Raw genomic sequence first — 72,089 nt, 5'->3', positions numbered from 1 at the left:
TAGTATTTGAATATCCAAGGAAAATACCTTGGTCACTTTTAGCATCAAATTTTCCTAAGTTGTCCTTTGTGTTCAATATATAGCATTTAAATCCAAAGGCTCAAAAATAACATACAATAGGCTTTTTCTCATAATAAATCTCTAATGGTGTTTTCTTTATACCTTACCTCAAATTAAACCTATTTAAAAAATAACAAGCAACAATAGCCGTTTTGGCACAAAAATAGGTAGGCAATCTATTCTCCAAAAGTATGGTTCTAACCATTTCTTGCAGAGTCCTATATTTTTTTTTTTCCAACAACACCATTTTATTGTGGGGTTCTAGCTGTGGAGAGTTGATGAAGAATCTCATGTGTTTTATGGTACCACTACTAACCATGAATATGGTAATACCAAGATGGGATACATATTTTCACACAATGGAGTTATATATATATATATATATATATGCATATTAACTAACAAAAAAAATAAATCAGAGTGATCCCCACCACTCGGAGGGAGTGATAAAATTCCCATCACTCACGGGAGACATACTTCTCACAATGAAAATAAAGTATAAATCACAGTTGCAACCCAAAAAGAAGCCAAAACTGCAAGAGAAATAAAAGTAGAATTAGTCCCAAGAATAATGAATTTAGGATATGTTAATGTGTCACTACATTGTTGCATAAAAGAGTGTTAGTGAAGTAAACAAAATTTATAAGGTGATAAGCATACCAAAGGAAGACTTGAATGAGGCTGCAAATAAGGAACATGGAGTGACATTCCATTCCACCAAAATTCTATCAAAATATGCATTATTCATGTGTACCCTCCTTGTCATCTTCTTCATATATATCTTCACCATCATCTTCTTTATTTATATCCTCCTCGTCATCTTCCCCTTCAGTTGTATCCACGTCCTCATCTTCTTCTTTATTGTCAGGCTCCCCATCCTCAACCACAAAAGTGTCATTAATGGAGTACTCTTCAACTTCTTCAATCTCAATATTGTCTTGTAGGCTATCGATTTGTTCATCTTCAACTACGGTAGGTTACAACAGCACGTCCTCATCTTCCTAATAAACATGCACTATTCGTTCAGAAGTTAGGGTATCAACTGTGTTCCTTGCCTTGGTTCGAATAACTACCCACCAAATTACGTTGTCAACATGGATATAGGGCATAGTAAACTTGGTGCGCTTGGGAGGCAAGTATAAAAGGATCATATTAATTGTACTTTCTAGTGGACAAAATCTCATCTATTCCGTATTATTTATGTATCCTGGTCCCCTGCCTTGGAGTCAGATCAAACCACTCACAATTGAACAACATCAACTTTTAAGTGGTAACATAGGGTACTCCAATTGTATAACCTCCTTGAGTATCCCATAATAGTCGTCTTCTGGTTGTCCATAGACAGAACCCCTAATACAAACTCCACAATTTTTTGTGGACTTTCCTAAACTCCATAAATCTATTTGAAACTTATATCCATTTATAAAATAAGTATGCCATGTTTGCACCATCCTCAAGGGTCCCCATGAGATGTCACATATTTATTGATCATGTATCTCATTATTTAGATCACGCACCTACTCATATTTTGTTTTAAACACAATACATGTCAATAAACAAATTACGTTACTCATGAACGTAGAATTTGATTTATTAACACACTTATTTTTAGTAATTAAAAGGGACTTATATAGTGTAACGACCCTCTCCCACCTACTGGCACTACCGATGAATAATTGACTGGATTACTCACACGACAAACCAACAACGGAAAGGTTGGATTATGTTTCAACAGGAAACACCCTAGGTAGTCACTAGGCTTCATCATTTCCTTCACTCTTCTCAAGGAATCAGTCCCAAACATAGACAAGGAAACACAGTGGAACTAAACTCGAAACCCGAGTGAGCTTCACCTTTCTTTAGCTTGCCACACAGCAAGCCAAAGGTGATCCAGGCACAAAACTAGAACCATTATCATCCCGGAACGTAATCAATAGCAAAAATCTTAAAATTAATTTGACCCGATGATACCATATTTTGTGAGTCTCGGGAAATATTTGGATTGGCACTGAAATTGTCTTGATCCGAGACATTTGGTTTTCAATCGCATATTCAATTTTCTTTTTCCTAAAATCAGTTGAATTGGTCTGACAAACCCAACACGAGCAAATTTTCGCTACTTTAATTTCCATCTTAATAAGATCTCCCAGTGAATCGACCTAGACTCCCATCTAGTAAATAAATTTTATGCTGCAACACACACTCATACATTGGCGAGTATAAACACTTTATGCTTGCATGTTTGATTTCTTTCTTTATTTGTTTGTAAGTTTGTTTAATTAATTGCACAGAGTTAAGTGCAGTCAATCACCAAGATGTTGTCCCTCATGCTAGAGATATTGCATAGGATGAATGGGGAGATTAGGAAAATTAGCACTCGGCTAGATGGGTTTGAGAGGAAAATGAGTCGAATGAGCTCACGAATGACGTGGTCAGAGAAGAGACTGAGGCAAATAGGTAAGGTGCACGCAGCACTACTTACTCATCTACATGTCTCACATATTGACGATTCCCCAAAACACATCGAGGATGGTGATAAGGAGCAGCAGGGTGGTCATCAGGTAGATCCAGCTCATGATGATATGGAGGACCCGACATCTCAATCCGGAGTAAGTTCTAACTTCACTTTTATTTACATTTCATTATGAAATACGTACTATTATGTAACGAATAGTATTTGTACAATTTTAGGAGGAAGTGGTTATGGGTGACGAACGAACTTATGTGACCGATTGCCATCGCAGTGTCATCGGGTGATCCCATTACAAAATTCTAAAAATTACACTTATGCCTAAAGTTTGGATTCATTGCGCTTTAACCCCTTATCCTTTGAGTCCCTAGCTTCCTTGAAATCCTTTAAATACCCTTAAGGAAGAGGTTTCTTGCACCAATTTCCTAAGTTTTGGGTAATTGCACTTATTTCTTAAAAATTTTGGATATTACACTTTTACCTCAGAACTTTCATAATCCTTTGGAGAATATCATATTTCCTTAAATATATGATTTTATGAAATTCTCGGGTATTACACTAGGCATGTTGGTCGAACCACTTTAAATTGTTGTGTTCATGTTGCTTATCTTTTCATTACTGATGAACTCATAATTTTATATTTTTACTCTCCTAGCATTTAGTTTATTTAGCATGTTTTATGTCTTAAGGAATTCATTTGTGATGATTTTTTATTTATAAGACATTAATGGCAAAGTTTAATAAATTATGCTTAAAATTAAAAATAAAAAATAAATTTCGTTCTTGTTATTATACATATTTTATTTTTTTATTTTTCTTATTTGAATTTTTATATATTCTTTTTGTAGGAATGCAAGCAGTGAAGCCGTGAAGTCCAGAATTGGAGGTGGAATTCAAGGGAATTTGAGGGTGGTATGTGCATGCATTTATATATTATTATATAGAATGTCATGTCATATAACATTAAATAATAAAAGGCTAATTGGAGGTTGAAGCGGCATTTGAAGCCCCAGGAAATGCCGAATTGTATAACCAATTGAAGCAGGGCCCATGTTCAATTTGGAGACGGCTTGGGCGTTGTGAATATATATTAATAATATATTATGGGCAACAAGAAAAATAACACAGAGGCGGCAGAATTAAGAGGGTTGTACACTGAGAACACAACACGCACAGCACCGCATTGGAGAATTGGAGAAGAGACGTTGCACGCAGAGAATAACGGACGAAACAAGGTCGCTCATTCTCTTCTCCCTCAGACAACTCTTTTCTTCTCTCTTCCTTAGGTGTTTTCTTTTGCTTTTGATGGATTGCTAAACTCTTATGCCAGTACAATGATAATCGAAGTTTTGATTCTGTAGGAATTGTGAGATCGAATTGATTTTCATTATTCTCTTATTCTTTCTCTATTTATATATCTTTTATGTTTGTTGAAATTATTATTTCGATTAATTAATACAAAGGGCCCGTTGTGTAATTTTCAGAATAATATATCGCCAATTAGAAATCTAAATCCATAATTGTTTAGATGTTCTAATATTGGTGGCAAATAACATAATTTATTACGGATAGGTCTTTAATTTATGTTATGGAGATATATAATCTAGCTTAAATGAATTGAGCTTGTCTGTTCATTGGTTAGAATTGGTCGTCTTTCTAATAATTAACGTTGTTGGTAAATTAAACCTTAAGAGCTTGTTTAGGATTGTTTATTAACAAGGTAAATAATCAATGAGCTTGTCTTGATTATCAGCAAAGTAAGGAGAGACAAGTTATTAGAGCATGTTAATATCCATAACCAATTTAGTGAAAGAATAGAGGGTTTTATTTTTGCATCGATGATCAATTTTCGGAATCAATTCTGAGATTATACCTTGAACTGGATACTTGCTTAAATTGGTTTTCATTAATTTATATCCCTGTGATTGTTTATTTCTAAATTGTTTAAATCCCAAAATTCAAAACCCCCCAATCGTTTCTTCTATTTATTTTAATTTTTCAAAGGACTAAATCTAACCAATCCTTATGGATACGACCTTGCTTATCACTATCACAATTTATATTTTTAAGAGCAAGAATTTATTATTTGTTGGATTCGATACCCACCAATTACTCTAGTTTTAACAACATTATTTCTTACCTGCTATGCTTATTATTATGGGGTCTTCTAAAATTCTCTTAAATCTTAAAGCAATTTCTGAATATATTCTTCCTCGAAAAGCCTCCGGGACAGAAGCCTCCCGAACCCCTGATGGATCCCTAGGGATCAGCCTATCATGCATCATTTTTCCTCAAGTCCAAGGACACCATTTGGGGTCTCCTCGACCTAAGCTATCCAATGGCCCAAAGCCTTCTTCAAGGTTACCCCGAGATAGCCATTGGGCTGCCTCACCCTCAAGACTTCTCCAAGGCCTCCGACCTTTTTAAGGAACTCCCAAGAAGAGTTTTCCTACTCAACCATGGGTCCCACTATTTCGTCTATAAATACTAGCCTCTTTGAAGGCAAATAGATTTTTTAGCTTGACTGATCCTCTAGACTCGTTTCATACCTCTGTCCCGACACTCTCTCAAGCTAGTTAGTCATCACTCAATCTCTCTCTAGAACCTATCTAGGAACATAAATACCTATTTTGGATACAAAATAGAGACAAACACTTACATCATACATCATACTTTTGGATTATTGTTTGACTTTGGTATCAGAAGGCTCGCGTGGGGGAGTCTCCTGCATGCCTTTTTGACTTTTATTTGTGACCACAGGCTAAGTACCAACCTAGCTCACCAGGACTGGAAGCCTTGCCTCCCGAAGACCTATTAGGGTACCCTTTCTCTTAACTCCCCGAAGGCCTATTCGGGTAGCACATCCGGTAGCCCCCAAGGACCCATCCAGGTTCTTGCCTCATCAGGTTTCAACTCTAACCAATTCCAAATCTATTTAGCCTCGCTCGTGGCATCTTGAACCCTCTGTCATGGTGAAAGACTCTACTCTGGCTGATCCCAAGATAAATAAATATAATTATTGTAGTTAGGCAATAACACTAATGTTTTTCATTCTTAATATAAATCTTTGCATTATTTTCTTGACCATTATAATCATGTTTTTGTTGGTTGAAATCATCTTAAAATCCTTTTGATCATAAACCATATCTTTGCATAAAGAGTTTTTCTTCATTTGCATAAACTCTTTTCAAAACTGTATTCATCTCTTTCAAAACATATCTCTCATCTCACATTATGTATATATACAAAGAATTTTCTCTAATACAAACTTTGTTTCAATATTCATAACATTCATAAAATGTTTTCAAGCATTAATTTCCCTACAGATTAAAACTTACTTGAAATTTCCTATCAGCATGGACATATCTCATTGCATATATTTATTTCATATGTTTCCAATTGTTTTCTTTCAATATGAAAAATGTTTCTTAAAATTTTCTAAAAAGCATACATTCTCATACTAACATTATCATAAGTGAATTTACCAAATGTCAAAGGTTTTCTCAAATTAGTTTCTATGAATAACTCTGCATACTACATTCATGGTTATTTCATCTGCTACTATATAAGTGTTATAGTTTAAGAAAATTGTTTTCTTTAAATGACTTTATTGCATCGTAAAAGTTCATGATACTTACAATATTTGTAAAAATAGTCAAAACACCCAATTCACCGCCCTCGTGGGTAATCCTTCACAAAGGCTACATAGTTGTCTTATTAACTAGTGTTAGAGATTTGCCATTAAGAAGGATCATCTAGTGTGAGAGGGGGAATGCTCTTTATGTAATCTTTGTGTAGTGGTGTATAAAGATAGGTGTTCCCTGATAGGATCCATTGAGTTCCGACGTGAGGTGAACATCCTATACAATCTCAATTGGTTGTAGTGAAAACCCCTAGCTTGGGTGCACATGATTGGAAAGGTGTTTTCGATGTCGAAAAGAGTTTTGATATGTCATCTCAATCACACTAATAATCATCTACTTATAACATAATTTCTTATATATATATATCCACTAATAATCATCTCCTTTCTTTTAATAAACCATTTTCCCTTATATATTTATACACATTTAAGCAAAAATTTGTATTACAATATTTCTAACACCCCAAATTCCACAAAATGTTTATTTACATACCTTGCAAGGTCGTGGGTCCCACTTTCATTAGAATCAAACCTTTGATCTTTTTCCGCATTCTCTCTACTTTGCTCACATTACCTAAAAATAACACATGTAATGCCTCAAAGTCATTATTCAATTAATTAAATATTTCTTTCTCAAATTAATATAATCCGTTTGAATAACGGGTCGTTACATTAATATATACTTATGTGTATATATATTTATATGTGTATATATGTGTATGTGTGTGAGAGAGAGAGAGAGTATAAAAGAAAAGAAAAGGGCAACAGACATCAAGGTATTTGGGGTTGGGGTTCTTCTCCTCCTCTTCTTCTTCTTCTTCTTCTTCTTCTTCTTTTATTCCCTTCTTCTTCTCCCTTTCTTCTTCTTCTTCTTCTCTCCCTAATTTGCGAGGCTTCAAGAAGGAGGGGGATCCAACACTATTTTTTCGTTCCATCATCTTAGTGCCGCAATCTCCTTCCTTTCTCTATTTGTTTTTCTGTTCGATCTTGCGGGGTTGTGTTCATTCTTCATAGTAGCTCTTACAAGCAAGAATCGAGGGTTTGTTTCATCTAAGGAAAGTTTTTTCCACCTATTTTCCGTTCAGCATATTTGTTCTTTCCATCTATGGGATTTGGTGGTTGAAACTCTTATTTTTGGATTTCTATGTTGGACACTCTTAATTTTCAGCTAGATTGTGCATTCTGTATGTCTTCGGGTATAACTTCTTGTAATTATATCTAAATTGAATTTCTCTTCTTTCTTTTTTCTTTTTTTTGTTTTTTGAAAACTAGACATCCTAAGCTTCATTTGGACATATTATTGGGGTTATTTGACTAAGTTTTGAGCCCATAATGACCTTGTGAACCATAGCTTGAAATCTGAAAATTTATTGTTCCCGTGTAATTCGATCTTACTTCGGTTTTTGGGTATAACTTTTTGTGGATATATCCGATTGAAAATCTATTTTTTTTTCATAAACTAGACATCATAGGTTTCGTGTTTACATATTACTTGAATTCTTTGGTTGCATTTTGATCTTGTAACAGCCAAGTTAATTTCTGTCTAAAATCTGAAAATCTTACTATTACAAGTTATCTGTCTTGCTTTGATTTTTAGGGAATAAGTTCTTGTGGTTATTTTAGATTTTGAATCCGTTTGTCCCTTCAGGAACTAGAGATTCTGAGATTCAGTTCAACCTAATATTTCATGAGATTTGACTAAGTTATGAGCCCGGAATAGGCCCTTGAAGTTACTGTTCTAATCTAGAAATTTTATGGAATTTTTCCTAATTAATCCTTTTTGTGTTAGCTATTCTTCCTATGATTGAGATGATGATTCTAGCATATTTTATCATGTTTAATCTTGTTGATTTTCCTTAAATACTTGATGTATTTTATTCAAAAGCCTCAATAGGGTTTCAATTCATCCTATATTTCTTAAGGAATGATGCATTTCTTGATTAGGGTGAAGTTTATGAAAGATTGTGGTGTTGTCTTGCGTGTATTTTTGGGTCTCTCGCGTTGTCGTTCACATTGTTGGGTTCTGTCGGTCGACCAACCGTGTCTCAACTGTTGATCGTTGGATGTATGGGCATTGGTTGTCAACCGTTGGGATGAGACTGTCGATTGTTTCATGAAACCAAGTACTGGCGATCAATCATTGAGATGTATCTATCGATCATTTTGCCCCTGTTGTCCCCTGATTCTTCCTATTCAGCTTTCGTATTGCCCCCAAACATCAGTATTATCTATTGTTAGGTTTGTTCATTAATTCTAATGTTGATTGGTCATCTTCTGGGGGTAGAATAAAATACAATCATGGTTATGAAGTAGTGCATTGCATATAATCATGCAAGAATTTATTTATGCATTGAAATTTCCTTGGTGAGCATAATGTCGAGTTATTATTCATCCATGTGTGAGTATATGGTTGGAATTCTTTTAGTCATGTTGGTAGCAACACATACATACTTTGATCTCATGTGATTGTGGACCATTATTGGGGTGACATGTGTAGTAAAATGTTCGTCCATGAGCATAGTTTATGGGGAACATGTGGTCATGCATGAATTTATATATATATATTTGCAAGTTGATGTGTGTGTATGATAACTATCTAGCGCACTAATTATTATTATTATTATTATTATTATTATTATTATTATTATTATTATTATTTGTAGTTGTGTCCGCGTGGGGGAAAAGGATATCCAAAATCAAGTTCGGTAGGCACTTACTTGGCAAGAGGGAGCTTCAATTCATAATGCTCACCTGGTGAAAAACCAATACGTGGGTGGATAATGTCCCACAAGTTGATGATATGGTATTGTTACTCAGAGTTGGATGGACAAGCGCTTGATGCAGGTGAGCTACAACTATGAGCTCGATAAGTGGGACTCGGTCCACAGGTTAAAGATTTAATTGAAATTATATATGTTACATTTATGTTGAGGCCTTGGATGTCAGTGTGTTATGTACGAGCCCCAAGGACTATATGTGAGTAAATGAGCATGTGCATAAATTGCATGGTGTTGTGAGTCATGGCATGGATGCATGATGTGGTATGTCATGTTATGAGCATGATTTGGTTTATGACTGGAGCTGTAATTAATTATACAACCATGAGTACGAAGATATGCATTACTTACCACTTGGGCATGAGATTATAAATGCATTGTAAAGTATTAATAAACATGACGATAAGAGCAATTTATGATCATGTATGAGCATTTTCATAGAGTAGTTGGGGCTTATGGCCATGAGGCGATGGATGTGTTGTGGGATAGTTACTATTATTTTGCGTGATTATTATCATAAGTGGGCATGTATGCATGTATACATTTTGATATGATGTGGTAAGGCAAAGCATGGGTGCATTCAATGTAATAAATGTTGAAACAAGTGAAGTAAAAAGTGATTCAACCGATTCTATCTTGCCTGGACTTCTTATTACCTCACGTTCCATTTATTTCAATTATATTTGTTAGGCCTTGTGGCTCATATTTGTTTTGCATCATTCCAAGTAAGGGGGAAGCTTGGATGAGGGCAAGCCAGTGTAGCTTGATCTTAGAAGGTTGGTTATGTGTACAGAGCAGTCTCGACTAAAAGATCAATGGGGGTCTGTGTTGAGGGAAAAAAAAAGGGTTTAATTTTGTATTTAGATTTTGTTGCCCTTTTTATTTGGATATGTATGGGAAGTTAATCCCTAATGTGAATATTTAATGAATGGTGATGTAAATATTTATATTGGCCTTTGTTGTTATTAAATGTTCGGTATTAGAGCTCGTATATAAAAAAATTGAGGAAATTTCAGACCCTTACAGTTTGGTATCAGAGCAATGATGGGATGAGATGGGTCTTTGTACACATAGAAATGTTGGATAGAGTTAAGGTTATGTTTAATGGTTGAAGGCAAGTTTAGATAAGGATTCATATTCTAAATAATTTGGTCGTAAAGGAGTATGAGTTGGTCTTTAAAATGGGAGGAAGCCAACATGAGGATGAAATTGTTATAAGTCATATTGTCATGGCGTCTTCTCGAGAGACAAGTCCTATTTTTGAGGAAGCAGCTAAATGAGTTGTCATGATGGAAGACATAAGTTTCCAGGTCTACTGCAATAATTTTATTCATACTATGGAATATTAGACTAAGCTCTAAGATCCATATTGGGTATTATTTAGTGTCCCAGCGGAGACTGAAGTTTTCTTGTAAGGCTTCTGTCTTAGACAGTTGTGTGGAGACCAGACCACCCAACGAGGGTAAGTCAGACATGTTTCTACTATCAAGGATAATGAAGACATTGCTAATCCCAATGATGAGGCCATTTTCCCTAGGGGGAATGAGAAAAGCACCACTTAGTTAATAGGGTATCTATACTGGACTAGGAAGGTTAGATGGTACTAAGTCAGGGTATAATAAATGACGTATGTACTTATCTATTTTAGTTAGCGGTGTGGTTGTGAGTTGTCGTTATGGTATGTGTAATAGATTGAAATAAAATAAGAGTTTTGTGTTAAAGCGATCTAAACATATTTAATGGATATTTGTTTTGAGAATCTTTAGAATTTGCTTGGAAGAGAATTAAGTAATGTGTTAAGACGTCAAGTCATAGGAGAAGGAATTATGTTTTAATAGACTTGAATTCATTGGAGATCTAGTATTTTGATGAAAATTTGGGGATGGATTTCTTATCCCAACACCAAGTACAATTCAATTGGGAAAAATACAGTCAGTCTAGTTAGCTCTGATAGGCAAGTTTGTGACAGATAGTGGTGCACAGCTAGGAATTCGCTAAAGGTCATATCAGTAATAAGAGCTCGAAAGTGTTGAATATTGGAGCTTGTGGATATGCGATATAAGTTATGGTTAGTGAAAAGCCACAAAAAAAGTAAAAAATGTGGAGAAGGTAAAAGAATACTCATATGTGTTTCCATAGGTTTTAATGGGTTATCCCCTAATAGGGAGATTGAGTTGTCATTGATCTATTGCTTGAGGTAATCAGTTGCTTAGTTAAATGTGACATGATTGCAATTAATGAGAGTGTAAGTAATTATAGCAGTGCACACGTGATGAACTTAAAATAGTATCTCTCATCGGTGAATGTAAAACCCGGTATTACATTATGATGTAAAGGATATGATTTCCAGTTATTTGGAAAGAACCTCAGGTGGTTCGGGTAGCCCAAAGATCGATTTCAAGAAATTAATTAATAAAATTATCGAATCGATGGCAGGGAGTGCCCCATGACTTAGATGTCCAGGAGAAAGGGTATGTGATTGGTGAGCGTCTCGAGATGAGGCTAATGACACAGGAAGCAGTCTGATCAGAAATAATTTTCGGAATAAATTTTATATAAGCCTAAATGAGTGCCAGGGGACCCTAGGGGTGGTTCAATTTTGCGAGTAAGGCAACCCTAAAGCGTTTCGGATGGAATGAAGGTCCCGTGCAAGCGCAGGGATGAAATTAACTTTAGCAAGTAAAGTCGAATATTAATTTTCAGAAAAATCAAGATATTTTGTGGCTTGATGGTAATTAATGAAGCCTTGGAAGGGTCCAAGTGCTATTATCAAAATCCCCAAGTGCAATTATAGATCCTTAAGTGAAATTATCAAAGTTTCTATGAGAAATTAATGAGAATAATGAGGGTTTATTTGGTAATATATATATGTGTGTGTGTGTGTGTGTGTGTGTTGAGCTTGGGGAGGAAGCTTCCTAGTGTGTTTCTCTCTGAAATTTGAAATGAGAGAGCGAGAAAGGCAAAGCAATAGGAGAGAGCTCGTGAGAGAAAGAAGAGGGATCGAGAGATAGGGATGGGTGGTAGGTCGATGGCCAACCAATAAGTGGCAACCAACGGCCATGGCTGGCCGCGATGGAAGCTGGGAAAAAGCGATGATGGCTGGTGATGAAGCTGGAGAAGCAACAAGCTTGGCCAGCTTTAGAGGCTAATCAAGGTCGCGATAAGCGAAGGCAATGGTCGGCGATGGCGGAGGCTGCAGCGGAGGTTAGCCACGACAGTTGTAACACCCAGTGTTTCCGGTGTTATTAGAATGAGAAAAAAAATAAGAAACTTTCAAAAATGCCCTTAAAAAGGAGATGGATCCTTGAGAATAATGGTGCCCTATGAGAAGGGCATTTTGATAATTTGGATAGTGAAGTTTAATAAAGGGTAATTTGGTAAATTAGAAATAATTCTTAGGTGGAATTAAGTATGGAATTGAATTAATTTCCCATTTTTGAATTTATGTGGAGATATATGGGATCAATAATTCACAAAGGGCATTTTAGTAATTTGGAGTGAAATTCCTTAAAGGAATTTAATTATGAAAAATGAGAAAAATAGAGTTTATTCAATTATAAGTGAAAATAATTGATTTCTCCCTAAATTGGTGAATTAATATAGTAATGCCACATGGATGATTGAGATGGAAGCTTGGAAATCAAGTATAGTGTCATAGAGTGACACATGGCAATATGTGGTTCAAGTAAAATGGAGAGATTTAAATAAATACAAAATAAATGATATTTAGTCTTTCAAGCATTTAATGAAAGGCATGATTATGGTGAACTAAAGAAAATCAAAATGAAATGGTAATTAGTCACCATTAATACCTTGAAAAATATGGGATTTAATTAAATGTGAAAGGAAATGGAAATTCAAGGTGATCCAAGGGTGGAGGATTATTCTTGAAAATGGGAAGTGATCTAAGGGATGAGATAAAATCCTTCAAGTTGGCATGGATTGTCAACTCATTTAATAAATCTTTTTAAAAATTGATTTTGGATGGTGGAGATCATGGGTTAAAAAGATGAAAGGCTAGGATTAAATCCTAGCAAAGCACTTGGATTGTGCTTTTAATTGAAGGTTGAGATCTTCTCTTGGAAAGTAAATAAAATCTAATGGATGAGATTAAAGAAGGCAAAAAACACATGGATTGTGCTTTCTTTGGATGGTTGAGATCTAACCTTGTAAAGTGAAATATAATCCAAAGGTGGATATTTCACAAGATTATGTGGCATGGATTAAGCTATTTGTGTGGTTGAGATTTAGTCTCACCAAATAAATCCAGTGGCTAGGATTTATTCTTGAAGGATTGGGTGCTGGTATAAATAGACTAGTATATGGAAACCCTAATCTTTTTGGCAAAGTTAGTGAGAGAAATGGAAGAAGTCTCCCATTTTGTGGAGAGGAAGAAGAAGAAGAACGGAGAAAGGAAGAATGTCTTCCAATGAGGAAGATAGAGAATAAGGTAAGTATTCTTCCTTTGGGAGTATGTAAGTTCCTTTTTTTTTTTCATTTAATGGTAGCTTAGTTTCTTTAAAAAATTTATTTCAAGGAATCTCTTAAGTAGAAGAGTTGGCAATAAAGCTAGGAAGTTCTTGAAGCTTCAAAGAATACTAAGATAAGGGATAGCCCCATGGAATGGTGGCTTTGCAAGGTTGTAAGTATGGTTCATGAGCAAATATGTATGCATTGGTATGTTGTTTGTGTTCAAGGACCTATGGCCATGAGGTTGTGTGGGGTAGGGTAGGTTTAAGCCTCAAACCAAGGTGGTTGTGAGGATGTGAAAGCCATAACTTTATTGCATTACATGCATTGGCATTACATTTTATATTCATGTTCATTCTTATTGTTATTGCACCCTTACTGAGCTTAATAGCTCATGAGGTTTTTACCCTTAACTTGTAGGTTGTTCATGTGCCAAGAGAAAAAGGGAGTGTTGCAAGCTTGAAGTTGGGAAGCTCATGGTGGATTTTGTTTATGGCTTATAGAAGCCTAAGCATGTGTTTTATTTATTTTGTTGGTTCATGGCTTATGGAAGCCTATTTGTTGTATGTGCTTCATGTGTTGTAATTTAATGGTTGGTAATGGCTTGTTAAGGCCTAAGACTATGGATGTATTTTATTTTAGAATAAATCTTTAGTGTTGGAGAAAATGATTTTTTTTTTTTTTTTTTTGGAAATGTGTAGATTTATGATGCAATTTATGGGTATTTAATTTCTAGAAAATAGGAGCTAGGAAGCCCAAGAAAAAGAAAAAAATAATAAAAAGGGGAGTGAAGGCAATAACAACACCAGTTAGGCCACCAGGTAGCCTGCAGGGGGCCTCAGTGGGCAGCCGGGCGCACAGGAGAGCGCGCGGGGGTGCGCTGGCAAGCACGGGTGTGTGCCAGGGCCCCGGGCCCGCAAGCAGGCCCCGCCAGCCAAATTTTTTAAAAAAATTAGAAATTTTGGGAATGTTTGGGGCAATTCTTAATTAATTTTGGGCTCCAGATGAATTTTCAAAATAAATGGATTTTTTGGGCATTTTTTGAGATAAATGTCGAATTTTTGGAAAATAAAAATTATGAGTTTTTCCTCGGAATTAGTAAAAATCAATGGGTTGATTAAAATTTTAAATTATATGGAGCCCAGTGGAATTCTTGGAAAGAAGAGAAATTAAAATAATAAAATGGCGATTGGGCAAACTTAATGGAAATTAATTAGCCAAGTGTGGTATGGTTAAAGCCCAAATCTGCTAGTTGATCCTGGGGTTGAGGGAAGAGAAGGACGAAGCCTAGTTCCCACTTACGGCATTTCATGTTGAAATATAATCCGCCCTTCACAAATGGCCTAGCATGTGAGCAATGCGGATGATTGTTCACTAGTGGCACCCGTAAGTGGAAGCGGGGCGTCACAATAGTGGCTGGTGCACCTAGAGGAGGATAACGCAGTGGCTGCTTACGTCGATGGCGACGGTCGGTAGCTACACGGTGTAGTTGGCGGTGGTTGGCGATGGCGATGTTGGCTGCGGCGACGGAGCCGAGCCAAGCCAGCCGGTAGGCGGGCTGGTGTGCTAGATCCAGTGTGCATGCAAGGGGGCAGGAAAAAGAGGAAGAACAAAGGAAGAAGAAGGGAGAAAAATGTGAGGAAGAAAAGAAGAAATAAAAGAAAAGAAAAAAATATATAAAGAAATTTGGGAAAATGGAGAAAATATGGGGAAAAAATAGCCAAAAATTTCAAGAAAATGAGAGAAAATTCTGGAAATTATTTTGAGACTCAATGAGCATGCTAGAGGCTCAAAATTGGGATTTTGGACGTAAGTGGCAGCTTGGGAGGCAACATCGGTGTGGGCGTTTTCTAGATTTCTCCTTTGGATTGATCGAGGTAAGTAATTATTTCTTTGAATTCTTCACTTTATGCAAAATGTTGTGGAATAATGTAGTGTAAACTGTTGATTGGATTAGACTCTAGGTTGAGGTTGTTTGGAAATTGTTGGCAGGTCATTTTGTAGTGTGGCAAAAATATAAGCCCTAGATTAATGTTTGATGTGATTGGGTTGTGTGGTTGCATCTAGATTCGACTGGGAAGGTGGTGATCCTAGAAGAGTTTGAGGTTCAAGCTCGGTTCGTGCCAAGGCATGAGAGGTTTTGAGTCAGGTATGGGATGGCCCCATAGGGAGGTGGTCTTGCAAGTTAATAAATATGGTTTATAAGCTTTTTATGTAGCATTTGCATGTAGTGATTAACACTTACATGATATGAGTTCTAGTGTACCTATGGCCATATAGAGGACTAGTGTTATAGGAAGGGTAGGTTGATGCCTCAAACCTCGATGGGTTGTGATGATGAAAGGACCTAGCCTCAGTTGCATGCACTTAGCATACATAATCATGAATATATTCATATTTACATGCATTGCACATTTACTGAGTCTTTATTGTAACACCTCGTCTCGTCGGATGTGCTATTATAAGGGCATTTTTGGGAATTCTTTTTTTTTCATGAACATCATGCACGATACCTCAAGAACAATCTTCACATGCAGATGAAATTCTGGAAACCCCAATCTCGCTCATTTAATTAACAAGATCAATAATCCTAAACCAAACCAGTCACAAAATTACGCAGCGGATATAATAATTCCTACATATTGTGGCCTACCACAAGGTTCATACATAATGTTTCCACAGCAAAATAGGTATTACAACATTACAAAATATCAACACTAACATGCAACCGTTCATACATATAATAAATACTATCGCCTCGAAAATGATACAATAACTATCACACTAAATACTGTTGGCCCTCAACTAGCCACCTCCTCGCCCTTGTAGCAATCCCTGGCTGGAACGTTGAATGTTCCAGGGGCATAACCCAGATTAGATGATAAAACATCTAAGTTACGGCATGATACAGTTTACTAAATGTATGAATGACACATGAACATGGCATATACAGATAACGACAACATGCAACCCGTCTAACTTAAGAAATCTCCCTAGCATACTTAACCTCCAGTGAAAATCCATTCCACACACCATTGGGGTTGACATTGTCGCAACATATTTAATCCCTGGGTGCCCATCCATGTCACCCAATCACTAGGATTAACCTTGCCCTATTCTCAAGAAGACCCTGTCCCAATAATAACGGCACAAAAATCAACACCTCGATGACATGAGAAAAACACGTACAATGCACCGACTCTTTCATAAGTAAAACAGTTGATGGAATTTTTCACATGAACAATACACATACGACGCCACAAATATGTAAGTAAAACGCCTATACGATATATCACAAGTTCTGGAAGGTATAACCGCTCACTGGAACTGGTCCAAACACATGCAATCCTGAGCTCGAGAGGGTAGAACCGCTCGCCTGAACCCACTACACACACATCAAAACACTTTCAGGACAATGGTAAGATTGGAATCGAACTACTCACCTTAATTTAGAAAAAATCAATTTTTGCCTCAAAAAGCGTGTCACATGTCGAAAATCGTGCAATCCTTCCTTCTAATAGTCAAATCGTCTCCCGATTACCATCGTATCTATAGAAATTAATATTTCTATTTCACCCACATTTTTCTCTATTTTTCCATAAATTCCTTTCCTTGGAAACTCCAACATAATTATCTATCATGCATTTTCACCAAATATTTTCCCATGAATATTCCTAAAATATTTTTCTAAAAATTACAAAAATAATTTCAAAGGTAAAAGTACCTCATGTGCCCTCATGCGCCACCCCCAGCCTCAGCGAGTGAAGCCCACGTGTAGTCTTCTTCTTCGATTATCTTCTCCGGCGACGACCGGCTTCAATGACTTCCAATGGCTAAAACGACTACACCCTTTTGAAGCTTTCCTCGAGGTGACCCTAATGGACCCCTTAGATGGCCGAAATAATCGTCGAAAAAGCCTTTAAAACCCAGTTGCAAGTTGTGGCTCCGACGAGCCCGATTTTCTAGCCAAAACACTGAAACTCGATGAAACGCACACGAAACCCTCCCAAATTCTCCATATTTTCTCCCCAACCCTCGAAGAATAAAATCCCCTTATTCCTAAGGCTTGATTCAAGCTAAAATGCAGCCAATTTCCTTCAATTTGTTTTGAAACCCTCGGCCATTTGAACCCTATTTATACCAGATTTCCATCCAATTTTTAACCATACAAAGGCTTACCTAGTTGCCAAGCTTTGAATTCTCATCATATCAAGTCTCAAATCAAGCTAAATGGCTATCAAATTGCCTCAAAATTTTTGGCTAAATTTTGATTTTTTTCAAAAACTAATTCACGTCGTTACACCGTAGATCTCGGCCAATGGCTAGGTTCAATCAAACCATCATGACTTGGAGCACATACTGGTGCCCCTTGGTAGTCCCAATGACGGCCGCCACAAAGTTGGCCAGTGATTTGCAGGTTTCACACCTATTTTTTGTTAATTACACTTTCACCCCTCAATTTTTTATTTTTCATGTTTCTACCCCTATCTCTCAAACCCTGGACTTTCCACTTATTCCATTAGACCCCAAAAGTTTAGGATGTATCACTACACCCTTGAAATTCTAGAAAAACCCTCATTTTGACCACCCTCTGTCAATTTTAGATTCTACACTTTGGCCTGAATGCCCTTAATCGCGTAATTTCAACCTCAAACCTTCGCGAATCCCTTGATTTTGTCTAATCCTACTTATTTGAGAAATTTTACCTTCTTTAACCTACCTTGACATGAACTCTTTCCCTTCGTTCATGTTTTAGATATTACACATTGGCCCGAAACTTTGATAAATTCCATGTTGACCCCATAATTTTCAAAACTACCTTTGATATTAAATATTGGGTATTACATTTATGACTATGAGGTTTTACCTCATGTTGTAGATGTTGCAAGTCTAGAAGCAAGCAGGGATGGCATAGGGAGGATGAGGTGGCAACTAGCATTGTTGCCTGGGATGTTTGTTGTATACTTTCATGTAATTGTATGTGGTGTATTCATGTATGTAATCATGTAATTGTTGTTAAGCGTTAAATGTATCTAGTTGTTGTTTTCATCGTAGTATGAGAGGTGTTTGTGAGATTGCTTGTTGTATATGGCTTTAGTTGGTAGAGCTGAGTTTCGGATCAGGTAGGATCAAAAGGTATGTTCCCATAAATCCCAAGTACTCAGTGGATGTTTGATGTGCTAGCTTTATACCTGGGTCACCTTTGGCTTGCTGTGAGGCGAGCTGAAGAAAGGTAAAGTTCACTCGGGTTTCAATCTCGTTCCGCTGTGTTTCCTTATCTATGTTTGGGACTGATTCTTCCAGTGGAACGAAAGGAAGGACGAAGCCTAATGCCCACCTAGGGCCTTTCCTATTGAAACACAGTCCAACCCTTTAGTTATTTGTTTGTCGAGTGAGTAATATGATTGATTATTCACCAGTAGCGCCCATAAGTGGGAGCGGGTCATTATAGTGAATTGTAGTGATTTAAAGAACATGTGGGATCTACAAATAATGTGTTTAGATATATGTGCAGAATGAATTGTAGATAGGCTTGGCAGCCAAGGAAGTCGTGCATATAAAAATTCCCATCGTGAAATAAAAGTATGGTGAAATTGCAAGGTTCATTAGATAAGATTATAGTAGTTCAAGTGTGTCCCTTAGAGTGCTCCAATGTTATTTTTGAGAAAGAAAGGTATGCGTTTATGGATGTATATAGATTATTGTGCTTGAATAGAATGACCATAAGGAATAAATACCCTTTTACATCTAAGTAGTGATTTGTTTAAAACTGGTTGCAAGGGGTTGGGATATGTGCTGAAGAACTAGAAAGAGGTATTTGGATTCAAAAGGAAGATCCAGAAGATGAAGGTCAGGGGTATTTATACCTCTCAAAGGACTGGGACACTTGGCTAGCCAAGGCATGTGACACAACTCTTCAGGTAAAGGTGTCTAACTATCCTTGAATTTGGCTTCAGGAAAACCTTAGTAGGCCAAGTCTTCGAGGAAGATAGTCCTTGAAAGGTCTTCGGAATACTACCTAGGCCTTCGGGGAAGCTAGTCCCTAAAAGATCTTTGAAAGGTTGCCAAGGTCTTCGAGGAACGAGGCCCCTGAAGACCATTCCGGAAGAAGGCATTCTCCCAAGCCTCAACTGACTTCTCTTGGGGAACTTTCATGGAGGCCTTCTGAAAGAAATCTTGTAGATGGTATGTTACAACAAGAGCATATATAAAACAATAGTACAATAAAGGGAAAAGGAAGCGAGATGGAAACCAATTTATAAAGGCTTTGCTTATCAACCAAGTCTATGTCTTGTATCTTTTTGAATTTCACAATTTGAGTGTCAATTTCACTATGAAAACAATTCCTCTAGCTTAGATGCTAGATCACCTTACAATCCCCTATCTTAGATAGGCGTTAGTCAATGTCTCTTACCTGAGCAAGTCCCTGTAATTTGTTGATACTATATAACCTTTCTTCCTATGGTTTGTAGGTGCTATAAAACCTTAGAATTCCATATCTTTAATAAGTTCTAGTGAACCTCTCTTTTTACACACTACAAGAAAGATAAATACTTGTTGGCAGATACAATTAAAGTAAAATAAGTCAAATTCCTCCATTTCACCTTCAATAACGAAAACTAGGAGGGTGGTCTTGTGCAAATAGAAAAAAAAAAAAAAAAATTGAAGTAAAGTTTTATTGGGTGGTGCTTGAAAGTAGTAGTCTAGTTTTTGTTTTTGGGGTAATATTTTCACAAATTAGACTCGAATTATTATTTTTAGGTAAAATGATTAATTTTTATAGAAAATATATTCATTGATGTTATGTAGAGTTGATGCAGTGCCTAAAACAATCTCTATCAATATCCTTTGTTTCATGTAATTCCTAAGACTTCATACACTTCACTCGACTCTAATTTATTGTTTTCCTTTCCCTTTGTATTGCTTTATCTAGCATATGATATGATTATATGTATATATATCTTTTTGCCCACCTCTTGCGGCATGGGCATGTATTCGAGTTTTCTAGACTATTTTGCCTTTTATTTTGTACCTTTTTGCTTGTAACTTTTTGGTTTAGGCCTTTGCTCATAACAATATTGTTAACATATAGGTTTTTGTTTTTAACCAAAAATTTTATTAAGATTAATTAGGAAGTAGAAAATACAAGTTAGGCACATAAGTCAGGAGACATCCCAAAAGTTCGGATTCTTTTCGAATAGCCTCAAATTTTCAAAAAGCTACAAGTGTAGATAGGCATTCATCCAGTTTGTCATCTATATTTGAATTTCCTATAAAATAAATAGCTCTTGGATAATAATATAGTTTTGGGGTTGTGTTTCTTTCTACAAGCTGTGTAAACCTTCCATTTCATATTTGGAGTTTCTTCCAGCCTTAACCACCCCCCCCCCATCCCCTAAATCCCATATTCCTGAATAACGACACAATATGAAGATTAGAGGTTAAGCTCACTAGGTGTCGATGCGATTTGTTAATTGTCCAAAATAAAAAAGAAGTAAACTTCTAGGTGAGTTAAGTTTCATAATTTAACTCTAAACATGCAATGCAATGCAATGAATGAATAAATGAAACAAATTTATTTCCCCCAGCTGTATTATTTATTATGGGAAATCCTTCCCAGAGGGCAGGGCTAAACAGCCTAAGCCAAACAGTAAAACCAAAATTGTTTTGTTCGGCATCAATGCCTTTGCATAGAGATTTAGAACAGATATCCCAAAAAGATATAAAATACAAGTGATTTAAGGGGGGAAAAAAAATTAACATGTAACAGCGTCTACTTCCTAAGAAATTAGTCTATTGGTCATGGAGGTCCATCCAACAATAAGATTGATATGCATTAACTAAAAGGATCCGATCCAAATCAAGCACTTTCATTGTGAAACGAATTTCATTAGATTTCTGTAGCATTGCTTTCTCTGAGCAGCCCCTTTTGGGGCAGGATGTTGAGGCCACAGCCACATTTTGGTCATGGTGATGAATGGACGAGGCACTGCAAATCTTGTCCTGCTACAGTTCTTACAGAAGGATTTCTTCGTGGAAAGAGCTTCACTAGATGTGCTTCTGCCATGTTCCACTGCCATTTCAGTGACCTTCCTGACAAATAGGGCGATGAAGAAGCCTTCATTGTCCTCAACCAGATCAGTCCGAAGCAAATGCGAAGCTGGAATACAGGGGGGCAAAACAAAAGATAATTATTTATATATATATATATATATGCTTTTAAAACCATCAAACAGATGGAGAGAATGAGACGGTTCAAATTTAACTGCTCTGCTTAAAATATTAAGTAATCATATATATCTAATCTAGAGAGCAACATCAATATCTCGGGACTAGCACTTACATCCTTCAAATACAGGGCGACCGCGTCGAGGCCAGTGGGGAAATGGAGTTGCTAGTTGAAAATGAAAAGATGAGGCAAGAGGCAGGATGGAGTTAATAACATCTTCATTCTCAATTTGGTGGATGGAGCATGTGCTGTAAACGACCCTCTCAACTGCCGGGACTGAAACCAAAAATCAAATATGTATTGCACAATCTTTGATATATGCAATTTATTTACTTTCTGGCAACATTATAAAGTCATATGACAAAAATCTTATATGCATTGGAAGCATGTTTAACTAGACAATCAGGCTAACATCTCTTCATTCTTTCTGTTTTTTTATTTGCCTTTTTGTCTCGACACATAAAAGATGAGTACATTAAGAAGTATTGTCACATGTAGCCCAGTTACAAAGTGACTGATAATGAATCGACAGTTGTACAATCCTTGAACCTCCATATCTTCACAAAGTAATGATTTTGTTGGGACTACTGCTTCCTAAGCAATTATACAAAATAGAACAGGTAAAAAAAACAAACTTTTTTGAGTCTAAATGAAGAATGCTGTACCCTGTAATGTTCTATTCCTCTCACCAAATCAATGAAGATAAGCAAATAAGGTGCAACATTTTAGAACCCATTAAGTTTGCTAACAAGAGATGAGTGAGGATATGATAAATTGATTGCCCATTCTGCTTAAGCTCAGCAACCAAAACTAAGAAAATTTCCTAATTGAACTGTAAATGGTCAAAATCTTCTCATGTACCAGTACCAGAAACCAAAGTAAATAAGCCTTAGTAGGTCCTCCACAAGCCCAGGTTTTCCTTCATGGAAAGTCATCTTTTTACCATCAAAAAACATCTCTAGACCAAAATTGCCATCATGATGAGAATTAAAACAACGAGAGCTTATTGTATCCAGTATTCAACTCCTCCCACTGAACAAACTGTCTCTGAAAGCTCCTCAAATTCACCAACACTTCCCAAATGTCTTCTAACCTCACTTCCTACCAACATCACGTTGAAAATGAAACTTATATCCAAACCAATTAATTTTATCAATTGTCAAAGAGAATTTTGAATCAAATTATTGACAGTTATCTAAACCCCATGGTCAAGGTAGAAATATCAGGAATAGTCTCAGATTAAACTTGTGCAATAATGAAACTTACAATATAAAGCATGTGCCAGAGCCTTTTTTTGGAAAGCATGGAGCTTCTTCAACCGATCAATGTCACCAGCATTTCCTATGTATTGCATTTTGGCAAAAGAGATCAATCACAGAAAACATTATCATATACGCTACTTTTTTTTATAGAAAAAGAAACAAACCAACACTTCGGGGCTAAAGGGATCAACCTCTCCGGCACAAAAAATTATAAACTCAGCAGAAATCTCTTAAGGAATTTGACATGCAATTTATATTATGAAGAGGGCAACATGAAAACCATGGTACTTTTCTAGCTCTTCTTAAAACTAACATATAAGTTGGAAGAATGAAATTCATGTAAAATCGAAAATAAAAGGATATCCCCTAATTTGGAAGATTATTAGATTACATTTCTTGAAGCCCAAAGAAATTATGTACTTTATGTGATGTATGGGAAGAGCAATGGCAACTAAACTAAGTTGGAGAGCTAGAGACTGTAAAGAAATGCAAGCATGAACAGGGATATGACAAACTCAAAAAAGGGTAAGAGGTTAAAATTCACCTGTGTCATGTGATGGGAGAAGATGATCTAGTCTAACAGCAGCAGTCCCAGATCCAGAACATGAAGGATCCAAGAGAATAGCACGAACCTACAAAAATAACATAATTGTCGTCAAATACATGCCATTGAAAAGACTAAAATAAAAAATTAGGAACATAAAATTGTCTCAATCTCCACTATAGAAACTTTAGTCAATAAGTTTTAATCCTAAATACATGGTTTGGGATCTGCTCGCCATCTCAGCTCTATTCAAGACTACTTCCTTTCAGAAACCAAGCTGAAAATAAATTTTACAATGCAGTATCAGTCATAAGAGAACACATGCCTTTCAAAGCCATGAAACTGACAAAAGGAACAATCAGTCACTACAAATTCTAAGCCACATTTGACAACTCTAGGTGCTATTCTTTCAATTTCTTTCTACAATCTGTCATCGATTATTCTTTCAATTAATTGTGGAGTACTCAACCATCCATCAATATGTCAAAGAACTCCTTTATTTCCCCTTTGATGGTCCTCTGTTGCACTCAAACCTAACAAATCAGATTTGTAATGCCAACAATTTGTACAGGGATGCTTAGGGCTTGTTCTCTTTGTCGTTTTTGAGTCATTTTCTATTTTCAGTTTTTCAAAACAGTGAAAACATGTTCTCTTTGTTATTTTCAAAAATGCATTTTTTAAAACAAGAAAATTTTTTGTAAAGAAAATCCAAAACAGCAAAAAACCGTTTTGGCTGTTTTCAGCCAAAACACAAAAAACGGTTGCTGCCTCTTCTCTCTCCCTTCTCTCTTCCAGATCCGACGAGCTCCCTCCCTTATCTCTCCTCTCTTGCTGCCTCTTCTCTCTCCCTTCTCTCTTCCTTGCTTCCTCCCTCTCTTCCTTCTTCGCCGGTGACGCACCTACCATGGCCATTTCCGCCGCGAGCCGCAATCTCACTCTTCCTTTTCTCTTCCAGATCAAAGTCCTCTCTCTTCCTCTCTCTCTCTCTCTCCCTCTCCCTTGTTGGCCAACAACACGCCTGCCATGGCCATCACAGCCGCAATCCGTCACCGCCACGACCAGCAAACCAGATCCGCCTCATCTCACCTTCGTCATTTCAGCAACTCCGTCGTGCCTCGCCTTCATCTATGCCCATCGTTGTAGCAACCCAGATTCGTCGTTCGCCTACGTCGTCGATCACTTCCTCCTATGGCTCTTCCTCTTTAGGTTGAAGCCCTCTGCCATTTCTTCCTTCCGCCACCGTCTCTGCCATTTCTTCCTTCCTTCACCACCTCACACGCCCTTTGCCATTTCTTCTCTCTTCCTTCCTTCATTGCCCCCACACGCCCATTGAATGATATTTTTTTTATTAATTTTTTCTTTTCAATGATATTTTTAAAATTTTAAATAAATTAATATTTTTTTATTTTATAATTTATAATTTTTTTTAATATTTATGTTGTGGTAATCTAAATGTGTAGATAATTTTAATTTGTAGAAAAAAAATATTATAAAATTAATAGTTGAGTTAAATTAAAAATGATTTTAGAAAGTAATTTGTAATTTTAATACATTATATATGATTAAATTATTAGTTATCTCTAATATTATATTTTAAATTTTTTAAATTAAATTTATAACTTATTAATAAATATTTATAATTTACTTTGAATCAAATTTTTTAAATAAAATATCATAAAATAACATTTTACAAAATTTCAAAATAAACGCATTTTACAGTTTTCTAATTTGAGAAATAATTTTTCAAAATGACAAAAAGAACATGTTTTTAAAAATCTCAAAACAGACACTCAAAACACAAAACTGAAAATGAATTCAAAACTTAAAACTGAAAATTAAAACACAAAGAGAACACCACCTTAATTCCTCAGTTCATTTTGACAATTTAGAACTGCCATCCAGGGAACAGTAACTTTTATCATGAAAATGCAATCAATAGTTACCTTGGCATATTTAGGCTCTTTTGGATCCAAGTTCAAGAAGTCTTCATGTAGAACTTCCACGTCTAGGAACCAGGTTAAGTCCACTTACATAACCATCAAAACTGATATAGACAAGTTATGAATAGTCAGAGACCATCCTTTAAAAGGTGCTAAAGATGATAAATGGAAATCTTCCTAGTACAATGATGTGCTCCGGTAACTGAAGGAACATGTGCAGGTAGAGATGGCAATATGGATTTTGGCATGGGATTTGGCAATTTGAAAAGGTGAAAATGTCAACTGGCATGATACCGTGAAAGATTATATTTTATCATATATGACAAGATATAATGCCCAACCACACAGAAAATGTCATTCATCCATGAATTTAAATATCATTCACAAACAAAAGTGACTGATACACCACAAATATAAAAAGAATTTAAGTCCAATTGATAACTCATGCAGAAAAGGGTAAGCGCTGGTGGCAATAGTAAAAAGTTGCTCCTTTGTAACTAAAAAGTTCACAGGTTCAAACTGTGAAAACAACTTCTTTGCAAAGCAAGGGCAAGGTTGCATACAAAAATGACCCCCTTCCAACCCTCAAAAAGCAGGAAGCCTAGATCCCAATAACTCATACATCAAAAAAACAAATAATTTCTTAGCACAAAGAAAAAAAAGTTACATGTCAAATAAGATCACCATCGCCATTTAGTAATCATATATGTTCATAAAGAACACCCAAAAAATACAAAAAAATAGAATAATAGTAAGCATGCCCAATTTTGATTGCTCTGCTAAGGCATCACAGTAGGCACATCTAAACGTCTTTTGATGGTTCAATGAATATCCACATTTGATATATGAATTAAACAACAAAACCTATTTTATATACCAGTATGGCAGATTGGCCATTTTTTTTTTTTTTTTTTGCTCAGTATTGGCAACCTTTCAGTGCATGCAAATATCTGCATTACCAAACAACAACAAATGTACATATGAAGCTGGTTTTTGATTCTGTAACTGTCAGCAAGCAAAAAGCAAGTATGCCAAATATGCAACTAATACAGATAGATGGTGTTACTTTAAAAGAAAATAGGTAGATGAACAGAAATTTATGGGACAAGATTACCACTGAAAGGATACTAGTAGTGCCAGCCAACTTAATGGTGTCCTTCAACCGCTGAATCCTTTCCTTGTTAAGTTCACAAGCAATAATTTTACCCTTTCCTCTCATAAGAGCAGCAAGGTGTACAGTTTTATTCCCTGGTGCTGCGCAAGCATCTAGAACCTTCATCACAAGAAAGCAATCATGTTTTAAGCAATTGCAAAGAATAAAAACATTAATATGAACTCAAGTTGTTCGTCCCTGCAAAAACATAAGGTGTGCAAAACTGACCTCCCATCCTGCTTCAGGCTGAAGGGCCACAGCAGCCATACAACTTGCCTTACCCTAAGGAAAGAAAATCATCATTGAGAAATATTATGAGGAAAAAGTAATGAGAAAGTGCAAACACTTCCAATAAGCTTAGACTCCATAGAAAAGAATCTAGAATACATCATGGGGGGATTTAACAAGTAATGTAAAACAAGCAAGCATTCTTACTTGCAGAAAGACACTGCCATTAACAACCAATGGATGACTGTGCAAATCAACAGCTGGAGGGAGCACCAACAAATCAGGAACTACATCATCCCTGTGAACCTATTCAATGCATTAATTGTAAAATCATAGGGGAAAAAGAGACCATGAAAGTCATGCGTTCAGGAAAGAGTAAGTAATTAGAAACAATCAAACATGGGAAAACAGACATGCTGGATTGTCACATTTCCAAGGGCAATAATGTAATTGAACAACAATTGTTTGTTAGGAGATATTTTTAATTTTGCTGAGAGCACATGGGTGCTATTTCTAGAATCTGCCTTCAGTTAGACAACCTATAAATAGGCTATAAGTATGTAGAGAAGGATATGATGATATGATATGTTGAATTCAAACTTCTCTCCACACATTTCTCTCTCTCTCGATCTCCCCTGTTTTCCCTCTATTCTCTCTTCCAATTCTGCTCTCTCTCTCCCGAATCCTTCTCAACTTCCTTTCTAAACCCTATCCCAACCCTAGGTTGTGACATTTGGTATCAGAGCCAATCAATCCTTGGCCGTGATTCTTGCAAATTTTAGCAGTTTAACCCCAACGATCTCAGCTACAGCATTGGACTGAGGCAATTCAGGAAGCAGTGATTCCAAGTCAAACTTGAAGGCAGAACAGAGCCAATCATTCCTCGGCTGTGAATTCAGGTGGACATCGGCTACTGAAGCAAATCAGGAAGGTGACTGCAGGAAGCAATTTCCTGCGCTACTGTTGAAAATCAGCGAGTTGATCATAAGTTGTTCTAACAAATCAGGCAATCTAGGCAATCTCAGGAGCAGAGTCAGGTGACGTGTGGCGGTGATTCCAACGATGTTTATTAACTACAACAGAGCCAACTGAAGAAGTCTCTGGACCTGACAGCTGGAGCTCTGGCAATCCTTGTTTGATTGTTGAAGGCAAAGCAGGCCAGGCAAGTTCCTTAGATCAATTCATGGCTCGGATTTGAAGGTGAAGCAGCAACCAACTATTCGACTTAGGGTGGAGCAAGAGGTTGATTCTCAGCGATGATTTCCAATGTTCCCCAGCTATTAATTCCTGACAGAACTCGACCATTGCTCCCTGATGCTTCTCTGTGGTTAATTTCCAATCAGTCCTTGGCTGTGAGTCAAGCGATCTGCAGGCGACCTTCAGGCTTAGGACAGATTCAGGTGGAGGCGAGTTACTATCGAGAAGAATGGGCCACAATCAGAAGAAGGACTCAAGGAAGAACGTGCTGCAACAAGAAAAGAAATCCAGGAAGGATGCAATCAACTCGTTGACCTCAAACACAAGCTGGATGACTTTCTAATTTTATTTTCACATAAGTTCCAGATTAGTATTCCAGCTGAATGTTTTTCCAAGGAACATTCTGAGTCCTTAAAAAGAACAGTTTCGAAAGGCAGTTTGTCTGTTCAGAATTTTTCTACTACAGCTGACGAAAGACCTGAATTGGAGCAGACAATCCAGGATCACAAAGAAGGAATGGCAGCTACCGGAGACATTATTCAGGCTCCACTAGGAAAGAAATTTGTTGAAATGAATTTGGTTACAGTTGTCGATAAACCAGAAGAAGAGGTAATAGATCAAGATGTGCCTATTGAGAGGTTTAGGGTTTCTGAAGAACCGGCTAATATTCAGGAATGGAACCTTAAGAGGTCTGGTCCTAAGAATGAAGGTTCTAGGCATACTGCTCCCTTGCTCTTGGCTTTGGAGAGGGCTGAGGAGTCCATGACTTTGGCTAAATAAGGTGTCAAGATGATGACGACAATTCCAGCAGGAAAATATCACACTGTTGTTATAAATATGTTTGATTGCGAGCAATATGACAATCTTGCTGTCATTTTAGCTGGAGCAGACCAGTTTCTGGTGCTGGTCCTAGCAGAGGAAGAGCAAGAGAACAGGAACATAAAAGAAAAGAGGAAAAAGCCTAGAAGGAGAAAGAAAGAAAGAATAAAATAGATAGAGAAAGCTGGGATTGGATGAATAACAATAGCTCAATGGTAATAAGTTTCTTGAGGACAAGAAACCTTTCAAGGACGTTCCCAAGGGAAATAGAGGGGACAATAATGTAATTGAGATACTATTGTTTGTTAGGAGATATTTTTAATTCTTTTGAGAGCACATGGGTGTTGTTTCTAGAATCTGCTTTCAATTAGACAGCCTATAAATAGGCTATAAGTATGTAGAGCAGGATATTATGAAATGAAATATTGAATTCAAACTTCTCTCCTTACATTTCTCTCTCTCTCTCTATCTCCCTTGTTTTTCCTCTATTCTCTCTGTTTCTGCTCAGTCTCTCCCTCCAATTCTGCTCTCTCCTGAATTCTTCTCAATTTCCTTTCTAAACCCTAGCCCAACCATAGGTTGTGACATGGATGCACAAAGACAACTATGAAAACTTAACACCACCAACATTCAGTGGTATCACATTTATGTTAACTAATTTACTCAAGTTGACATCATTACCTACTTTAAGTTTTTACTACTTTTTTAGCTGTAAAATGATTACAGCTATTGCAAGATAAAAACAGTAAGTCACCCACGTTGAAACAGCCATTACTAGAATTTAGAGGGAACAAATTCTCAGGGGAAAAAAATATAAGTGAGCCAGTAGAGGGAGGAGATATAGTGTTCTGTTGGCATTCTTGTATATTGAACTGTTCTCAATTCAAAGAGTTTGAAAATATCTATAACTGTTGCTGTGATATCAAGTATTATATTCATCTAATTGCCATCTATCACTTCTTATGGTTGTACAGAAATGTAACTGCCACTGTTTGAAGATAAGGTAGGGTGCATATAATTCACCTAAACCCAGCCTTTGTGCCTAAATATCTTCTAGACTTCATTTTTGCTTTTACCATGTAGTGTCAGTATCTTCTGAGACACAAAGGTAGCAAGTTTGCTATGAGCTGCAACCTACTGAAGGCTACAAAGTCAAAAGAATAACAGAGGTGCTATCCACTAAAATAGAATAATATTACAATTTGGATGGGAGAAATTACCGTGTGTTCTTTCCCCAGTTCATGCAACGCGGTCTCTGTATCAATTTTCAGAGTGTTAACACGGACAAACCTAGGCTTTTTCATATCTGCAATAGAAATTTGATGGCCTTTTAAGCATTTACCTCAACCACATGGAGTATACTTGTTTAAGTGAATTCCAATATCAAAACAAACTACATTTGGATTCCATAATTTGTGGGAGACAAGAAAACCAATATGGAGTAGGAGATTGCAACTCGCACCAAATCACATGAGCATAAAGTTGATTTAACATGCTACCATAGGTAAACCATCCTGACACTTCTTTAGATTGCAAGATCACTTTTTCATTTTCTTTTTCAATGTGCATTTGCCAAAGTTGGGAGTCATTTGTTGGTTTTAAAGAACCTATTAGCTCATTTTGCATGTATGTGTGCTTAATTTTTTATCAGCCCAAGCTCAATAGAGAATGGTTGCTTTAGATTGTTGACGGACACGAAACACTTTTTCAAAATTCAACATTGATCTTGAATCTTGATAAAATTTGAATAAATGCTACTGATTGGGCAGTTTGTTGCATCAATCCTTGAAAAGACCCAATTGTGGTGGAAATGGAGAGAGGTTTCCATAGTCTGGTTTGGTGCATAAACTTAAGTTAGCAACTTGGAGCATATGAGCACTTGCAGCTAACAAAATGAAGTTAGCAAAGGATAGACTACAACAGAAGTAAATATAGCATATCTATAGCAACTATTGGCTAGGGGGGAAACAACAATATATCCAACCTTTATCCCACTATATGGGGTTGGCTACATGAATTCTAGACTTCCATGTATTTCTGTCTTTTGTCATATCTTCATTGAGGTCCATACACTTCATATCAAACTTTAATGTCTCTCCCAAAGTCTTCTTGGGTCTGCCTCTACCTCTTTTTTTGACCAATTATTCCATTTCATCAACTCTGCTCACAGAAATTTCTCTTGGTCTCCTTCTCACATGACCAAACCATCTTAGTCTAGTCTCTCTCATCTTCTCCTCTATTGGCACTACTACTTTATCACGAATAACTTTATTTCTAATTTTATCTTTTTTTGTATGGCCGCATATCCATCTTAACATCCTCATCTCCGCTACGCTCGTCTTTTGTTCATGCTGGTATTTGACTGCCTAACATTCTGAGCCGTACAACAAGACTAGTCTTATAGCTGTCCTATAGAATTTTCCTTTCAGTTTTAATGGGATTTTACCATCACATAACACCGCCGATACATTTCTCCATTTTAGCCAACCTACCTTAATTCTATGTGTGACATATTCGTGAATTTTTCCATCTTTTTGAATCACTGATCCCAAATATCGAAAGTGATCTTTTCTTTATAAGATTTGGTCTTCCAATTTTATTATAACACCATCCACTCTTGTATTCTTACTAAATTTACATTCCATATATTCTGTTTTCTTTCTGCTTAATTTAAATCCCTTAGATTCTATATTGTTTCACTCCTTTTGTTTCATCCACCAACACTATGTCGTCTGCAAATAGCATACACCATGGTACCTCTGTCTAAATATCTTTAGTGAGTTCATCCATTACTAAAGCAAATAAGTATGGACTTAGTGCAGAACCTTGATGCAATCCTATTGTAATTTTAAACGGTTCAGTATCCCCTCCGCATGTTCTGACCCTTATCTCTGCACCGTGATACATGTCCTTAAGGACTTGTATATAAGCTATTCGGACTCATTTCTTCTCTAAAACCCTCCATAATACTTCTCTAGAGACCATATCATAGGCCTTTTCTAAATCTATAAACACCATATGTAGGTCCTTCTAATGATCCTGATACCTTTCCATTAGGCGCCTCAATAGGTATATAGCTTCCATTGTTGACCTACCAGGCATGAAACCAAACTGATTTTCCGAGACTTCTGTTTCTTTTCTAAGTCTCTGCTCTATTACTCTCTCCCAGAGTTTCATGATATGGCTCATTAACTTAATTCTTCTGTAATTTTCACAGTTTTGAACATCTCCTTTGTTCTTATATATAGGGACCAAAGTACTCTTCCTCCACTCATCTGGCATCTTTTTTGATTTAAGGATCGCGTTAAATAATTTCGTTAGCCAGGAGATGCCCTCTTCTCCCATGCATTTCCATGCTTCTATTGGTATATTATTCAGTCCCACCGCCTTATGATTTTTCATCTTTTTTAATGCTTGTCTTATTTCAGTTGAACTTATGCGTCGATAAAATATATAAGTTCACATTCCCTTCGGAGTTACTAAGATGTCCCAACCTAACTCTTGTGTTGCCATCATCATTGAATAATTTTGTGAAATACTCCTTCTATCTCTCCTTAATCGCTCCCTCATTCACTAATACATTTTGATTTTCATCTTTTATGCATTTCACTTGATTTAAATCCCTTGTTTTTCTTTCTCTTCCTTTAGCTAGTTTATATATATCCCTTTCTCCATCTTTTGTATCAAGTCGTTTATATAGATTCTCATATACTTTTGATCTTGCTTCACTAACAGCTCTTTTTGCTGCATTTTTTTATTCTTTATAATTTTTTCGATTTTCTTCATTGTTGCACTGATATACAGCCTTATAGCAATTTTTCTTATTTTTAATTTTCAATTGTATCTCTTCATTCCACCACCAAGACTCCTTAAGGTTAGGGGCTCTACCATTTGTCTCTCCAAGCACTACCTTTGTTGTGTTTCTAGGGGGGAAACAAACTAGATAAAAAAAATTAACATAAGGCTAACTATAATGGTACCGATAAACATGTGATTATGGATAGAACTATATTACATAGACATACAAGACATAAGGTGATTATGAATAAGGAATTGGATAAATGTTATTAATCAAACATGTATAATGACATAATTGTCATTAATATTCAATAATTAGAGGGAATGCTACTCAATTAGAACAAACTAACGCATTAAGACAATTTTGGGAGAATAAGGATAAATTTACACAAGAAATTCTTAAGTATAATTATTTACTTGAATATATATATATATATTTCATAGTCGAAAAGATGATGCAAGATACAAGATGGTACATAATGCAAAGGCAATTATCAACTTTACACTGTCCTAAAAAGAGAGTCAAGAATCTACCAAGGCTTTGTTTGGCAATCATTTTTTCACAAACAAACCTGGCTTAACCAAGCAGGAGGAGGAAAAAATGACTCAAAAAAAAAAAACCTGGAATAGTGATTGGTAACAGCAAAAAAACTAGGTTTCGTTAGTCATTTGTAGTCTTGCATAAGCTAGGAAATAACAACAATAACTTAGAATAAGTTGAATGTTATATCCTCTTACATCCTGGAAAAGAAGATATACAAAATCATGAAATGCATCTCTCTTTCTGTAGAATAGAAAAGAACCAAAGAAATTATTTTCATGATTATTGCTTTTAGAGCTTTTTGTACATTCTTAGTCTCTAAAGCTTGTTTTTCCTAAGCAAAAAAGTTGTCTTGCAAATACTTTTATCATTTCACCTAACAAAAAATAATAATAATTTTATCATTTCTGAAGCACAAAACGCTAGCAAAAAAGACCTAGTTCTAAATGGAGCCTATCTTTAAAAATGAATCGAGTATGTGTTAATTAGGCTTTTTCTCAACTAAAAGAATAGGCAAGCTAACATGCAAAGACTGTAGGATTCTAAGATGAAGGAGATTTTACGGTCCTAAAATAACCCAAATAATTGTATATGTAGAAATGAAAATATATATACATATAGATATGGGTGTGGAAAATGAGAGATCATTGCTGAAGTATTTGGTGGTGAAATTTGAAAGAAACAGAGTGTGATGCATTCAAGATTAATGAACTGTTATCTTATAAAATGAATAATAATTTTATCATTTCTGAAGCACAAAACGCTAGCAAAAAAGACCTAGTTCTAAATGGAGCCTATCTTTAAAAATGAATCGAGTATGTGTTAATTAGGCTTTTTCTCAACTAAAAGAATAGGCAAGCTAACATGCAAAGACTGTAGGATTCTAAGATGAAGGAGATTTTACGGTCCTAAAATAACCCAAATAATTGTATATGTAGAAATGAAAATATATATACATATAGATATGGGTGTGGAAAATGAGAGATCATTGCTGAAGTATTTGGTGGTGAAATTTGAAAGAAACAGAGTGTGATGCATTCAAGATTAATGAACTGTTATCTTATAAAATGAATAACCATTGAGCTTTAGAAAAATGATGTCAAATCATTTCATTTTAGCATAGTTTAAAATTTTAGAATTTGACAACTAGGTTATATACAGATTTTGTTTCCCCAGGGGATTGAATTAATATGATCTTTTTAGGAATGAATTAATATAATCTTTTTAGGAATGATTTCATTTGATTTAACTGGATGATGATGATTCTATAGTTGAGTTTTCTATAAATCAAGTAATTTCTGAATAGTGTTTCTTAGAGGCCAAATATGTCGAGATATCATATAAATCTGATGTAATCCAGGGATTTAGGAGAATTAAAGTGAATAAAAGAATTTCAAACCATATGTAATGTTATAGCTCATTGATTTTTTTTATGCATTGGGTTTCTTTGAAGGCTATAGTTCAGGATCTCCAAATAAAAAAGGTTATCTGGCTATGGATGGTATGAATGAGAAGTCACTAAATTCTATTTCTTCCTATCGTTCTTCTCTCTCTCTCTCTCTCTCTCTCTCTTTTCTCTCTTCCTTCCTCTCAAATTCGTTTCTGCGACTGCTCTGTTTGAGCAACACCTATTCCAATCCTACTTGGGTTGGAAATCTCGCCATTGTCACACGTGGGTCGTGACAACTTGGTATCAGAGCTCCGATTCTCGGCCGAGAACATTGAACCAATGGCAGACGGGACCAAGATGAAGGGATTGGAGACGCAACTGCAGCAAGTCAGCTCGTCATCGATCGATTTCCACAACCAAGTCGATCAGTTGGAGTTGGGAGCTACAAGGGAGCACGAAGCAATCGTAGCATTGGACCGCAAGGTCAAGAGCTCTATGGAAGGAATGGAATGCAGGCTGGATAGTTCCATTGCGAGACTGCAGTAGGAGTTGGGAGCCCAGATGCAACGATTTACTTTGATGTTCACCGGGCAGCATGCAGTAAGGCTCTCGCCTAATTTCCCTCCCAGGGGAAGAACTGAACCCATTCTAGGGGACCATATAATGAACTGAGGAAGCGACCACCGGGAAAATGAGATTGAACCAGAAGAGGAAATGGAAGGATCAATGAGGAGAAGGAGAGATGACCAAGTTAATCACCAACCACCTGGATTTCCTATGTCTCGAATGGAGATACCAACCTTCGAGGGAGCCAATCCCAGATGGTGGATCAGGAGGTGTGAGAGAGTGTTTGAATGGTATAATATACCTGAGAGGCAGAGGATAACTTTGGCGTCGGCCTACTTTAACGAGATGGTGGACGCATGGTATCAAGGATGTGTGGGAATGGGAAGGATTCACACCTGGGAAAAATTTGCAAAAAAATTGAATGAACGCTTTGGGGAAAGAAGCATGGCAGACGCGGTCGAAGAGTTTAATAAGCTGAAGCAAGTTGGGAGTGTCGAATCCTACCAAAAACGGTTTGAGGAGCTTAAGTCTCTTATGATCCACCATAATCCTCACCTATCTTAAGCTTATTTTGTGTCTAGTTATTTAAGCTGGTTGAATGATGAACTGAGGCTTATGGTAAAAGTATTGAAGCCCAGAACGATCAAGCAGGCATCAGAAAGCACGCGACTACAGGAGATGGTGGTTGAAGCTCTAGTGAAGAAGCAGAAGCAGCAACAGAAAAGCATGGGATTGGGGACGTTTCCTCCGGGGAGTAGGAACCCCACTAGGGAAGCAACCAAGGAGAATGCTGGGACAAGGAATGTGGCTGGAGGAGGATTCCCATCCCATGGTGGCCGATTGGGAGATCAAAGGAGACTGTCGGGGTTGTGCTATAGGTGTGAGGACAAGTATTTCCCTGGACACCAATGTAAGAGACAAATTTTGCTGTTAGAAGGCGATGAGGAAGGGGTGCACGAAGGTGAAGAAGAAGCTGCTGAAGAAGAGTGTGAAGGGGAGCACGATGGAGAGATCTCCATACATGAACTCGAGGGAGTCCCTAACAATAAAATAATTAAGGTTGAAGGGAAGGTGAAGGACTGCAGCCTAATGATCTTGATTGATAGTGGAACCACTCACAGCTTCCTTGATGAAGGAATGGCGGGGAAGTTTAAGTGCAAGTTGGCCAGTACACTACCACTAAGTGTAACTGTGGCCAACGGAAACAGGGTAATAAGCAAGTCAACATGCCAAGGATTATGCTAGGAGATGCAGGGAGAACCATTCGAGGCAGACTTGAGACTGTTGGGCTTAGGGGGTTGTGATGTTGTTTTGGGTGTAGATTGGGTGAAAGAAATTAGTCCTATTAGCTTTGATTTTAATAGGATGGAAGTCTCCTTTGAGAAAGGAGGGAGAAGACTGACTCTGTCAGGAGGAAGGGAAGCAAGAGTATGCAAGATGATAACTGGAAAAAGGCTCCAAAAGGTATTTAAGAACAAGTGGGGAAGGTTAACGCAATTGTTTTCAATTGTGTCAATAGAGGAGGCATCAAGCAGTGCTAGGCCAGGAGAGGCCTATTTCAACATCAAGACTCCAGACACCCCTACGAAACAGGTACAAAACACTGCCTTACTTGATAAATTGCTGATTGAGTTTAATGATCTATTCTAAGAACCAAAAGGACTACCTCCCAACCGAGAGTTTGACCATGTTATCCATCTTAAACCCAACTCGGAGCCTGTTAATGTGAGATCCTACAGATACCCACCCATTCAGAAATCTGTTATAGAAACTATGGTTAGGGAAATGCTGCAACAGTCCATTATTAAACCCAACTATAGCCCCTTTGCTTCTCTGATTTTATTGGTGAGAAAAAAAGATGGTTCATGGCGCTTTTGTGTGGATTACCGCCAACTTAACACCATAACTATCAAAGACAAATTCCCTATACCTTTGGTGGAAGATCTCTTGGATGAACTAAGTCAAGCCAAATTCTTTTCTAAACTTGATCTTCGCTCGGGTTATCATCAAATTAGGATGAAACCCGAAGACACCCCTAAAACAGTCTTTAGAACCCATCATGAACATTTCGAGTTTTTAGTGATACCATTTGGTCTCACTAATGCCCCTGCCACCTTTCAATCACTAATGAACCGAATCTTTAAGCCTTACCTAAGAAAATTTATATTATTTTTCTTCGATGACATACTTATCTATAGCCCCTCTTTTGAAACTCACCTAAAACACCTCAAAACTACCTTTGAGATCCTTAAATCCAATCAGCTCTATATCAAGAGGTCTAAATGTGCTTTTAATCAAAGCCAAGTGGAGTACTTGGGGCATGTGATATCGGAAAATGGAGTTAGCACCGATCAAAGCAAGATAGAGGCAATGTTGAATTGGCCAAAACCCAAATCAGTCCGAGCTTTAAGGGGATTCTTGGGCCTCACAGGTTACTACCGCAGATTTGTCAAAGGATATGAGGTCATTAGCAAGCCATTGACTGGACTCTTGAAGAAGGAAGGGTTTAAGTGGGGTGAAGAAGCTGACATGGCCTTTGAAAGGGTAAAGGAGGCGGTAAGTAGAGTACCCACTTTGGGGCTACCTGATTTTGGCAAACCTTTTGTATTGGAGACAGATGCATGTGCAACCGGCATTGGGGTAGTGTTGATGCAAGAAGGGAGACCGCTGGCCTTTCTTAGCCGTGCACTAGGACCAAGGCATGTGGGGTTAAGCATATATGAGAAGGAGTTCCTGACTGTGTTAATGGTCGTTGATAAATGGCGACATTATTTTAAGGAGGGAGGTTTATAATTAAAACCGACCATGAAAGCTTGAAGTTTTTATTATAACAAAAATTGCACACTCAACTGCAAAAGAAGGGGATGTCCAAGCTTATGGGGTTGGACTATGTGATCCAGTACCGAAAAGGGAAAGAAAATGTGGCGGCCGATGCTTTGTCCAGGTGTCATGAGGTTGGGGAAGTGGACCTTATAACTACAGAAGTTCCTGAGTGGTGCAAGGAAATTATTGACAGCTATGAAGGGAATGCAAGGATTAAACAGATACTGGAAAGAGTTGCTATGGGCAGCAAAGAGGGGGATGGATATAGCTTGGGTGGAGGAGTGTTGAGATACCATGGGAGGATAGTGGTTGGAGATGATGATGTTCTCAAGGAGAGGATACTGCGATCCCTTCATGAGTCAGCCTTAGAAGGGCATTCGGGAGTGCAGAACACCTACTTAAGGGTAAAACAATTGTTTTATTGGCAAGGTCTTAAAGCAGAGGTGAAGAAATTTATCATGGCCTGTGAGGTGTGCAAGCGGTGCAAGAGTGAGACAGTAGCTTATCCTGGGCTTCTACAGCCCTTACCGATTCCGGACCAAGCTTGGGAAAGCATCTCTATGGACTTCATTGAAGGGCTGCCGAAGTCCAAGGGAAGGGACAGCATCTTGGTAGTGGTTGACAGGCTCACAAAGTTCGCATACTTCATAAGGCTAACACATCCTTTTACAGCACAAGAGTGGCTCGTGTCTTCTTGGATCAGGTGGTTAAGGTTCATGGGGTCCCAAAGACTATTATTTCCGACTGAGACAAAGTGTTTACCAGTATTCTATGGCAAGAGCTCATGAAGGCCTTGGGAACGAGGTTGAACATGTCCACAGCTTATCACCCTCAAACGGATAGCCAAACCGAGAGGGTGAATCAAAGCTTGGAATCTTATCTAAGATGCATGAGTTTCTTGCACCCTAAAGAGTGGCATAAGTGGTTGCCAATGGCACAATGGTCGTACAATTCTAACCACCATTCATCACTCAAAATGTCACCATTTGAGGCTCTTTTTGGGTACCTACCTCCCTTAATACCGGCTGTGGGAAATTACTCAACAGTGGCTAAAGTGGAAAATTATTTGCAGCAAAGGAAAAGGGTATTGCAGCAGATAAAAAGGGAGTTGGCATCCGCTCAAAATAGGATGAAACAAATATCTGACCGTAGAAGAAGTGACCGAGAGTTCGAAATGGGTGAGGAAGTCTTCCTAAGGCTACGATAACCTCATCTTAAATCCATTTCGTCCGGGCCTGTATCAAAGCTTAGCCCAAAGTATTTCGAGCCATTCCTATAATTGCCAAGGTTGGCCGGGTGGCTTATCGACTAAAACTCCCAGAGGAGTCTTGCATCCACCCTGTTTTCCATGTTTCGCTATTGAAGAAGTCAGCCGGATCACAGCTGGTGAGTCCTATGCTGCCACAACTACCTAAAGAAGTAAGGAGAATAGTGGAGCCGGAGGTGATATTGGATCGCCGAGTCATCTACAGGCAAGGGTCACCTATCATACAAGTGTTGGTTAAATGGCAAGGCGCAAGAGAGGAAGAGAGCACATGGGAATACCTACCGCAGCTGCTGCAGCAATTTCCCAGATCCGCCAGCCTCCTCAGCCTTCCTTGAGGACAAGAAAGGGCTAACCGGGGGGGGGGGGGGGGGGGATTGTCACGCGTCACTAGCTCTAATACCATATATCACTGCCGATTTAATTTTCTTGCATTAGCTATATTGCTGTAACTTTTATTTCAGTATTTCTTTGTTAGTAGAGTGGACAAATAGAATATTTTGTGCATGTGGCTAGCTGGCTATTTGTTGCAACGGCCAGGCTGGGAATCTGCCCTTGGGCAACCTACATATAGTCAGTTATTTGGCTATGGATGGTATGAACGAGAAGTCACTAAATTCTATTTCTTCCTATCGTTCTTCTCTCTCTCTCTCTCTCTCTCTCTCTCTCTCTCTCTTTTCTCTCTTCCTTCCTCCCAAATTCGTTTCTACGACTGCTCTGTTTGAGCAGCACCTATTCCAATCCTACTCAGGTTGGAAATCTCGCCATTGTCACGCGTGGGTCGTGACATAAACATGCACATAATGGTCCTTGAGGCCCACATAGAAGACACTGGCACCCAAGTCCCTAACAAACCTATCATGAAACCACGAGCCAAAGATAACCTTAGGTCGGTACTCCTGCTTGAAACGGAACGGTATTTCCGTGTGTAATGTCAACCTTAGGTCGGTACTCCCGCCTAAAACAGAGTGATACTTCTGTGCGTGATGCCAACCTCAGGTCGGTACTCCCGCCTAAAATGGTACGGTCCTCTCATCCATGATAATAGCCTCTGATCGGTACTCCTGTCCAAAAGATGTACCTCAAGAAATCAGAGTCACACACGCATAAAACCATGCAATGCAACACATAAGAAATGCAATGGTTTCTGTAGTATAAACGTGATGACAAGGCCCCCATAAACCAAACATCAGCCCATGCTATGCCCACATAGGAACTCACACAGGCAGAATGCTTTAAATGCATATGCTCGCCTAATATACCCAAGTCAGCACTCAACGGCCAACCGAGTTATGTCAATGCACACTTCCCCACACACACAAAGTATGTCCCCCCAATGAATGCAACCCAACCCCATGTGTCACACATCATGATATTCACAATATCAAGGGCGAGTATCTGGCAATACCAGCTTTCCTGACCCATCTATAGTTTATCATAACAGTCAATAACTAGCGCCCATACATCTAGCCATCGACTGCCACGACCCATGGTCGATAATTAGTAGCTTTGTACCCCATACCCTTAAACATACATAACAAATCTCGGGCTCCCCAATTATGACAACTCACACCGGAGGGTACCCACGACCACATCCAACTCTCTAAGAACTTAATCCCACCCAGGTTCGGCATCATTCCCAAGGAAGTAAGGGCAACACAAAGCCCCGTAGCAGTAAGCAAGAAATATTACAAAGGGACTTTTACTTAACTTAAACTATCGACAACATCTCGCCAATGACTCACAAGTTCAGTATACGGAACTGAGTCAAGGTAAGGGAGGGAATAAAATATGTAAACAGCAGAGACTTGCATAGGGATTAAAGAACACGAAGAAAAGGCTAGAAACTTGCCTTTAGATGGCCGTTTTTCGTCCCTCCTACACTCTCGCTGCAGAGTAATATGTTTTACACAAATCAATAAGATTACGGCTCCAAAATAACCAAATTTAACCATGTAAAATATATAATCTAACCGTGTAAAGTCTACAATTTAAACATACAACGCTTCTAATAATTTTACCCACTTACCCGGCTACTTTAGACACCGAATAATCCCAAAATTCCTTGATTCCTCCCCTATTTCTTCCCACTTTTCCTCTTCCTTCAACTGCTGGCCACGTCTTCTTCTCTCCCTCAATTTCTCTCTATTTTCTGGCTCAAAAATGGCCGAAATCGGCCCTTAAATTGGCAAAACGAAGGTGGCTTGACGGCCAAGGCAAATGGGTGGCCCAGCAACCGCCACATGGCGCCATCAGCGCCTGCCGCCCGCCCCTTGAAACAACACCGTTTTGAGCACCCCTTATGTTGGAAAAATCCAACCAATTTTTCCCCCTACTGCGTGCATGCCTCGAACCCTCATCCCTCATCACCACACGTGCGCGTGCGCCCAACCGAGCTAGCTGCCTCCTCAGTAAATATATGCCTTCAATTAATTTTAAAGAAACCCACAACCCCTTTTCCGAAATTACACCAGAGCCCCAAAACTTCTTGAATTCCGCACAACACTAGATCGGGATACCACTCGCTGTTTTTTACTCCTCCATAAAATAATATTTTCTCCAAGAAATATACAATAACCTGTAGTAGATCTTCTATCTGTCAAAGATCTAGCATATTCAACATCCATATAAGTTTCCATGGTTAATTTTCCTCTTCTTTTAAACAAAATTCCTCCCCCTGGTGTGGCTTTCAAATATTGTAAGATTTTGTGGACAGCTTGCATATGTTTTTCTCCGGGACCATGCATAAATCTGCTAACAACCCCTACCGAGTAGGCAACACCAGGTCGTATATGAGATAGGTAAATTAACCTTTCTACCAATCTTTGATATTGACCTCTATCAACAGCACCTCCGTCTTCTTGTCCTCCCAATTTGTGATTTTGCTCAATTGGAGTATTAGAAGCTCGACATCCTAGCTTCCCTGTTTCTTTGAGCAAATCAAGAACATATTTCCTTTGGGAAATAAATATGCCTTGTTTAAGTGTTTGATGAAGAAGGTATGATCTCCTTGACTTTGTCGATATCCCATCCTTAGCATAGCTTCAGTAAATATGTCAAACCATGCTTTAGGGGACTGCTTTAGTCCATAGAGAGCTTTCCTCAACTTGTAGACTTTGTTTGGCCCAAATTTATCTCCAAAACCTTATGGTAATTCCATGAAGACTTCTTCTTTTAAATCTCCATGTAGGAAGGCGTTTTTAACATCAAATTATTGCAAATTCCAGTCAAAGCAAGCTGCAAGAGATAATAGAATTCCAACAATATTCATTTTAGCCACAGGTGCAAAAGTTTATTGGTAGTCGATCCCATAGGTTTGAGTATAGCCTTTTGCAACTAAGCGAGTTTTATACCTTTCTAATGACCCATCAGCTTTGTATTTGAGCGAATAAACCCATTTACAGCCTACTACCCTTTTTCCTTTTGGTTGATTGATCACCTCCCAAGTCTTGTTTTTTTCTAGGGCATTCATTTCATCCCTCATAACAAGAGTCTAATTCTTATCTTTTGACGCTTCATGAACAATCCTTGAGATAGTTATGGAGTCAAGATTTAAAAGAAAGGTTGAATGTTGTAAAGATAACCGATGAGAGGAAACAAATTGAGAAATAGGGTGTTGAGTACACTTACGGGTACCCTTCCTCAATGCAATAGGCCACTCAAGATCAGTAGGGTTCTGAAAGTCAAAACAACTAGGTTCCTATCACGACCCTAAGCGCAATTATGTAATAAAACACAGGGGTGCATCAGATGTTGTACCTAGCGGTTGACACTTATATTGATTGTACCTTTTGATTACACCTAACAAACCGAGGGACTCGCCTATAAAAGGCATTGTAATAGAGGACGGGACCTATGAATGAGAATTTGGTTCCTTCCCTCTCTTTTCTTTCTCTAATTCTCCCTCCATTTCTCTTCTGTTCATAATTTCCAGAACTAGCCACACCTCAGATTGGAGGCGTGACATTCTGGTATCAAAGCCGACAGTCCCTAGCGACGTTTCCACGACAGTGGTTGGAAGTGAGATCGGATCGGAAAATGGCAAAATGAACAAGACTTAAGCAACTGGAGTCAAGGATGAAAGCAATTGAGTTCGTGATGACTCAGACGCATGAAGTGGTCACACAGAGTCAAGAAGATGTGGCTGCAATCAAGGATGGGATGCAGGAGGACTTGTCCACCTCTCGGGAGAACATGCTGCGAGAATTGGAAAGGAATCGAGAAGCTATGGATCAGTTTGGGTAGCAAATCAACATGTTCAACATGTTGTCGTCCCTACCACAATTCCGGCTACCATTGGAATTTCCCCCTAGATCAACGGCCAATTCAAATCTGGTTGGCAAGGGCATACTTCCTCGTCTGCAAGGAGCAAAGGCGAAGGAGTTACAAGACACGGGGTTAAGTGTCCAGGTAAGGGAGACTAACCTGCATACTAGTACCACCACATCATTGTCGAGGTTGGAGATACCTTTATTTGACAGATCCAGACCGAGGTGGTGGATCCGTTAATGTGAGCGTTTTTTCTAGTTTTATAATGTGGCAAGACCTCAGAGGATCACCTTGGCCACAGCCTATCTCAATGATACAGCTGATTCCTGGTTTCAAGGATGGCTCCGATCAAGGAGAATGGAGACTTGTTGGATTGATTTGTTGAAAAGCTATGTAGGAGGTTTGGAGAGAAAAATATGGCCAACATCATTGAAGAGTTCAACAAACTCAAGCAAGAGGGGAATGTAACGGAATACCTGGAAAAATTCGAGGAGTTAAGGGCCTTAATGTGGAATGCTCAGCCATCCCTCACTGGGCAATATTTCGTATCAAGCTTCATTAGTGGACTCAAGGACGAGTTGAGGTCCATGGTGAAGATGATGATGCCCTCCACTATTAGACAAGCAGTTGAAAAGGCAAGGTTGCAGGAGCTCACCTTGGAGGCTATCTATAGGAAGAATCGAGTTCAATCTTGGACCCTTCCATTGCTTAGCCCACCTGCAAGGGTAAACTCTGAGGCTTCGAGGTCAGGATTGAGTGCAGGCCAACAGAAGGGGAATCAACAACCCTTGGCAATCAGGAACCCCACCTTGAAGTAGAGGAGGCAATTAGGGTTATGTTTTAGATGTGGGGAGTGTTATGGCCTCAACCATCAATACCGCAGGCAGCTGTTGAATATGAGAGGGACGAATGAGGAGAAGGAAGAAGTGAACAATGGGGCCATTGTGGAAGATGTTTGAGAGGAGGCCCAAGACGACAAGGGGGGAGAGATTTCCTTTCACGCGCTCAAGGGGGAACCCACTGGAAAGATCATCAAAGTGAGAGGACAAGCTGGGAAAAGGAGGATTGTGATGTTAATAGACAGTAGCAGAACCCACAGCTTCTTGAACGAAGCCATTGCCATAGAGTTAGGATGCAAGCTTACTTCCACCACTCCCATGTCTGTCACAGTGGCTAACGGCAACAAGATATATAGCCACTACAAATGTGCAGGCTTCAGGTGGATGATGCAAGGGAAGGAGTTTTCTACTGATTTGAGAATTCTAGAGTTAGGATGGTGTGATGTGGTCCTTGGGGTGAACTGGATCTAACGGTGAGCCCTCTAACCTTTAACTTCAACAAATTAGAAGTCACTTTGGAAATGGAAGGGAAGAAGTTAACGTTGAGTGGCAATGTGGAAGTAGGGGAATGTAAGGTGATCACAGGGAAGAGGCTACAAAAACTCATGACTAAGGGGAAAGGGCAAATATCATAGACATTTTCCATCCATGATATGGAGGTGGATGAGGAGGAGCCAAGGAGCCCTACTGCCAATGATCCCTTTGCTAAGGTAACCTACCCTACTACCCTACACTCTCTACTATTGGAATAATTCCAAGACTTATTTGCTGAACACTAGACCATAGCCCCATACAAGCCCTACAACCACTTCATTACTTTGAAATCCAATTCAAAATCGGTTAACATCTATGCCTACTATTACCCCCTATCCAAAAGACTAAAATCGAAAAAAAATTAAAAGCATGCTCAATGCTTCCCTAATCCAGCCTAGCCAGAGTCCCTTTGCATCACCCGTCCTTCTAGTTAAAAAGGAGGACGGAACTTGGCACTTTTGCATAGATTATAGACAGCTAAATACCCTTACTGCGAAAAACAAATTCCCTATGCCCCTAATTGAGGACCTCCTAGATGAAATTAAGGGGGCTGCAATATTCTCCAAGCTTGACCTCCGTGCAGGGTATCATCAGATCAGGATGAACCCTGCAAACATTCCAAAGACCGCCTTCATAACACACTAGGGCCTATATGAGTTTAAGGTGATGCCATTTAGGCTCACTAATACCCCAACCACTTTCCAATCCTTGATGAACCACTTGTTTGCCCCCCACCTAAGGAAATTCATACTCGTTTTCTTTAATGATATTTTGGTTTACAGCCCTGACCTAAAACACCACCTGTCCCACCTTAAACCCACCTTTGAAATTCTTAAAGCCAACCAACTCTATGTGAAGCTGTCCAAATATACCTTTGCAAGGGAAGAGGAGGAGTATTTAGGGTATATAATTTCAAGCAAGGGGGTCAACACAGATACAAGAAAAATTTGTCCATGCTAGAATGGCCAAGGCCTACCACCATCAAAGAGTTGAGGGGATTCCTAGGGCTGACGGGGTACTACTGACGATTCATAAAGCACTATGGGATAATTAGTAAGCCACTGACCGAGCTACTTAAGAAGGGTAATTTTAATTGGAATCCCCAAGCCGAGGCTGCACTCCTCACACTTAAAAGGGCAATGACAGAAGCATCGGTCCTAGCCCTACGGGATTTCTCTAAGCCCTTTGTGATCGAGACAAATGCATGTGACAGTGGAACGGGGGTAGTGTTAGTACAGGAGGGAAGGCCTATAGTCTACATCAGTCAAGCATTGGCTACAAGGCACCTGGGCATGAGTATCTATGAGAAAGAGTTGCTAGCTATGATTGTGGCTATAGATAAGTGGAGACACTACTTGGAGGATACCCAAATCATCATAAAAACAAACCATGAGAGCTTAAGGCATCTGTTGCAACAAAGGCTCCACACCCAACTACAGAGGAAAGGGGAGTCCAAACTGTTGGGCCTTGATTATAAAATTCAATATAGGAAGGGCAAAGAAAACGTGGTGGCAGATGCCCTACCACGGAGAGAAGAAGAAGGGGTTTGTCATGCAATCACAGCAGTGGTACCTAATAGGGTGAGGGACCTAACTGGCAGCTATGACAAGGCAAAGTGGACTAAAGCCCTACAGGCCCAATTAACAATCAGAGCCACTAATGCTCGGGGGTACTCACTCTCCAACGGCCTGATCAAATTCAAAGGGAGATTGGTGGTGGGGGATGATAAGGATTAGAGAACTAAGATACTTTAGGTGCTTCATAGCTCCCCTCTAGGGGGCCACTCAAGCTTCAAAGCAATCTACTACAGGGCACAACAATTGTTTCATTGGCCAGGACTTAAAAAAGATGTGATGGAGTTTGTGACGGCTTGCATGACTTGCCAAAGATGCAAGCATGAGCAAGTGGCGTATCCAAGACTGCTACAGCCACTATCCATCCCTGAACAAGCCTGGGAGAAAATCTCAATGGACTTTATAGAAGGCCTCCTAAAATCTGAAGGCAAGGATGTCATTATGGTAGTGGTTGACAAGCTAACAAAGTTTGCTCACTTCATCATCCTCACACACCCCCTACTCTACCCTAAAGGTTGCTCGGGTATTTCTAGATACGATAGCCAAGATACATGGAATTCCCAAGTCCATTGTATCAAACCGAGATAAGGTATTCACGAGTCACTTTTGGTAAGAATTGTTCAAGAGCCTAGGGTTGGGGCTACACATGTCAACTGCATATCACCCCCAAACCGACGGACAAACTGAAAGGCTCAACCAGTGCTTGGAGTCCTATTTGAGATGTATGTGCTTTGCAAAACCCAGGAGCTGGGGTAGATGGCTCTCCCTAGCACAATGGTGGTATAACAGAGCTACCACAACTCCATCAAGAAGGCCCCCTTTGAGGCATTGTTTGGGTATAAGACTCCTACACTTCCTACAGTCATGGACCATTCAAAGGCACAAACAACGACAAGGGAGTATCTAAGAAACAAGCAGGAGATGCTCACTTTGCTAAAGAGGGAGCTTACTCCAACAAGAAGCAAAATGAAGCAAATTGCAGATCGTAAGAGGAGTGACCGGAGCTTCAATGTAGCCAACCGGCTGTTTCTGAAAGTGAAGAGATTCCTACAGCACTCTTTCTCTACAACACCACCATCCAAACTGAGTCCAAAATACTTTGGACCCTTTCCTATAGTGGGAAAGGTGGCCTACAGGCTCCAATTGCCAGAGGGAGTGGAGATCCACCCGGTGTTTCACATCTCTCCTGAAGAAATCAATGGAACCTGCTGCTACTGTGAGCATTAACTTACCGCCAGTGGATGAAGATGTGGAAGTTGAGGTGGAACCCCAAGCTATTCGAGATAGAAGGGTAACTCAAGGGAAAGTACCCCTCATTCAGGTGTTGGTGTAGTGGTCACACTTATACCCAGAGAATACCATGTGGGAATACCTCCCGCAGCTACTGAAGAAATTTCCCCGAGCTGCTCAACTACATACCTTCCTTAGGGACAAGGAAGATTTAAAAAAAAAAGGAGGGGGGGGGGGGGGGGATGTCACAACCCTGAGGGCAATTATGTAATAAAACACGGGGGTGCATTAGATGTTGCAACTAGCAATTGACGCTTATATTGATTGTACCTTTCGATTATGCCTAACTAACCAAGAGACTCACCTATAAAAGGCATTGTAATAGAGAACGGGAACTATGAATGAGAATTTGGTTCTTTCCCTCCAATTCTTTCCCTCTCTTTTCTCTCTCTAACTCTCCCTCATCTTTCAAGTTCTCCCTCCATTTCTCTTTTGTTCATAATTTCTGGAATTAGCCACACCTCAGATTAGAGGCATGACAATTCCAAAGAATCATTACCTGATGTCGGGTTGGAATTGGTGAGTAGCTCTTTGTCCAAATTAGGTTGTGGTCTTCTTGAGTATACAAGTGTAGGCTCCTTATGCTTCCTTGTCTCTTGTTGATTTAGAGATTTCAACAGTGAGGCTAGCACAGGGGAAGACTGATTGCTGGTCATAGAAAGGTCATTGTCATGATCAGCAGCTATAGGTAAAGGCTAGTCTTGGTCAGTAGTTGTATGTTGAGGCTGGTCTTGGTCAGTGGATACTGTAGGCTGATCTTGGTCAGTTGGTGAAGGCTGCAAGAGCTAATCATGGTCAGTTATTGCAAACAAAGGAAGGAGAAAAGCTTCATCTTCTAAATTCGAATAGTGCTCCCCTGAAGATGAAGGTTGGGAGAAGGGGAAAACGGTTGATCTTCATGAAAGGAGACATCAAAAGATATAAAGAACTTCTGAGAAGAGGGGTAATAATACTTGTATCCCTTTTGACTGTTAGAATAACCAAGAAATAGGCATTTAAGTGCTCTAGGGTCAAGTTTAGTGCAGTTGATTTTCTAGATATGGACAAAAGCAATGCAGCCAAAGACCTTGAGAGGTAAATCAGTCAAATATGGTAGGTGAGGGTAGGAAATAGAGAGTTTTTGAAGGGGACTTTGCTGGTCAAGGATTCGAAATCGGGTTTGGTTGATAAGTTGTGTAGCAGTTAAGACTAATTCCCCCAAAAAATAAGATGGAACATAGGTGTCAAAGAGAAGGGCTCGAGTCACATTTAGAAAGTGACGGTTTTTCCGCTCAGTAACTCCATTTTGCTGAGGAATGTCAACACAAGAAGACTCGTGAATGACCCCATGGGATTGAAAAAAATGATATAGGGTATGATTAAAATATTCTTTCCCATTGTCTATCCGAATACGCTTTATGTGAACCCCAAATAAAGTATAGATGAGTTGAAAGAAATATTGAAAGATCTTTAGGACTTCAGATTTTTCTTTCAACAAAAATAGCCAAGTGACCCAAGTATAGTCATTAATAAAAGTAATGAACCACTTAGCTCCATTTAGATTAGAGACTTTGGAAGGAACCCATATATCGGAATGAATTAAATCAAAAGGAGTTGAAGTTTTTATTGATGAAGGTGGAAAAGATACACGATAGTGTTTAACAAGTTCACACACTTCACAATGAAAATCAATACTAGACATCCAAGAATAAGGAAGGAAACATAGCTTTAAGAGAACCAAAACTGAGATGACCTAAACATCTATGGTGAAGCCAAATATCAAACTATTTAGGTGATTTGAGTTGTGTTCCAGCAGGCTGTTTCTTAGAAGCAACAAGAGCCTGTACATTATCATGAAGATATAGCCCATTCTGGACTTTAGCAACTCCAATCTTCCTACCCAATATCTGATTATGAAATACACAATGGTTGTCAGAAAAGTTAATAATGTAGTCTAGGTCTTTGGTTAGTTTAGAAATAGAAATGAGATTAGTAGTGAGTTTTGGGACATGAAGGACATTAGTTAAATGAAGAGAAGGTGTTAAGGTAATGTGGCCTTCACCAACAACAGTAAGAGAGGATCCATTGGCAACAATGATTTTGTGATGCCCTGAACTTGGTGTGTAGGAAACAAATGAAGTAGAATCACGGGTTATATGGTCAGTAGCACCAAAATCAAGTACCCAACAATTTGGTGGAGATGTTCCAGAAGCATTAAAAGAAAAATAAATAAGAGACTTGCCATTCTGGGCAAATGAATAGGAACTAGAGGACTTGGAGAGTGTATCAAGGAGATTTTTCGGTCGTTCAATCTCTTCTTTGACATCAATACCCAATGAGGAAGTTTGCCTTGGCTGAGAGTTGTCTTGATTAGTGAGATTAGCCTAGCCATTGGGAATTCCTTTAAAACCTCTCAATATGCTAAGTACTTGTTCTTTTCCATAAAGTTTGAAACAATTTTCTTTTGTGTGTCTTGGTTTCTTGTAGTAGCTACACCATAAATCATCTTTGTTGAACTAGATCTTACTTTAGCTGCAACTGGTGTGGATTTGTTTACTGCCATAGCAGAACCAGCTGTTAGTGGATCAAGCATAGCAGAGCGCCGCGTCTCTTCTCCTCGAACAATAGAGAATATTTCTGAAATAGAAGGCATGGGATCCTTTCCTAAAATCTACACTCTTACTTGGTTACTCTAGGTTAAGACCAGCAAGAAAATCAAAGATTCAACCTCTCTCCACAAATAAAGAGTGAGTTTGAGTATCTTCCGAGTAGATCATTGTTTTATTTTGATAATGAACCAAATACTAGTAAGAGTCTTATAACAATCAGTCACTGTCAGCAATCCTTGCTTCATAGTAGCAACGTTGGTCCGCAACTCATAGATAATTGCTGCATCTTGCTTTATTGAATAACTTTTGCGAAAAGTTTTCCAAATATCGTGAGCAGAAGATAGAAACATACAGTTTCTACTTATTTCAGGTAACATGGAGTTCCAAAGCCATGACATAATCATAGCATCTTCTTCATCTCATGCCCCAAATCTTGGATCAGTATTGCTAGGGCCCTTGCCAGCTAGGTGAGACAGTTTTCCACGCCCCTTTAGATAGGTAGAGACGACTTGAGACCATTGGAGATAATTCTTTCCATGGAGTCAATAAGTTGAATTGATAGGATGGAGATCACTATGAGAGCCGGGTGTATTTTCAGTAGGCTGAGAATTACCTGAGAAATTAGTGGGTTGATCCTCTACTAGAAGATTAGAAGGATTTGGAGTGATTGCATCAGAAATTGTAGACATGGTAGTGGAAATATCTGCTAAATAAATGTAGTGATGAAGATTGGAAAACTGGAAAAAAAAAAATAGATTAAAGGATTGAAGGTCCGGATTAGAACAGCAGTGAAGGCTGCAACAACACCAAAAAACTGAAGGTAAGGCCAGAAAAATTGAACAGCAATTAAGGCTGGAGGTTAGGCTGGAAAAACTGAACACCAATGAAGGCCTAGGTTAGGGAAATAATTGGCAGTGAAGGCGGGAAAAGGATTGCCCAGTAGAGTTCCCTAATGCTCTGATACCATGTAAGCATAGTAGCAAGCAAAGACACTTGCCCCTTTGGTTTATTCTTGTCAAAAGGAACTTTGAAGAGAATAGAAAACCTTAACTTTCATTTTGTGAGTAAGCTAATATATACAAGAAATCTCCTAATAATTTTCCCAAAAACTAAGAAACAGATTACAATCCTAATTAGTAGGACTAGATTATAACCATAGCTTCATAATTTACAGATTTACATAAGAGATTAAAAACTTAAAACAAATAAAGCTTTATCTTCTCAGCTCCTTATCCTCTTCTATTCAATCGCCAACCATTCAACTTTAAACTTCAATCGTTGACACTCCCCCTCAAGATTAAGAATGGACATCATCCATTCCAAACTTACTAGTCATCTTCTGATAAATGGCTGTGGGTAACCCTTTAATTAGAATATTTGCAAGTTGTTCACAAGATGATATATATGGGTACAAATCAAGCCACTATCCAATTTTTCTTTGATAAAACATCTATCCACTTCAATATGCTTAGTTCTGTCAAGTTGAACTAGATTGTGAGCAATACTTACTGTTGATTTGTTATCACAATAGAGTTTCATAGGTGCTACCAAAGTGATTTTCAAGTCATCTAGTAATATTTTCAACCAAAGCAACTCACAAACTCCTAGAGCCATGGATCCAAATTCTGCCTCCGCACTTAACCAAGCCACTACACCTTGTTTCTTACTCCTCCAAGTCACAAAGTTACCCCCTAAGAAAGTACAATACCCAAATGTAGATCTTATGTCCACCACTAACCCTGCATAATCTGCATCAATATAGGCTTCAAGTGTCATGCACTCTCCCCTTTTGAACATAATGCTTTTTCCTGATGTTCCTTTCAAATAATGCAATATTCTATAAACTACCTTTTGGTGAGTTTCTTTCAAATCATGCATGAATTGGCTAACCACCCCCAATACATATGCAATATCCAACTGAGTATGAGCTAGGTAAATTAGTCTATCCACTAGTCTTTGGTAAGACCCCTTATCAACTTCAATATCCTCTGGAACTTCCCCCAATTTATGATTGGGTTCAATTAGAGTTTCAATTTATGATTGGTAAAGTCAGATTTCTGTTAACAAATCCACAATATATTTCTGTTGTGAGATAAAGATGTCTTCTTTTGAGTGGGCAACTTCTATGCCTAAGAGTATTTCAATCTCCCCAATTCTTTAATTTCGAACTCCTTGATTAGGCATTCCCTGGGTTTATTCCTACCTTCTTCATCATTTTCGATCACAACAATATCATCCACATACACAAGTAAAGTTGTCACTCCCCCTGTGGCAGAGTGATATATGAAGAGGGTATGGTCTCCTTGACTTTGTTTATACCCTAGAGTAAGCATTACTTTCGTAAACCGGCCAAACCAAGCCTTGGGAGATTGTTTAAGGCCAAATAAAGCCTTCTTCAATTTGCACACTACATGATTTTGGGTAGTTTGACTATATTCAAGTGGTAAATCCATGTAAACTTCCTCTTCTAGGTCTCCATGCAAGAAGGCATTTTTTACATCATATTGCAGCAATGGCCAACCTAGATTAGCAACGAGAGATAGGAGTACCCGAACTATGTTTAACTTTGCAATAGGAGCAAAATGTGTCTAGGTAATCTATGCCATATACTTGAGTGTATCCCTTGGCCACTAGTCTTACCTTATATCTGTCTAATGTCCCATCAAAATTATATTCGACTGTGTACACCCATTTACATCCCATCGGGTGTTTTCCTTTAGGTAATTGAACCAACTCCCAAGTTTGGTTTTTTTCAAGGGCTGCCATCTCGACTTCCAAGGCATTCCTCCAATTCTCATCCCCTATAGCTTCAGTAAAGTGCTAGGGAATAGGTATGGTATGCAGGCTGGTTAAGAAGGTTTTATGTGGGGTAGATAACTTGGAATAGGACAAAAACAGATGCAATGGATGCTTAGTACAGGTCCTAGTGCCTTTTCTAAGGGCAATAGGCCATTCAAGGTCACTTTGAGAGATTTAAGGCTCACTCACAGGTTCAATAGGTTCGGTCACAGATACAAAGAGATAAATAGGAGATTTACTTGATGAGATTTCAAAGAGACTGTCAATGCTCTTATGAGCAGCAGGTTCAGGAGATGAATTGGATTCTTGGACATGCATAGGGCTAGAAACCAGCCGTAACCATCTTAAATAGACCTGTAGGGCAGGAGTACTTGGAGTAGCTTCCTCTTGAGTCATATTTGATGAATCCTTATAATTAACTGGACCAAAATAAGGCAAAGAATAAGAAAAATCCAGATCAGGTAGAGATGAAAATTGATCTCTGTATGTGATTGTTTGGCTGTGATGAGAATGGTCAAAATAAGGCATGTTTTCCACAAAAGTCACATCAGTTGACACATAATTTTTTTTGAAGGAGGATGGTAACATCTATAACCTTTTTGGATAGATGAGTATCTAATGAAGATGCATTTTAGAGCTCGAGGGTAATTTGCCTCTATGAGGATTATGAATATGGACAAATGATATACACCCAAAATTTTTTGGTTTGCAGCAACTAGGGATATGAATGTCAGGGAAGTGTTTGGTTAGGAGTTGCATAGGGCTGAGAGAGTCAAAAGTTTGGGGAGGCAACCGATTGATAAGGGATGTAGCAGTTAGAACTGTTTCTCCCCAATAGCATTTAGGAACATTGTGGTAAAAAAGGAGTGCTCTAGTAACAGCCAATAGATGCCCATTTTTCCTCTCAGCCACCCTATTTTGTTGAGTATAGAGATAAGATGACTCGTGGATAATCCTTTTTTGTTAGAAAAAAATTGATAGGGATTGATTAAAGAAATCTTTTGCATTATCAGATCTTAATCTCTTGATTTTCACTCCAAATTAAGTACTAATCATGTTCTAGAAGTTAGGAAAAATAGTGTTCACTTCAGATTTATTTTTCATAAGAAATAACCACATCACTCGAATGCAATCATCCACAAACACTATAAACCACCGTGCCCCAGAAATATTGGGAACAATTGCAGGGCCCCAAACATTACTATGAATGAGAGAGAATTGAACAGAAGTTCTTTTATTCGATGAAGGATAAGTCACCCTCTTATGTTTAGCAAATTGACAAACTAAACACTGAAAATTTTTAACATCAAGACCCCTAAATAAAACTGGAAACATAACTCTAAGAGTGAAAAATGAGGGGTGACCAAGGCAATAGTGATGTAACCAAATCTGATCTCTACTAGATTGCACCAAACATGACAGAGAATTCACCTTTTTCATTTTTCTCCTACTCATTTGGTCCCTCAAGATAGTATAGGCCAGCCCTAGACTTAGCGAGCCCAATCATCTTCTTCGATTCCTGTCCATGAATTTCACATAAAATAGGATAAAAGTTAGCACTACAATTGTTGTCTAGGACCAGTTTTTGAATGGAAATAAGGTTAGTGAATAATTTAGGGACATGGAGAACATTCTTGAGTGTAAAATATTCATTGAGAATGATATCTCCTTGGCCAACAACAATGGTTAAGGACCCATCTACCATGGTTATTTTCTTGGAACTTGAACACGGGTTGTAGGTAATGAGAAAGAGGGGTCATATGATTTGTTTCCCTACAATCTAGGATCCAAGAGTTAGGTTGGGTTATTCTCGAAGCATGTAGGGTAAGAGAATGAGAGGAAATACATGTAAGTGCAAGAGAACAAGTACCTTTTTCTTTCTTGTCAAGAGCTTCTAGAAAAATCCTTAGCTTCTTGATTTCTACTCAGTTGAGATCCAAGCCTTCTCCCTATTGTGATCATTTTTGTTCTGCTTGCTATTGGTTGCTAGCCATATTAGCCATATAGGCTTGGCTTTGGCCCCCCAATTAGCCTCCTTTGTCCCCCAGCTGTCCTCCTTTGGATGGTTTTCCATGTAACTTCTAGCATCACTCTATAGTATGCCTAGGTTTTTTTACAAAAAATACACCATAGAGAGTCTCTATCCCCAACCTTCTTCTCCTCTTTAGGACCTCTGTTAGGAGCCTTTAATGATACTAGTGCTAAACTCTCTATTGGAGAGTCATCCAGCATCACTCCCCTTCTCCCTTCTTCAGCCCAGATTATAGAGATTACTTCATTTGAAAAGAGTAAATCCTCCTTACCAAGAACTTGAACTCTTACCGCATCAAACTCCATATTAAGTCCAGCCAAGAAATCATAGGTTCGTTCTTTCTCCACAAACATTTTTTGTAATGATGCATCTTCACTGCATTTTATCTTTAGGCATTGGTAATAATCCAATTCTTGCCATAAAGTTTGCAGTGTATTGGCATACTCAATGATTACCCCTTGTTTGGTGGCAACAATCTTGGTCCTTACTTCGTAGATTTGTGCAGCATCTTTCACCTTGAAATAGGTGAGCTTGACTGCCTCTCATATGTCTTTCGCAGTTGTTAAGAACATCACTGTATCACTTATTTTTGATACCATCAAATTCCATAGCCATGACATCACTTAAGGAATCCTCCTCATCCCATGCTACAAACATAGGATCTTCCACCTTAGGACCAGTCCCCAAAAGATAACTTAGTTTTCCTTTTCCCTTGAGAAAAGTACGAATAAATTGAGACCACTTCAAATAATTTTTCCCATTCAACTGGTAGGCCGCCTAGAAATTTTGCAACTCTCATCCATTGCCTGTACTACCCATTCCAGCAAACAAAACTTCCGTGGTGTTGCTGGTTTCCATCGTCTTCGGTGTAGGATTCATGTTAGATGCAATAGACATCCTATCCTATTAGGTGAAGGAATAAATGATCAAAGATCGAGTGAGGAAAAAGGAACCAAAGAGGGCTTGATTATCCCACTAAGGTGGTGATAACGGACACTTGAGAAAGGCACTGGAGACCGGAAAAAATAGCCCCTTAGAAGGCCGGCTCTGATACCATGTCAAAAGGAACTTTAAAGAGAATAGAAATCCTTAACTTCCATTCCGTGTGTAAGCTAATATATACAAGAAATCTCCTAACAATTCTCCTAAAAACTAGTATTACAATCCAAATTAGTAGGACTAGATTACAACTATAGCTTCATAATTTACAGATTTACATAAGAGATTAAAAACTAAAACAAATAAAGCTTTATCTTCTCAGCTCCTTATCCTCTTCTATTCAATCGCCAACCATTCAACTTTAAACTTCAATCGTTGACAATTCTCTATTTATAACCACCTAGATTATAGCTTAGAAATCTTAAACAAAAAGAAAGAATACAAAAGTCATCCTAATTACAACTCATTATACAAAAAAGTCATCCTAATTAACACAAAAGACATTCTTGATTGCCTTCATAGAATCTGCCATTTACAGTCAATGTTTACAGCTATCTTGCCAGCCCTCTTTGATTGCTAGATTTCAACAATTGTGATATTTCCAACAAAAGGGGAGAAAGATAAAAAGTTGGAGAAGAAGAAGAAGACAAGGTAGGAGACCAAAGAACAGACTAGAAGAACAAATATGGGGAGAAACAAGTAATCAATATTATTATAATATCAACAATGGTTTTTTTTTATCAATAATTCCTATTTGTAGACTAAAACCATAGAAACTAGGACTCTTTCAACTAATCCTTCTCACAAAATCTATTAAAATTCAAAATACAAACTCAAACACAATTGAAAATCTAAATCCCAGAAATAGGACTTAGTAAAATTTAAACTCCAAAATTCAAAAGTGTTATGTCACTTGTATTAGATTAGAAGATATGTAAACAAATGTTTTGTATGCTTGCATTGGTATGTTTCCTTTTCTGGTTTAAGGTTAGAATAAATGTTCTTCTAAAAGGCATGTTAAGGGTGGCTGACCGATTTAGTTGGTTAGTCTTGGTCAGTTGGTTAGTTATTGTAACCCACGACCCTATAGTCTATAAATAGGGATCATGGGGCAAGGCAGGGGTGAGCGCTTCATTCCGAGAAGGGTTATTTCTTCTGTTTCTATCTTGTGGGTTGGGATTGAGTGAGAGATTGAGGGGAAGGCTGAGAATAAGTCTTGTAATCTCAGAAATCCTAGTAACTTTCAAGGTATACGGGCTAGGTGGATTCGGGAAACTCTTTGTAATCATTTTCAAGTGTGTTTTCAAGATAGTGGATTGGAAGGAGGCACTTCAGTCTGGACGTAGGTCTCATTTTTGAGACCAAACCAAGATAAACCTTGTGTTCTTTACTGTTTTGTTATCCTTGTTATTTTTTGCCTATATCGTTTGTGTTCTTGGGGTTTGGTGAGTAATTTCAGTGATTAATTGGGTTGAGAGAATCAGTGGGATTGATGTGTTCTACTCTAACAAAAAGAAAAATATTTTAACTGCATCAATCAGGTTGGCATAAAAGCAAAAATTCAAAATGCTTGTGCTAAAGAGCATGAACCTGAGAATATCAACAATGAGAAGATTTGAACATCCTGAATGCATGATAAAGGTGTAAAACAAACGGCAAGAAATATCTAGAGATATGTTACTGTCCAGAAAAGCATACATCCAAAAAATTGTGAACAATTCACCATGAAAGCAAAGAATGTAAACCTTAAAATACAATATTCATCACTGATTAATGGTTGAGGAAAGATAGCAAAAGAATTCATCTAAATAAATGCACAAGTAGATTCCCCAATATCATCAATTAGTAGATTCCCCAATATCATCAATTAGTAGATTCCCAATGTCATCAATTTTGCTTCCTACTACAATGATCAAGTCAAATTGGGATCAGTTAACTTCAACTATAATAACATAGGACTAATGCTCCAAAATCATTGTGCTTCTCTTTCTCAAAACTAAAGGTTGAGTTTTATCCTATGTGTGAGGAATTGATGAAGTCCAGATTAAAGAATTGTAGCAAATGAATGGTCCTTTGTATTAGCAAAAAACAGAATGAATTATTTTAGTTTCGAATATTTTCAATTTTAGGGTTCCTATTTAATTTTTTTTTCAAGTGTAGAGTTAGGTCAATATTTATTGTGTCTACATAGTAATTTGATTTGATACAACTTTGGATTTCACAATTACTCTTATTTGATTTGGTTGGATCATGATTCTACAGTAGGGCATTCTTCAAGTCAAATGACTCTCTCCATTAGTGTTGCTTGGGGGCAAAGTAATTTTGGCTGCTATATCAATCAGTTATGATTAAGGTTTTCAACAAGTTTTTGAAATAAAAAATTTCACATCATGTTCTAGCAGGTTCTTATTCTCTGCTTCAAATGGTTTCTTTGGAGAGATTGGCTTGTGGAACTCAATCTCTTGTGTGCAAGATATAGTATCCAAACAACATTCAGATCTGTGCGTCTTTCACTCTTGATTCAATTTCATTTGCTTACCATTCAAGTCAAGTGACATAAACCTATAATTGTTTAAAGATAAGATGTCAAACAAATATGGGATTTAGAAAATGAAATAAGTTTGTTATCAAATAAGAAAAGTGAAGTAAAATATTACGTCCTACCAAAAAATAATAATAAGTAAAAGATTATGAAAGCATAATCTTGGCAAGTCAAATGAGAAAGTCCATTTTTATGAGACAACCAGTAGTAGAATAACACTATTAAGATATAATGAGATTCAAATGGAATTTTTTTTGAGAACTTGCAACATGTTGGAAATAATGAAAAACTAGGAAGCATGTGAGGGATATTAACACCATTTTTTTCTTTTTTCATAAAACTGAGTTCCTTGTACAATTTTCATCCATTAACTTCTCAACCTCTATTTTTATTTACTTGTCTAGCCCTAGCATGTGTGGATCTTCATTCTTAATAATATGGATAGATCTCTAGGTTTATGCCTCCATAAACTTGCAACTTTGTACATATGGTTATTGTTAAATAAGATAAGTAATGGGTATTAGTGTAATTAATTTTAAATACGTGTATGTATATATATATATGTTTGTACTGTACACTTGTTGAGATATGCACAGTTTATTTTATTCATATAACATGGTATTAGAGCCCTCCAAACCCTAACCTAACCCTAGCAGCAGCCGCCGCCGCCATCAACTGACGCCATCACCGCCGGTCGCTTCGCTCGCCGCCACCATCACCACCGGTCACTTCATCCGTCACTGGTTTTGCTAGTCACGCATGATATCGCGACCTCTTCTTCAAATCCGGCAATCTTCTTCCGACCACCCTAGATCTCGCCCTCACCCTTATCAAGCCTGTCTAGATCCGGCCATCTCTCCGTCACTGTCACTGTCGCCATCGCTGCGCCTGTCTAAATCCGACCATCCTTGGGCAACCCCAAATCTGGCCATCAATCTTCAGATCAGGCCACTCCCACCTAGATCCGGCCACCATGCCATCCGCCGTTGTTTCAAATCTGGTGACTCTCAGCTTTTGTGCGCCTAGATTTGTTGTTGTTCCAAATTTGGTCTTCTTTCTCTTTAGTTATGCAATCTGACCTGCTCCAGATCTGTTGTTCTTTCTGCATCATATCTTCATCTCCAGCTCACTTTTCATCCACAATCTACTCCGCCATCTCCACATAGTCACTCATCATGATATTTCATTTATTGTGAGTGTGGTAAGTCAGTTATTGGATTCATCTTGTGACGGTCACTGGGATGCAGTGATCCGTATTCTTCAGTATATTAAGGCTACCCCTAGTCGGGGTGTATTGTATCAAAATCATGGGCATAATCAGATTGTGGGATATACGGATGCTGATTGGGCAGGATCATCTAGTGACAGGCGATCCACATCTGGATACTGTGTATTTGTGGGTGAAAACCTAGTCTCTTAGAAAAGTAAGAAGCAAATTGTCGTGGCCAAATCCAGTGCAGAGGTTGAATACAGAGCAATGGTCATAACAACATGTGAGCTAGTGTGGTTGAAACAATTAATTGAGAAGTTAGGAGTTACACAGGTTAAGTCTATGCAATTGGTTTGTGACAACCAGGCTGCAATGGATATTGCTTCTAATCTTGTGTTTCATAAAAGAACCAAGCATATTGAAATTGATTGCCATTTTGTCAGAGAAAATGTGCTCTCTGGGGATATAGTTACAACATATGTGGGTTCCAACGATCAACTGGTTGATTTACTCACCAAGTCACTTAAAGGGTCTCATGTGAATTATATTGTGCCAAACTGGGCATGCTCAATATATATGCTCCAATTTGAGGGGAAGTGTTAAATAAGATAAGTAAGGGGGTATTAGTGTAATTAATTTTAAATACGTGTATGTATATATATACGCTTGTACTATACACTTGTTGAGATATACACAGTTTATTTTATTCACATAACAGTTATGAGTATATTACGGATTCCACAATCCGAAGGATCTTAGGCAGTCTTGTTAATGTGTCACATCTCCTTTTTCCAGATAATACTATTGAAAGAAAAATAACGATATAAAAGATAAAGTTACTCATCTCTCTACAAGCTTAAGCGGTTACGAGAATATAAGTTAATTTAATATGACATCAAAATAGGAAAAGTTCTGAGTTCAAACCTCACCACCAACCCAATATTTAAATATTTGTATATGTTTGGCTCAATTATCCAATGAAGTTTGGCCACACTTGAGTGGACATGTTGAGAGTAAAAATAATAATAATATATAAGTTACACCTCTCTCTTTAAGTTTATACTTTTAGATGGATAGATGATGGTTAACAATTCAATAAACACTATTGGTTTATGGTGTGACCAAGAGAGAGTTGTGCTTTAAAAGGTGTTTCACTGTTTTAAAGCTAGTTCAGATTTGAAGGTTAACTTTGGCTGGAAATGAGATTTTGCAAGGAAGCCTTGGGTATTGAGGATTTAGCAACTTCTTCAGGTTCTAAAGAAGGTACTCCCCCAATTATCTTAGTTTGCCTAGGCCTCCTTTAGATACAAGGCATTTTGCAAATGCTTATTGATCATTGTGAAAAAAGTTTGAATCCTACTAACAAAAAAATCACCTAGCAGGCATAGAGCCACTTCAACTAAAGAAGTTCCTAAGTGAGTCTACCTACTATATCATGTTTTAATATTGTACAGGTCGGTTTCACAATATCAACTATGTAATGGAACACAACCATATCAATTATCTTCATTCCCTGCCACCATCTCATGAAAACTTTTTCATATGAAGATGGTGTTAGAACTTTATCTCATCTTTCTCTTTTGTATATGAAATTTTTTCATATGAAGGGTTCCATCAAGAAGGGCATCTAGCATAAAATTTTGCCACATTCTTCTTTTGCATAGATTTATATTGTCAACATGACTTTTAGAAGTCAATTGACATTATGAATGTCATGCCACTGACCCTTACTTGGTTAGGATAACATGTAGTTGATGATGATGATGAGTCGTCGTACTCATGTTTCTTGCTTTGCTTTTGGCCCCAGCCTCTATTATTAATAGGCTTGAAAATCTTTGAAGAGATATTCTCTAGGATGGTTTAGATGTTTAGTTAAAGGACTATCTTAACAATTGGGATCAAGTTTGTCTTCCTCATAAGGGAGATGTTTTGGTATTAGAAAATTAACTATTTTCAACACAGCTTTCCTTGGCAAATGGGTTTGGTAGTTTGCTGTGGATGTTGGGGGAGGGGGGTGTTTGTGGACAAAAGCGGTGGTGGGTATGGGTGTTCTCTATTTGCTTTGGCTTTTAATAAGAAGGCATCAATAGCAAGCGCTTCTCCATTTTCCTCCGGATATCCTGTGGTCCTCACATTTAAGACAGAATTTCAGTACTAGAAAATTAATTCCATGACAGGTTTATATGGATCGGTGAAAAACTAATCTTGATTGGTCAAAGGAAAGGATATAGTACAAGAGTTTTATGGTTCATTGTTTCAATGATGCTCTTTGTGATAAAAGGAGTCTTCGCAGTCCTTGGAAAGTGATATGGGGATTGCAGTTTCTGCCAGAGTTGCCTTCTTTAGTTTTAACAGCTGCCCTTATACTGCTTTTGAGTTTTGACAACCTGAGGAAGGATAGGCAAGTATTTCATGTGTAAAACCAGTAGCAAGTTGGAAAACCGTCTTTTTCTCCAGTGTTCCGTTGCTAGAAAGATGTGGAGTTTCGTTTATGCAATTTTGGGTGTACAAATAGGTACTGCTAGCTTGCGCTGGATTTTTGCAATTCTCATTCAGAGTTGCCTGTGCATTCAACCAGCAGCATATATTTTGGCTGGATTTGCCCTATTTATGAGGCCGCCAAAAGTACTGTGTTAAAGCTCAACTATTTCATGCATGTAAAATTATTTTTTCCCCTTTGGACAAGTGAAACACCTATATATCTACCACCAATGATGCCATAAGATGGTAACTCCATCACAAGAAGGAAGCTTGTATACGAACCAGAATTTTGCCCAAGAGCCATCAGGCCATTGATGTTTTTTGCACCCATTCTCACTACAAGCTGAGCTAGAGCAGACTGAAGAGCGCCTTTCCGGGCCAAGAGAAACTTCTCCGCATCACCAACTAATGATGCTGCCTATGGAAAAGGTTTCATTTCAAAAGATAATTAAAAGGAGACATCATAAATAATGGAAGCAGTCATGCACTCCCCAGAAATTATAAGTACTGTTAGAACAATTTACACTGATAAGATTACTACTTTTTAGATTCAGTAGAAGCTCTTATACAGAACTGCATTCTGCATGAGAAAAATAATATTCAAAGCATTAAAACCCAGATTGAGGAAATAAGAATAATGACACATGTAAACTACATGCCCTGTAAACTTCAATTAAAAGTAAATAGCAATTTGTGATGCCTCATCTGCTGGAAAACCTTCTTAAATGTTACAAAAGTTAAATTCTTTTACAATGTATTTCTTTCTTTTTTTATGTCAAACTGAACCCTGAATGTACTAGCGCATGGCCACAGGACATACACCAGGAGGTACAGTTAGCATGTTTTATACTTGCCAGAAGATATTCCTATTTTATTTCCTCCCAAGCACCTCTTTTACTGATTGTGCAAGACAAAGCAGATTGTTCATATCATGAAATCAGTTGGCCTATGCAAAAGAGTTTCCATGACAGTAGGTTTTGTTTTTGCAACACAGACAAAAGTAATGTAACAACTCAAAGATTGAAGCTTTCATTAACAGGAAAACTAATAACCTGGCCAAGTAGAATGTCATATGTAATTATGTACATCAATTCCTCTTTCCTCTGCAACAACAAAAGTAGATAGTCTTTAATAGCAATAAAGTGGAAGATCAAGGTAACAGAGAAAATAGTGATAACCAACATACTACATATTTATGCTTCAAATTAATTGAAAGTTGAGAATAAAATAACAGCCGTTTAGTCTCCCCTTGGAATCTATACCATCCCAACACCCCCTCCCCCCCCAAAAAAAAAAAAAAAAAGAAAAGAAACTTTAGTGTTACTTGATATGTTGATGTATCTAGAGGCAGCTTGCTTATCCAAAAAGAACATTTATGCCAATTGTGATACTCCCTTGCCTCCTCAATGAGGAAGATAAGTTCACTTTAATTTTCATGGCTTCTCTCTCATAAACATGGATCTGCTAGGTATTTAGGAATTTTTAACATCAGCACAGTAATATGATTTTGTAGTATCCTGACCAGCAGGAGATGAATTATGATCAAAGCTCCTTGGTTTTATGAAGGCTAGGCTTTTGAGTTAGGATTTTAAATCTTTCCTCTAGCAGAGGTCCATCTATTCATCATCTAGATATAGATTAGCCAGATACAGCTCTTCGGGGTATGAAGATCTGCTTCATGAGTTACTATGTTCTTCTAACATGGTGACAGTGGAAGCTAGTCAGATCTGAATGGTAGGAAACAGATGAACACAAACAACCATTATCCAAGCCTTTTACAGGCCATTTTTTATGCCTTTCGAATTTGTTTATGAGGTTTGAATAATCCGTTAGTATTAACTTGAATGATGGCCAATCCTTCCTTGCATGATTGATAGGGTTAAAGATAGGAATACTTTGATATTGTTATCTATTTTTCATTTAAAAGAATAAGATTTGTATTAGGTTTTATCTTGTTCTGTTTTGATTTATCATAGTTGCTTAGATTATAGAATTTTATTTGATTTAGGGATTTGATAAGAGTTATATTTGATTTTGGGGATTATAATCACATTTTGATCAGTTGTTATCTTTTAGATAGGTTATATTTTAATTGCCTATAAATAGGCAACATAATGCAACCTTTTATTCAGACTTGATGATTGAATAATATTGATTTCCCCTTCTTGAAAACTTCTCTTTTCTTTCTGTGGTTCTTCTCCTCTCCTTGCTTCTTCTTCTCCTTAATTTCTTATCTTCCTATTGTCCCACATCAAATTTGGTATCAGAGCTCTGAATTTCATCAGTTCCACATCACTGAATCATCATTAGCACAGCCAACGATGTCATCAGGGCATCCAGTTTCCCATCAGCAATCATCAGGTTTCTTGAGTTTTTAGAGCTGAGAATTTCTGACAGAAATCTTGCTAAGCCCAAATCTTTTAGCCCAAACCAACCATTAACCCCCGTCACCAGATTCTCCATTGCCAGGAAAAAAAAAAAATGTTCTTTCCTTCTTTGGTTAAATTTTCTGTTTGCTAAATTAACATTAACTTATTTCTGTGTGCTTAGATCTTCATAACATAAGTTGTCTCCTTTGGCCATGGAGTATACCTTGTCAAACCCTACCTCCCATTCAAATACTCAGATACTAAATGTTCTCCAAAAAATGTGTCAAGAAACACAAGCCAAAATAGATGTCATGATCCTACGGCTTAACCTAGGATCAGTTTGGGAATCAAAATCCGATTCAGCTAAGCCAAGAACAGAAGGGAATTAAGGAGGAAATTGGAAGAATGAGGGAGAGATTAGAAGAAGTGTTGGGGAGATTAGAGAACAGAAAAAGAGGGAGATGAAGATCAAGAAAGGCGAGAGAATTTGGAAGAGGAGAAAAACAGATTCAATTCATTAATTTCTTGGATAAGGAAACAAACCATTACAGCAACCTTTTATAGGCATATTTGCCTTCTAACAGCCTAGCACATGCTCCCATGTGCTTCTAACCACTTGCTAAAATATCTAAAATATCTTCTAACAACTATTATCAACCTATTACTATATTGCCCTCTATAGATTCTTGGGTCATGACAATAGACCTAACGAAAAGAGAGACAAAAGCCCAATTTGCAGCTTTGACCAGTAGAATTGAAACACTTGAAAAGAGCCCTCACAACAATAGAAATCATTGTTCTTCCATGAATCATACATCCTTGGTGAACCAAAAGTCCATGCTAGGTCATCTTTCGCTTAGTATGTCGCACCCTCAATTGTGCAATCACAACCAAAATGTTCATATTGTGGGTATACCACTCAATTGAAGACTGTCCATCCATGTTTTTGGATATATTGATCAAAGAAAACAAAAGAAGATTAGAAGAACAGAAAATTCCAGGTGTTAACCAAGAAAAGCCCAAACCTAAGGTAATAGAAGAAACTATTACAGCAATTAAAGAAGATTCTAAGGAACCTCAGAAAAAAACATGTCCATTACATGAAGCAGTCTCTGATGCTATCCCAGAGAAATTCTCCAAACCTGCTTGCCCTTTTCCAATTCCTGAGTCTTATATTAATCTTGTTTCACACGTGATCCTCCCTACTTTGCCTTGTTAAAAGATCAAATCCATTGAACAAGTTGAGACAGAGAAAGCTCTTAGCTATATACATCATTCTGTTCCTGCTAGTGGACCCCACATTGACCAATTTTGTTTCTATCCCCACTCCCCCACCCCAAAAAAAAAAACCAATTCAAGTACAATTGCCCTTTCTCCAATGCGCACAGAAATAATATGACATTATTTTATGTGAACAAAATAATTTTTCTAGGGACAAACAAATTCAATGCTTTCTTGCTTATTGGGGACATCTTCCAGATTGAGCAATGCAAATCCACCAAAACTGAAGGATGAGTTTTTTTTTCCAACTGAGGGAGAAGATAAGAATGCATTGATATTGTTTTCTATTTTTTGATTTTTTTTTTTTTAAATAAGGTTTAGATTAAGTTTTATCTTGTTTTGTTTTGATTTATCATAGTTTTTTTTCCCACCAAGTGATATTTGATTTTTGGAATTACAATCATATTTTGATTAGTGGTTATCTTTTAGATAGGTTATCTTTTAATTGCCTATAAATAGGCAACATAATGTAACCTTTTATTTAGACTTGATGATTGAATAATGTTGATTTCCCTTTCTTGAAAATTTCTCTTTTCTTTCTCAGGTTCTTCTCTTCTCCTTGCTTATTCTTCTTCGCACGCTTCTTCTTCTTCTTCTTATTTCTTATCTTCCTACTGTCTCATATCAATGATTCTATCAGAAGAAGTTACACCAGATATCCAATAAGTTGAATCAATGTCATCAAATATATACCACCAACATTAATCTAGATATAAATTATAAAATATAAGAACGATGGCGCCATAGAATAACCAACCAGCAAAGGAAGCTCTGTTAATCATGCAGTGCTTAGGAGGATAAGAACAAAACAAACAAACAAAAACAGTCCATGGTTTAAGAAATAGTCTCTATACTGTTATGCAAGGATACATTCACAGGAACTTCTTTACCTTCCACTTGCTATTTAGTATGTTAGTGGAGTTCAAAACATCCTTGATTACTGGAAGATCTGTAAACATCAAATGAAATATAAGGGTTATTATCAATAACATTCATGTATTGTTTTCCAAGAGGAGAGAAAAAGAGAGGAGGGAGAAAGAGAATTTGAATGGAGGGTTTAGCATGCATAGTCCACAATTTGATCCCTTGATTTCACTGTTGGTCATCGAGAGTGAAAGACCTCAACCTCCAACTTTAGGTTACAAAAGAGAATCGTTTTACACAAAAACAAATAGACCAAACTAGTGGCATAATGCTGGAGTTTCATGTTTTCTTGGAAATCTACAGATGAATATTTTTATCCTACAATAGATGAAAATGCTAATTGAACAATGTTTAAACTCCCAAATCCTAGAACCTTGCCTCCCTTACATGCCTAGGATTAAACCATCAGTAGATGAACTTCTTCAATTTTCTACACTTCAGTCTTGTAAAAAAACAGTTTAAGTTTCACTTACCCATATGGCATTATAATTAAAATCCTCATATGGCATTATAATTAATCAACATTGTTGAATGATGTATATATCATCATTGCTATGGATAAAAATTGCTAACATCAAGCTAGCCATGCTGACAGAAATGAATGAAAATAGAAACATGGCATTTCCAGAAACCACTTACAAGCTCTATTTTAATAAAAAAAAATTAAAGGATATGAGTGAAATAACAAAAAGAGATAAAAGACCATCAGCTTCAGTGTATCGCTAACAAGATCAGCAGCCATGTTTACTGCAAGGCTATAAAATCTAAATTGAGAGACAATAAATCAACAAGTTTAGATTTTATCACATTCTCTTTCAAGATGACTAAGTACTGAAAGAAACTTTGATAGACTCTAAAACAACATTTGATTGGGGGAGACACAAATTCACTAAAATGAAATGCACAACTCGAGCTCATCAAACTTCTTTCAGTAATAAGGCTATATAAGAACTTATTGAGAACGAAAGGGTGAAGAAACACATCAAAGTGCACCTTGCTCAAAGCTCTCCTTGATGCCAAAGAAGTATTGGCAAAATATATATTTTAATTTTAGACACTTAATTTTTTAATTATTTTAAAAACACTCCTAAATTTATAATTTTAAGTCAATTGTTCCTTGAACTTTTTTTGTTATTTTAATTACATCCCAAATTTATTATTAAAAATGTACAATTAACTCGAAATGGCATAATTTAAGAGCATAATTAAAATAACAAAAATTTCAAGAATACAATTAAATGATTCAAAATTATATAGTGCAATGATGTTTTTGAAATAACACAAAACTTAAGTGTTTAAATGAAAAAAAAAAAATATATATATATATATATACACAAATACAAGAGCAAATATGTATTTGGCAAAGAAGTATTAGATGACAAACCCTTTCTTTTAAATCAAAAATCTGCCTCTACGGTTTTGGCAGATGTTATGATAACAAAAACAAGAAAAAAGGAAGAGTTAATGAGGACGAAGAATCGCGGATTACGCTTTAGGGTTTGAGAAACGAGAGCAAAAGTGGCTTTCTTGTTCCGGACGGAGGGCCCATAAACGAGCGATTTAATTGATCCTACGGCTCGGCGGTTGGCGTCGCCTTGCAGAAGGCTTCGCAGTACCTTCGCCGCCTCTCTCCTCGCGAAATACGCCGACCGCTCCGCCTTCCTCGGCTGCCGGATTTCGGCGGCGGTGGACGCCGCAGACGCAGGCTTCCTCCTCGGAGCACGAACCATGTCTTTCTAGCGAAGTAGCAACTGAACGTGGAAAGCCCACGTTTTATTAGTCATTCAAAGGAATTGGTTTGGCCATTTTTTTATTTTTATTATTTTTTGATAAATTATTAAAAGAATATTGAATTTTGGCTTTGTTCCATGGTCCTCCTTGTGATGTACGTATTTAAAAAATAAGAAACAAATAAAGAAAATGAATCTTGATTTAACGAGCAATTTTGTTAATATAATTTTTTATTTTTAAAAATATTATATAAAAAAAATTTAAAAATACCTTATCGACAAATCTTATCACATCAAAATATAGTATTTACTTATATAATAATAAAAATATAAATATAGTCAACAATTTTTTAATTTTTGGGCAAAAAGCCAATTTGGTCCCTTTATTATATATTTGTTTAGGAAAAAGTGTTTTTTTAAAATAAAACAGTTTTTTAAAAAAATAATTTCATGAAAAGTATCTTCTTGAAATATATTTTTTATTATTTAGCTATAATTTGTAAATATTGCCTAAAGAACATTTTCAATGTTTGGCTAGCACTTATAAAATTATAATTTTTTTTCCTTATCATCAAATATATAACATAAAGATAAAAATATAACCCCATGGCATAAATCAAATGATTAAGTGATATATCAGTTTCATACTAGTGAGTCATGAGTTCGATTCCCACCCTATGTAGTGAGGTAAAGTCTTACACTTGCGATTTACCTCTTCTGTAAAAATCAAAGACACGAGCGGCAGAAACCACGCAAGGGCAGTTATTCCAAAATAGAAATACATAATAAGCACATAATAGTAAAAAAATTAAAATATTATAATATCATATGTATTATTATGATATTATATATATAACAGTGAATAATTGAGAGAGAGCACCAGACAAAAAGCTAGATGGTAGACGATAACCGACGAAAGGCAGAGCAAGACGACGACAACAAAGAGTGTTAGTTGATATCTTACTCTTATGATCAAAATAGTTTTGATAATGACAAATAATGTAATTTTCATTAAATATGGAATTAATGTATTATATGTGTTCAAAAATCAATTTCTTGAGATATCTCAAAAAGAAATGAAGTTGGGCTATTTTAAATCCAAAGGGTTTATTTGAGTCAAAGACTCACGTTAAATTTGTTAAGATGTTTGTTTCAATTCTAAAGCAAAGCAAGTCGACAAGATCTCAAGTTTATTATGCAAGTTGGTCGACCAACTGTTTGCCTATTTTTGTCTTTTATAGCTTGGCATGGTCAACTAAGTTATAGTCTTTGTTGACCAACAATATGCTTATTTATGTCTTGGTCGACTAATAATGCATATATTATGACTTTATCAACTAACTCCTTAAGTCTGTCGACAAAAGGATAGCATTGATCGACTAAGTGCCATGCCTATTTTTATCTTGGTCGACTAAGCGTCCTGTTGTTTTTATGACTTGGTCGACTAACCTATTGTGTCTATCGACCAAGCTTATTATTGTATCTGATTCTGTTGACTAACCATTTTCATCTGTCGACTAAGTCTCTTTCGTAGAAATCATAACTACTAGTTTTTGCCGCATTTAATGCTCAACCAGCCACCACAACGGTTGGATTTTTGTATTTATCTACCATCAACTATAAATAGGTGGTTAAAGAATCATTGAAGGCTGCTGAGAATATTTATTATCTTCATCTTCTGAGCATTCAAGTTTACTTCGAGTCTTTAATTTTATTCTCTCTGTAATTATTTTATTTGAGACTATGTATCTACTGTTGCATTTATTTTAAGCCTCTATTTATTTGTGGAGAGAACTTGTAACTAAGAGTTGTACTCTTAGATGCTCATATTCATCTTTCTTCTATTTTACCTAACGTAAACTAGATGGGCCATTCGAGTGGGAGGTTTGTAAATTTTCTAATCACAAACTAGAAGACCTACTCGGGTTGAGTAAGGGGTTGATAGTAGATTTATTTCAAAATCCTTAGTAGCAACCTAAAGTAGTGAACTAGACTTGAAAAACCGAATCACTATAAATCATCGTCTCTTGTGTGTATTCTTTGTTTATTTTATTCCTTTTAACATTTATATATTCCTTATTTAATTTGTACATTTAACCTCTCATTGAAAAAGATTTCATATTCTTATTCTCAATATGAGATTGTTTTTTTACGGTTGATACCTCATCGTCTCATTTCAAAGTCTTGAGATTTAACGAAGTCGTGGTCTTTACAGACAACATCTCTGTTTATCAAAAGAATTTTTAAAAGAAAAGAAATTTTTAATTCACCCCTCTCTTGGTGTGTGTGCGCCATAGCATTTCAATCCTATCAATTGGTATTAGAGCATTGTTCCCTTGTTTTTATCGGTCTAATAACCTAGGGAAAATGATCCTGTCTAATGGCACATTTCACTTCCTCATCTCAATCCGAGGGTCAAAACACCACTCGTCCCCCATTCTTTGATGGAACTAATTATAACTACTGAAAAACAAGAATGCAAATTTATTTGATACAAGATTCAAGCTTAATGCGAGTAGTTCAAAAGGATATCAAGCTGGTTGATATGGAGAAAATCGAGACATGGACAATAGAAAAAAGAAGAAACAGGGAGATAAACGCAAAAGCTATGAATACACTGATCTGTGCACTAAGCTCAGAGGAATTCAATCGAGTGTCAACGTGCAAGACAGCTAAGGAGATTTGGGACAAGTTAAAGGTAACACATGAAAGAACCAATAAGCTAAAGGAAACAAAAATCAACCTTCTTGTTCATATAATAAAACTTATCCTTTTCAAGTTTTAAATTTTTTTTGCTGAAATATTAAATTTTGATCTCAAATTTGCTGCAAAATAACTTTTGTTGAAAGTAAAATGAAAATAATGAAATAAAAGAGAATAAACAATGCAACACACAAGGAATTTTATAATGGTTTAGCTCAACTAGCCTACTCTACTCCCTTAGCTCTTCACCAAGGATTTCAACATTCCACTATAGCTTTTATAAGCTTAGCTATAACCTTAGCTTTTCACATGTGCAATTGTAATCTCTGTTCTTCAATGGCTCAGCAATAACCAAATACACAACTTTTGCAAGGATCAGCTAAAACCTCTTTACACTGTGATTTTTATGGACTTAAGCACTAACCACAATAAGATAAGTGATGAATATAAATCAAACACTTTTAGAAGCTTTTACAAAGTTGAAATCAAATAACAAAGGTTGCTTCTCACAAATAAAAAAGAGATTGAAAGATTTAGAAGATGAACACTCTTTTTCTCACAAGTGTTGTTTGTGAAAGTTGGTTAAAACTAATTTTTCAAATACATTTACTTGGTTACATGGAAATGCTTAGAAGATAAATGAGATATTATTAAGGCACATGTCTTTGATAACAAGTTGAGAATAATATATATTAATTAACTAAAAACTTACTTTTTTTAAATTCAAATAAGAATCATTCTACTGAGCTCATACATCAATATACAATATGTAACATAAAGATACAACATATATATTCACAGTTACTTTA

General features: G+C 37.4%; 2 protein-coding genes across 4 annotated transcripts in view; both read right to left on the bottom strand.

Moving 5' to 3' along the window:
• The window catches only part of LOC127787549 (exopolygalacturonase-like), a 10,325-nt gene extending 7,667 nt beyond the window's left edge, over window positions 1-2,658 (bottom strand). The window contains exons 1-2 of the mRNA XM_052315607.1: window positions 2,543-2,658; window positions 815-1,005 (exon numbers count right to left, since the gene is read on the bottom strand). Coding sequence (XP_052171567.1) covers window positions 815-1,005; window positions 2,543-2,658 — 307 coding nt within the window. The remainder of the gene's footprint in view (window positions 1-814; window positions 1,006-2,542) is intronic.
• An 18,326-nt stretch (window positions 2,659-20,984) lies between these two features.
• On the bottom strand, window positions 20,985-68,586 carry LOC127786782 (25S rRNA (cytosine-C(5))-methyltransferase NSUN5). Of its 3 annotated transcripts, XM_052314436.1 has the most exons (13): window positions 68,337-68,586; window positions 66,814-66,872; window positions 63,326-63,376; window positions 62,556-62,691; window positions 30,014-30,099; window positions 26,985-27,083; window positions 26,778-26,831; window positions 26,525-26,669; window positions 25,400-25,461; window positions 23,457-23,544; window positions 22,917-22,991; window positions 21,765-21,926; window positions 20,986-21,581 (listed from the first exon to the last, which is right to left on the bottom strand). In XM_052314436.1, exons 1-13 carry the CDS (start codon window positions 68,575-68,577, stop codon window positions 21,292-21,294), a joined length of 1,548 nt encoding a protein of 515 aa, XP_052170396.1. In that variant the 5' UTR covers window positions 68,578-68,586; the 3' UTR covers window positions 20,986-21,291. The 3 variants fall into 3 exon arrangements, with proteins under 3 accessions (XP_052170397.1, XP_052170396.1, XP_052170398.1); XM_052314437.1 differs by lacking the exon at window positions 25,400-25,461 and having other exon boundaries at window positions 20,985-21,581; window positions 26,511-26,669; XM_052314438.1 differs by lacking the exons at window positions 30,014-30,099; window positions 62,556-62,691.
• Window positions 68,587-72,089: the final 3,503 nt, after the last annotated feature.

The sequence above is a fragment of the Diospyros lotus genome, chromosome 12 (assembly GCF_014633365.1).
Source record: "Diospyros lotus cultivar Yz01 chromosome 12, ASM1463336v1, whole genome shotgun sequence".
In the NCBI taxonomy this organism is placed as follows: Eukaryota; Viridiplantae; Streptophyta; class Magnoliopsida; order Ericales; family Ebenaceae; genus Diospyros; species Diospyros lotus.
The sequence above is the reverse complement of the archived record's forward strand: the minus strand, read 5'-3'. Positions and strand labels throughout refer to the sequence as shown.

What these genes read in the sequence shown, in the direction of transcription:
- LOC127786782 (XM_052314436.1), bottom strand. Translation starts at nt 68,577, where the DNA reads ATGGTTCGTGCTCCGAGGAGGAAGCCTGCGTCTGCGGCGTCCACCGCC. An exon ending in ATGACATTCTACTTGGCCAG is followed by an intron (nt 62,692 to 63,325) that starts GTTATTAGTTTT and finishes CCTTTTCCATAG; the next exon opens with GCAGCATCATTAGTTGGTGA. An exon ending in AGCCTGAAGCAGGATGGGAG is followed by an intron (nt 26,670 to 26,777) that starts GTCAGTTTTGCA and finishes CTTGTGATGAAG; the next exon opens with GTTCTAGATGCTTGCGCAGC.